This window comes from Cavia porcellus, unplaced genomic scaffold, assembly GCF_034190915.1.
Source record: "Cavia porcellus strain 051 isolate PalLab524CR breed Dunkin Hartley unplaced genomic scaffold, mCavPor4.1 scaffold_22, whole genome shotgun sequence".
NCBI lineage: Eukaryota > Metazoa > Chordata > Mammalia > Rodentia > Caviidae > Cavia > Cavia porcellus.
In genome coordinates this window covers 39,470,484-39,525,998 of record NW_026947505.1, presented here as the reverse complement: position 1 = coordinate 39,525,998, position 55,515 = coordinate 39,470,484, and the positions used below count along the sequence as shown (strand labels likewise).

Here is a 55,515-nt window from a genome sequence, read left to right as displayed (position 1 = left end):
TAATTTTGGCCTGGAATTAAAGCACCAGGCTGCATTTGCCAGTTCTGTCACTCATTAGCTGAGCCAACTTGGGGATATTAATCTCTTTGAGCCTCAGATATCCTCAATTATGAAAGACAATTTCCCTGATCCGCAATAGCACTCTAAGCCACTGAGGTAAGGTGTATAAAGTGCCAGCATAGTTTCTGATACTCACTGAAATTTTATGTCAAAAAGTAATAGCACCCTGACAGAGGAATATACATTCAAAGGCACCAGCCATGTCTGAGGAAGCCCTGACAAGCCAGGGGGTGGTCTCTGGCCCCTTCACAGGGTCAGGTGAGGACACCCAGACTTTCATAGCCACCATGATCTGAGTATACAGAAGAAACAACAGTCTGAAGTACAGATATAGAAAACTGTAAAATGGCTTTATGTTCTGAAAAATGCTATTGTCAAAACCGAAGATCTACTAAACAAACAAGCAACCCCTTGTGCCCTCCTGGGGTTTTGTTATATGAGGTCCTGGAGAAGAGTCTACGAAGGCCGTGGGAGGTGTAACTTAGAGAAACAGAGGTGGAGGAATTCTAAGTTTGTCTCAACACCCACTGCATCTCTTACTTCTTTTGGTTATTTTGAAATGTTTATCTCTAGTTCTTTGCAAAGCAAAATCTAGGAAGTGCAAAGACAGGTGTTACAGAAGCAACACACTGGGGAGACATCATGAACGCTTTCCAAGTACACAGTTTTCTCCCACAGGAGCTGAAATCGAGCCAGGAAGGCTCAAATATTTTTTGTACAGTTATGTCCATGAAAATTCCCCTTTTATAGAAATGGGCCCATTCACCACAAATTCAGCAAACACTTGCTAGCCAGGTTCCCCCTCAACCGGTCAAGTTGTGTCCACTGTACATCAGGTGGGAAGGGTGTCAGTACTCACAGCACACTGGCCTTCCGAGAGGCAACGCTTTCCATAGCCCACCATTTCCACCCCAACGTCCCATCAGAAGGACATTTCCAAGCACAACAACTCTATTTCTTGTAAAATAACACATTTGAAGTGAAGCTTTCTGGTTATCCTGGGTGCAAAAGACCTGGCATTTCTTTGCCCTGTAAGGAACCTGAGGATAGTGTTCTCCCATGTTCCAGGGTAGAACAGCTACTCTGAGATAGGCGTTACTCCCACTGCCCCAGTTTTATTTGTAATCATGATATTTCACCACAAAAGACACTATGAACATCCTCTCTGCAGAGGGTAAAAGGAAGTGTACACGTATACTTGGTTTAATCAAGAGCACTTCCCACCAGGAAACTACATCTTAGTATTGAATCCAATTCTAAAAATATGTCCCAACATCCACTGCCTTTTGCAGTCTCAAGCATGTGAATGTGGACACACTGGGCAGAAATGGGAGGCTCATGCTTGGTCTGTGTCTTAACTACTGACACTAGTTGACCCACTGGTTCAGGGACTACTGGTAACACTAAAGAGGAACACAACGGCTGTAAAAAGAAGTGTGCTTCAGCGTGTCTCTCCCGAATCCGCTTGGTGAGAAGTGATTTTTAGCATTTTTGCTCACCGTCTTAACCAGTCTCAAGTCTCAGTATTGATGTAGCTTGGTTCTCCGTGTAGGTTGGCAATTAGCCAGCTCTCATATCAGTAGCTAATGACCTGGACAGATGTGTGATTGAAACCAGTCTTTGCACACTGCCTCATTTGCATTTCTCTGTTTTAAGGGTTGGTTTTTGCTTTCTCCAGTGGGAATATTTTTAAGATATTTGGATTCTTCATTCATTTTAGTTTGCTAAGTTTCTGTATGTTTAAATCCAAGTAAAAGGACTTATTTTCTTCCTATGCTTGATAAGTCTGAGAATTTATTTCTTTAGTTTCTTTTTTATTTAAAAATTATTGAGAAATATTGCCTAGTCTTGCCTTAGGAGTTCATTGTAAAGTATGCACACTCTACCTAGATAAGTGAACATTACAAACAGTACTGTAACAGTCATTTCAGGCCATTTTCAGATGTTCCAATTCAATCCATGCACAAAGGGACACAGGTTTGAATCTCCTGCACCCAACCAACTAAGAAATGGCAGGGCTTAGGATATAGCTCAGTGATATAAATGCCCACCTGGTAAGTGCAAGGTTCTGAGTTCAATTCCTGCTACCAGAAAGAGAAAGAGAGAGAGAGAGAGAGAGAGAGAGAGAGAGAGTACTTCCATCAAGAGACAGGGAGAATGAATGTCCTTGTATAAAGTCACAAGGTAAACTGAGGACAGATTTGAAGGATAAGCCTGTTGTCATGGAATGCTCATTAATATGCAGGCTGGCTGTTCCTTCTTGCTCTCCTGGATCCCTTTGCTAATCTTTCAGCAGGACCCAGGTTCTGCATCAGTCTTCTCTTTCTGCTTTTACCAATGTCCTAAGTTGTCCTATCCAATCGCCCATCTTCACCTGCCATCTATTTACCACTGAATCTCAAATTTAATCCTGGATGCCAGCTGCCCTAGAGCCCACTGGACATTTCCCCCAGGATGTCCAAGACGTTTATCAAGCCAGATGTATAAGACCCCATCCCCTGATGCCCACCACAATCTGCTCTGCCCCAACCCTGGAGATGCTGCTGTCCAATTAGCAGGTATCCAGCCACCTGCAGGCTCAACTCAGAAGCTTAGAATCACTCCTGATCTCTTTGTTATACATCCACACCCAAATCCTTGCAAGACTTATGTGAAAAGCTTTTTAAATAAACCATATTTGCCACCCTCTAGCTCCTTCCTCTTGCTCTAGACCAAGTAGCTATTTTGCCTGGCTAAGCTCTCCCTGTGGGCACCCTCTTTCAGGAGTCAGTAACTGTCAAAGCTCCACTTCTCTCACTGTGGCCCATGTGCTACCTACGTGAGCCTGTGGTGAATCTGAGCTGCTCCAATCTTGTGAATGTTGGTTCCATGAGAACTAAGCTTTGCTAAGACAGGATTGGTGCACAGAGAGCCCTCATTAGATATGTATTAGATAAATAACTGAACACATTTCCATAACAGCATAGATGAGCCCACTGTCAAGCCAACACACAGAGAGCAGTACGGGATACTGCTGTACCCAGTAGACCCTTTCCCACCCATCTCTCTGTCTCACAAAACACTGGACTACTGGAGGGTCACCTGTCTCAAAGTTAGTGCTATCTTGAAGAAGGAACTGCCAGTCATTAAGTTCATTAAAGATGCTCTGAGTTCAGACAATACAAGAGGGTGCTACTGTCATGGGCAGGAGCATTTATTATTTTGTTTAAACCAAGTCAAAGGAAAGTAATTTAACTACCCCCTGAAGTTCCTGGAAACACAGGCTCATCTGATCAGGCAGACAAACGTCTTCAGTGTGCACAGTGCAGGCATTTCTTTGGCACAGGAGGCTGCCCTGCAGATGCACTGTCTCTCCCCAAACTTCCTGACAGGTACTCCAGGGGAACTACACAGGCTCCATAATCAGCTAGCCTCCATTAGCCAAGGTAGTCAAGGTCCCTTTCCAACACTCCCTAATAATACACGTGTTCCCTGGAGAGGACTTTGAGCACATGTGGGCCTGACTATCCATTTAAACCCACATTCTCACGCAGTAGCTCAAGCATCCTAATCCTTTCAACAACCATAGTTACAGACCTGTGGTTCTCAAGGTTGATCAACAAGATTTTCATCAGGGAACTAAGGAGGAATGGAAGGTTTAGACACCCTGTCACTGGATCAGAAACTCTGGGGTGGGCCTATCAGTGCTCCATGTGACTGGTGTACCTTGAGCAGTTTGTGAGCTACTGTCCCAGACCATGGCTTCTGTCCCAATATTAATTCTCAACCCTTTGGAAAGCCCAGATAAGCTGAAAGTCAATGATCCACAGCCAGGTTTCCATTGATCCTATTTTCAAGCCTGGCCACTCTTGCAATTTTCCATTAAGCAATAGGACTCTTTAGGGAAATTAATCTAATGTAGACTTGGGGAATAATAGGAAAGCTTCAACTTCCCTCATCACAAAGATAACCAAATTGTGCTCAGTCTAAAGAATGAATAATAGATGTGCCTTAGTAAAACATGGTTTAAATCAATTAGCAGAAAGCCAATGGTAAATATCTATCATCTTTGCTTTAAATAGGATCAGAAAAAAAAAAGCATATATGTTTCATTGTTCCACATAGTATCTGTGAATATTCTCTGTAATTGTCAACTTTATGCTTGAACTTCAAAAAAAAGGAGCAGTTATACAGAAAGGGAACCTTCTAATGAATGCTTAAAACACAAAGAACTTAAATCAGTGAAAACAACTCACGTAAGACTTTGTTTACCACAACTCTTACTTCCTGAGGAAGATGTCTATGTTAATATTTCCCTTTGGCCATGGATTTAGGATTCTGTGGGTTAGCGAAAGCCACCTACAGTTCAAATTATGTCCATATACGGTGGTGGCCACGTGGCATTTGATTCAGTGAGACGCATAATAGGGACATTCTCCGGGCAGAGCCTTAATGCCTTTGTGTCTCCTCTTTCATGCAGCCAGCCTTACATTAAAATGCAGCCAGAAAAATGTCCCATAAAGGACATTATTGACAAAAAGGTAAATTTTTAATAAGCTTTCAGTAGGCTTTATTCAGGAGAGGTACTATGTCATGTGTGTAGGATTTTTATGGCCCTCATTGGAATTCCCCATATTAAAAGAATGTTTTCAGTTTAGAGAGAACCCAACTGCAAAACATTCCTGAACCATGACAGTTTTTGCCCCCATCCAACATTATGTGGTATATCTTTGTTTGCTGAAGGAATAGTGAATACCTTCTGCTGGAGTGATTTTCCTTTTAGTTCAGATCTAGACAGTCAAATGTATTAAAATGCATTGGAAAGGCATAGGTGTAGTCTTTTGGACATGTTTAAATTACAAAGTGTCACTAATGCAGCAAAGGCCACATATTTAATAAATACCATAACACCTCACAAAAGAGGCTGGGCAGTTCTGTCTAAAGAAAGATTTTCTCTAGAAAATAGCTGCAGGAATCTAAAGAACAGCTCCAAGGCGCAAAACCCCTCTGACTTCCAGCAGCTACAAAGCCACTGGGCCACTCTTGGAGTCTGGCTTTCCCGCCTCTACAGTTGGGATAGAGGTAGGAAGTGGTGATATTTGTGAAATGCACGGGATTATACAAGAGTGGGGACTTGTAAACACTGTTCTCACAGCAGATCAAATACTGTGCCATTTGTCCAAAAAGCAATTAAAATCTGCATCCCAATATTTGTTCTTAGCAGGGTTTTTAAGATAAATGGATGAAGACCTCAGGGGCTTTGTTATATTTGCTAGATTATAGTTGGTGGTGTGTGTGTGGTTGGAGAAATGTTTCTGTAGATATATAGATTCACTAGTTTGGCCTCAAAAATAAAGATATCAACCCCAATCCAAAAGACAAAATTAAATACAGGAACTGGGTATGAGGTGATGAATAAAATCATTTGGTTAAGATTCAGGTCAAAGCCAAGTGTAGCTCCTGGATGTGCTCTCCAGACAATATTGATCTTCCAATACAATCTTCTGAGCCTCAGTTTCTCCATCTAAAATATGGAAGGGAACCATTAGAAAGACAGAAGGAGGGAAACTTGTTTAATGCTGTGCCTGAGATTTAATCTTTCAATAGAAGACACCCAGAATGTATACATAAACATGTAGTATAAATATAAAACAACTAACAAGAATAGAAATCCATACACTCCACTCTAAAATCCCAAACTCATTTTAGAATGTGATGGCCACCAAGATGGTCAAGATGAGACAGCAGTATGGTCAGTCTGTGCTGCTGGGATGTGGCATTGTCATTTATGTGTACACAGATATATGTGTGTCTGTGTGTTTGTATTACATCTCTTACCAGAGTCCACATCATGCTAATCAGTCTCACAGCTAAAGAGACCAAGACACAGAACTAAAATTTTTGTCTGTACACTACACCAATGAATTGATTCCTGGTGTTACTACAGAACACCAGGGAACATTTATTTTTAGCCTGAGTGAATGAACACAGTTTCCATCACTTTGAAGTTCATTTCCTTGGCCTTTTATTGGTGAGATTGTCAGCTCACTATAACTCACCTCCAAAGACAGTGCCTTCTTTCATTCGCAAATGCACCCCAGCTCCTCCTCATCATCACGTGCCTGGCTCCTCTGAAGTCTCCATCCTCATGCTGAATGCAAGCTGCAGAGTTGCTCTCTCTCCTGGTTTTTATATCCAAATAGTGTTTGGACCAACACTTGTCAGTTTCCTAAGAACTACAGACATAAACCTAGGATTTGATCACAAATGAGATTATCTTCTTGTGAGAATTATATTTTCCTTCAAAGCTACATAGTTAATGTTACTTGCTTTATTTAAACATCTTGAGAATGATGTTTGTCCTTAGCTTGGAGGAATACAAAGACTGATCAGAAAATGTGTGTTTAAATCTAAAAAAAATTGTTACAGTATTTTATGGCCTTTAACCCCCTCACAACACTCCCCCTAGCTTTGAACACACTTATCCCATTGCTCTTACCATTTTCTGAAGCATTTCTTGAAGTCCTCTTTCATGAATGTCTTTACAAGGTATCATCAAAACTATAGTGAATGCTGCTGCTGAGGGCAATGTAATGGAAAAGCGGGCTTGCAGAAACCTTTGGTGTGTTCTCATCCACTTTATGCACTGGGTCTGGCACCATGTGACTTCTACCTCTTCCTCAATGTCAAAATGGCCATGAAAGGTATTGATTCAGAACATGGAGGGAGCCAGGACAGCCCAACTAAAAGTATTCATGGGGAAAGACCTGCAGAACTGGTCCTATCACCACAGACACTGATCATGTCTTTGTGGTAAAAACAATAGCGCCCCCCTTTCTCACCTTCACCCCTTCCCCAAAGTGACTTAAGCAGCATTTCCCTCATGAGTTCTGACCACAGCATTATTGTTGGCTCATAAACTTCCCCAGATTGCCACCTTTCCTAGGGACTTTTCCTTTCTACAGACCCTCCCCTCCTAGGGATCTTTCCCTCCTAGGTGGTGTGAGGATCCTTCTCTGAGATGGAATTAGCAGACCAGGGTTTCAGACAGGGCCACAGACAGCTGTGAGATCTTAAACAACTAATTCAACTTCCCTGGGCTTCAGTCTCCCCTTTGTAAAATGAATAGGGAGGGCTTAGGGATAGATCTTGATTCCCACAGTCCTTCCAGTGTTAAAATGTGTGATTCTAACCCCTGATAACCAGAAGCTGGAGAAACAATGTGCTTCTTTCCTCCTTTGAATCTCTCATCTGCCTGCATGGCCTGTGGAAGGGTACAAATAAAGCCAAAGAAATTCCAGTCTGCGGCACGCTGCAGGAGACCCTGCTTCCCTCGCAGAGCCTGCCTTTTTCACAGATACCATGGCCACAGCTTTTCCCAGGGAGGAAGTGGGACTCAGCCCAAGGTTGTCGACTGGGGCCTGGGAACCCAAGATCCGCATCCCAAGTGTGGCCAGGGTGAGAAGAATCGTGTGCCAGGCTGCAGCCCTCCCTGTATTCCTGGGCACCGCTGCCAACAGCCACTTTCATCAGGGCTGACAGGCCTGGCCATCAGCACTTTCCCACAGCCCCTGGCTGCTAAAAGGAGTCCTTGCCATGACAGTCACACAAAGAATCAGCTTTTGTCTGCCTTTACTTTCTTGTGCATGAGACCTTTCCTTCTGTTCCCTCTAGCCCGTTCTGGCTAGAGAGTAAACCCCAGCAGTGCAAGCTCCGTCTCTGCTGACCTCTCAGGATAAGACCCTGTGCCGGCCATTTCTACTGTTTCCCAAATTACTTTCCCTGATAAACCTGAAAAGTTTGCAACTGCTGCTTTGGGGACACAGTTCAAGTTTGGGAAAGACGTGGTAGTGGCATTTCATTCTAAAGGACTAAAGAGAGTCATTTGATCCAGTCCAAAATAAGACAAACAGTTTGAAAGATTTGCTACAAAAAAAATCTATTAAACTCTTAACTTCCTATTCTCATAATACCTGTCCCTTTCTGAGTCATTTGTTTCTCACCAGGTGTGCTTTAAACTCATGCTAGGAAATGATAAGGAATCTCCAGATGGTAGAAGACTATGGTCTTACAATCCCACACACTCTTGCGGGACATTGTTTCATAAGTGTCTAATGAGATGTTGTCAAAAATATATGGAGACTTCCGGGAGAACATGGCGGACAGATAACAGCAACTACCGGAGGCTCTCTGAAAGACTCGGCTCAGAAGCCAGGAATGGTGCGGACTAAGGAAACATAAGCAGGTGGAGATATGCTCTGCTGACTCAGGAACGAACTGGGCTGAGAGAAACCAACTTGGAATGCAGTCCTGGCGCTAAAACAGGAACAGAAAAGCCTCGGTGTGGAGGCTGGACCCCGCGCCATTGTAAGCCGCGATTTGGGTTTCCCGCCGCGCAGTGGCTGGCTGCCTCTACAGTGGCTCAGGAAGGAGAGAGACGCGCAGAAGCTCTGAGAACGGCAATCTGCGAACAGCAGAGAGGCGTGCACTGACTTGTGGTGAGGTGAGCGAGAGAAACTGACACTCTACCACAGTTTGACTCCAGCAGAGGACTTTCTGGGCCCGAGCAGTCCTGCAGGAGGAGGGCGCGGTGGCGACTCCAGCCACACATCGCCCTCTCGGGCAGGATTGGTGAAAAGTGCCTGGCCTGCGTGACGCTGCCGGTGGACCTGGTAGGCTGTCCCAACCCAGATCCCAGAGCCTGACGGTGGCCGGGAGGGGAGACGCGTAGGCTGCCTGGTCCGTAACTCCCTGGTGCGCAGCGGTGAGCGGGAAGACCTAACTGGCACAATTCGATCAGGCTGTGGCTGACTGGGAGAGAAGCTGGGCCTCTTATATAAGCTTGCATATATAAGGAACAGAGAAGAAGAGGCAGCATGGGAAGAGGCAGCAACAAGAAAGGCTCCTCGGCCCCCAATTCTGAGAATCAGGCAATAGCAGACACCGCACCAATACACATAAGGCGCCATATAGAGAGCCTCATAGACCAATTCAGGAATGAAGTTATCAACGACCTGAAGCTAGAAGTATGCAGAATAGTTAGAGAAATGCTAAGTACCACCCAAGAAAAAACAGGTGGTGGAATGGAAGAACAGAAAAAAAGGGGAGAATTGTTTGATGGAGAAAACAGAGAAAGCATAGAATACGTGAAGCAGGTTCAAAGGGACTACCAAGATACTAAGAAGTCTATCGAAGACTGGCATAACAGCTTGAAAGAAACTAAGGACAGAATATCTGAACTGGAGGGCAGACTTGTAATATGGGAGAATGAAATGAAAAACTTCTTAAAAATAACAAAGAAACAAACAGCAATAATACAAAGACAAGAAGATGATAAGAGGATCCATAACTTAAGGATTAAGAACATAAAAGAAGAAGTAGGGACACAAACAAGTGAACTACAAAAGCTACTCACAGAAATAATCCAGGAGAATTTTCCTAATTTAGCAAAAGGTAAAGATACTCAGATGTATGAGGCATACAGGACCCCAGCTACCTACAACCCAAACAGAGCAACACCCAGGCATATAATTATAAAAATTCCAGAAATTCAATACAAGAACAGAATATTAAAAGCTGTCAGAGACAAGAAACAGACCACTTACAAGGGAACACCCATCAGAATTACAGCAGATTTCTCTGCACAAACCATCAAATCACGAAGAGCGTGGGGGGAAATAATTCAAGCTTTGAAAGATAATAATCTCCAGCCAAGATTGAGATATCCTGCACAACTGTCCCTGGAAATTGATGGAAAAACAAGGTGCTTCCAGGATAAAGAGGAACTGGGGGAATTTGCAACCACCAATTCAACTCTACAGAGAGTATTGCAGGATATTCTAAAAAAAGAAAAATACAAAGAATCCAGAAATAATGGCAGAGAGGCCACAACGAATGGAGCAGAGAACAAAATGAAGAAGACAAACTGACAGCTACTGACAGAAAAAGAGCTCAACAGAAATGAGGCAGAGAAGATTGGATGATAGGAACAGCTATTTTGGAGAAAATGACATCTTAATAGGTAATACTGATTTAGTATCATCTTGGTTTGAAGTCTCATCTAGCTTTTGTCCTTCTGTCTCCAATGGTCTAAATAGGCTGTATCTTATTGGATTTTATTATGTACGATAGTATAAGCAAAAACCTTTTAAAGACAAGGAGATTATACAGAAACCATTGTTCATTTTCTGTTAGTCAATTCTAAATACTCTGTAATGCTGTCATTCTCTTGAATGGTTTTACATTGTTTTGATATACTTAATGCTACAGTATACGAAGTTGTACTCAAGGATTTCAAAGAAAGAGACAATATGGTAACTACTTTTAGGTTAGGATTATCTGGTGGTGAAACACTATTCTGCTTAAATGGTTATATTTTGATCTGCGCTGTTTCGTTGTTATGCCCTCTTTTATCTCATTCTCCACTCCATTATTTACTTTTTTATCTTTATCCTTTTAATTAAAGGAAAAAAAATAGCAGGATATATTATAGTAACCCACTTTGACTTTTCATTACCTTGATTTAAAGCCCTGTATTACTCTCACCATCTGGTTTTTAACTGATGTTCCCCTATTCTGTTTTGTTGGATAGTATCAGGTTCGAAAGTTTAGGCATCAGCTGTGAAGATAATGAGATTCATTATGACGCCCATTCTCGTTGACTTTTATCTACTTTTGAAGACCTACAATGTCTCCAATGTTTTGGTTTTGTCGGTATTATTCTTTACTGTTTTATTCAATTGTATTATAACTAACGATATAGGCAATTCATTAGAGATAGCGGGAGGCATTATGGTAACCATTGTGGATCACCTTGTATTATGTTTTTACATTATCTATTATGCCCACCCTTTTGACTTGACCGATTCTGTTCTGTTATGTCACATTTGGTTTTACTCTCTTCCAAAAAAGTAATAAGAACCGTGGGAGCAATGAAACCCAAAATGTGTAATAGTCATGGTACAAAAGAGAGGAAAAGAAAGTGCTCCAAACTATATAACTGCATGTATATTTAAGTGTATAAGATAGAAAATGATATCACAGAGTTTTATTGGATCAATGAACAGAACTGTTTGCAGTATCATTGATGGAATGTCCACTTTACAAGCTTTAATTTTGTGACTTGAACAATTATTTCTAAGATGACAATATGTAATCCATTAACTAGTGATTTCCTACTGTTCATTTTTTTTCTGTAAATCTGTATAACTTGTACCCTTTCCCTGCTTTTTTTTTTCTTTTCTCCTAAAATAAAATTAAAAAAAAAAAAGGTGAAAAAAAAATATATGGAACGTTGTTGGCGAGTACCATCCAATGGAAAAGCAGGTTTGTAAGAACATTATGCTGTGTCATCATCCACGGTATTCATTGCATCTGGCACTGTTGAGATTCTGGTTCTTCCCCAAAATCAGAATGACCATTGAAGACAAATGAATTGACTCAGGGTACTGAAGCAGCAGGGACAGCACAATTAAAGATACTCAAAAAGAGGATTTCTAGGACTATTTTAGAATGTGACAAGAACAATGGAATAAGTGTGTTTAAAATGCAGGGGAATATTTTAATTGGGATTAATGGCAATGTGATCTTTACTGTAATGATTTTTTTCAAGCAGGCGCTTATGACACTGAGCTAAATCCCCAGCCCCCCGTAATGATTTTTTAAAAATTTAACACATTATATTTTTCAATCACACCTTGTATAAATTCAAAATAAAGTAGTAATGTTCTCAGCCATGAAATGTGCCAGGAATGGGCTGAGGGCTAAGGAAAGGCAGAAATTCACCACCGGAAAAAGAGAGTGGGATTGCATTCAAGTCTCCAATATACCCACAGCAAGCAGAGGTGACACAAAGCCTTCCTGTGCCAGATGGGGACAAGAGCTGTGATTCATGAATGTCGTCTTACAAATCATCTGAGCCAACTTACAGAGGCTTCTGCTAAAATGGGTAACAAATATTATCATCCCTTGAAGAATAACGAAAAAAAAACTTTGTTGTCACCATTCTGCAATGGACAAGAATCTAATCTTGGAGGCTGTGTTTTTTCCATTTTTAGCTTTAGTCTCTGAGCCTCTACTCACCCTGAACACTGTACAGAAAATTCTTCAGGACAAAAGTCTTTTCCCCCGTCTCCAAGTGCTGATGCATCTAAAGTCACTTAGGGAACAGAACAGACACAGCCCTGGCCAGCAGTGCCTGCCTCCTGCTTGCCAGGGGCTGCTCAGGGACCAGACTCATCAGACCCCAGCTCTGGATTTGGCAGTGAGTGATTCGTGATTCATGGCTTAACTCTGCTTCCCCTCAGAGAAATCATTTCCTAGTTGTCTGCATATCTCAGACAGTCTTCACTGAAGGATGAGCAAAGAAACTCAATTCACATGTTAAATGATTATTTGTACTGCAGATTAGGGAAGAGAGATAAATAATTTTTTAAAAGTTATGGCCAAAGCAAAGTTCTTGTTCTCATAAATCATCAGGGCCATACAAGTTAGAATCCCACTAAAACACTCACCTGCCTGTCAACAGGAAGCTGGCACAGCAGGGTTGACCACAGAGGAAGATTCTGCCACCAGTTATGCTATGACCCTCTAACTTCATTCCTGAATATTCACCCAAGAGATGAAAATATTTGTACATGAAATTACATGTACAAAAATATTCATAATAGCAAATCACTGGAAATATGTTCCTCAATAGGAGAACGAAGAAACAAGCCATCGTGGAGCTGGGTGTAGTTGCCTACACAATAGTCTCAGCTATTTGGAAGTCCAAGGCAGAAAGGTCACTTGGCCCAGGAGTTCAGGCCAGCTTTGAAACATAGCAAGACCTTATCTCCAAGAAACAAAAAATATCAGTCAGCCAAGTCAAAGCAAGGCATAGTATCTTCATACAAGTGATGAACACTCTTCTGTACTCAGGATGGTATTACTGATCCTGGCACCATGAATATAACCCAAAATGCACTAAGGAAAAGAAGAATACCTCTGGGTGGGCACAGACTGACCAGGAAAGGATATGATGGGACTTCAGGGCTCACTGACCAGGAAAGGATATGATGGGACTTCAGGGCTCGTGGGGGTGTTCACATATTGACAGAGGTTTGACTTATAAAGTACATATATGACATGATCAAAAAATAAAGTGAATACTAATTTTTTAAAAAGTTATAATAAAAGACACATTGTCATTAATCCTCTTAGAATATTTCCCTCATTTCTTACTTATTCTATCATTCTTGCCACTTTCTGAGGCGGTTCTGGAAGTTCTCTTTCATGTCTTTAGTTGCACTGTCTGGCTGCCTGAATGTCTTGCATCAGTTGAAAACATTTTTCTTTCACGGTCATTTTGACTTTGAGGAACTGCTAGTAGTTGCATGATGCCAGACTTGGTGAGCGAGGGGGATGAGAACACACGGTAAAGACTGTGTGAGTCTGCCTGTCCGTTGGATGGCGCTCTCAGCAGCATTCACTGTATTTGCAATCACACTTAGTAAAGACACACAGGAAGTAGCAAGAATGACGGGGCGGTATGTTCAAAGTAAGAGGAGTTTTAATAGATCTTTTTGATCTATTTGAGATAGATTTTTCAAACATTTAAACACTCCTGTGTATTTTGATCCCTTATTGTAGATGTATGTAAAAAATCAGCAAGTATACACATGAAATTTGAATATTTACTTGTAAATTATTCCTCTAAAGGGGGAAAATTGATAACGTGTTACAGAAAAGAAGCTCTGGTCCTCCCTAGAAGACAAGACTGGACAGAATGGATCCAGGCGTGGCCAGATGAAGCTGGGACTGTGTGGAGGTACAGTGTGGCAGGAGAGCACATGCTCTTTGTGCCACCTCAGAGAAATATGTATTAAAATAGGGCATGAAGGTTCAGGTCTGTAATCTTAGCACTAGGAAGGCTGAGGCAGGAGGATTAGCATGAGTTCAAGGCCAGCCTGAGTGAAATAGTGAGTTGAAGACCAGACTGAACTGCATAGTGAGACCCTATCTCAAAAAAAAAAAAAAAAAAAAAAAAAAAAAATATATATATATATATATATATATATATATATATATATATATGGGATCCAAGGCCAGCACTGCTTAGACCTGGGGGTTTGGGGATGAGTGTAATCCCCTTCTTCCCAGGCAGATCAGCTTGCCATTAGGAAGGGCAAGATCTTGGCTACAAACAGTTGCATTTCAGGTCAAAAAGCCTCTGTTACAAGGGACATCAGCTCCCATTCCCCACCAAACATAGGAGCTGCAGTCTAGGCAAAGGCCTGGCAGTGGTCAAACAGGTACTTGGCATCTTCCAACTAGAGGTACCTCAAGAGCAGCCTCACTTCCCATCCACAGGTAACACAGGGACTCCGGGACAGGCTGGACCACGCCATGAAGCAATTTGTCAAACTCAGGAGGGAGGTTATGCAGCATAGCTGATCCAGGTGAGTCAATGTCATGAAAAAAGGAAGGACAGTGCTGGGTTAAAGACCCTCCAAGGGACTGAGAACCAGTTAAAATGAACAATCACTGATAGGTTTTGGGTTTAAACAAAGTTATAGTAAAGAACACACAATTTGAATACAAAGTAGGTATCAGGTGAGAAGAAATCTAGTGAAATAGAAAGGGAAATATCACTGAATAAAGCAGGCTACAAGATTGTGTACATTTTGTGTTGTCTTGAGATATCCGGGAGGATGTAGTCTACTAAGATATTCGAAGTGGTGATCTGTGAGTAGCGGAAACATGAAGATTTTACCCCTTTGGTTATTTGTTGTTGTTTGTTTTTTCATTGCTCGGGACTGAAGCCAAGACCTTCCCACTGAGCTATCTCCCCAACTCTCTTTTACTTTTCATTTCGAGAAGGGTCTTGCTATGTTGCTAAGTTGCCCAGGTTGAGCTTGAACTTGAGATCCTCTTGCCTCAGCCTCCCAGAGTGCTGTGATCACGCATGTGTGGCACCACACCTGACTACTCTTTTGTTTTTTGATGTCTTTGCTTTCTGAAGTGCTACACCTAGCGATGCACATCTGTTAAACTGATTTCTTTCCAAATTTGTATATTGATGTATTAATCCCCAACATCTCAGAATGTGACCTTATTGCAAATTGAGTTGTTGCAGGTGAAATTAGTGAAGTTAGGATGAAGTATGATGGGCCTTTGTCCAGTATGACTTGTGTTGTAAAAGAAGAAGAGAGTGTAATTAATATAACATCTCTTCTAATAAAAATTATTTGTTTTTTGAGACAGGATCTTGCTATGTAGCTTAGGCTGGACTTTAACTCACTATGTAGTTCAGGCTGGCCTTGAACTCTCAGCAATCCTCCTGCCTCAGCCTGCCAAATGCTAGAATTACAGATGTGCACCACTGTGGTTGGCCAAATTACTTAAATTTAAAAGTTAACAAGGAAGTGTGCGGCCTTGGTAGGGCTGCCAGGGAACTTCTGCCTCCCAGGGTAGCAGTTTCCATTTCCCCACTGCTGTCTTGAGCAGAGGGCCTCCCTCCCTGCTCACCCATGGATGTCATGAATCAGCCTCCTCCTGACTCATCCCTCTGGAGCCAGGCAGAGTTTTAGCTGGTCTAAACACACATAGGAGGCAGGGTGCTCCCCATCTGCCTGCTTACTGAATTCTAAACCTGGAGGTTGAGACTGGGAAGAACACTTTCCATGGGTGATATCTAGCATGCTGGGTGACATCCAAGCCCATGTGGGCCCTCAGAGGCCTCCACCCAGTGAGCTCTGAGTCTATTATTATAATGAAATGCCTCGCCCTCACCCACAGTCAGAGGCTGGGCCCAGAAACCTGAGCAGAGCCAGGCCTGGCAGATCAAAATAACTTCCTGGAATAACCCAGTCTGCGGCTTGCCCAGCCCTGCGTAGCAGCCTCAGCCCAGGCCTCCTCCAAGGCCCAGGCCTCTTCCACTTCCCCCTGGCTCCCCAAGAATGGGGTTATCATGTCTCACATACTGAAATGCAATCAGCTGGAACAATCAGCGGAAGTGTGGAGCTTTCTCCACAGTGGAGCCAAACAAGGACCCTGCTTATCAAAGAGACAAGATTTACTCAGTTGCTACAAACTTCCAAAGACTTCCTTTCCCAAAAGAAAGGCCGGGAGGAAGGTCATGTCCTTCAGCCTCCTCCATTGAGCCAGGAGCTCCATCTGCTTTACTTCAGGCCAGTCAGGTGACCCTTCCCCCATCAGCTGCCCCAGGGGGAGCTCTGCAGTCTCAGAGGGGACCTAGAGGAAGACACAGCCGGTTTCAGGACCATGCACAGCGGGTGACCATGATTGAGCCTACACATGCACCTGTCTGTCCACCTGGAAGGAACAAAGGAGGAATGGGAGGGAAGGGGAAGGGAAGAGAAAGGAAGGAAGGGGAAAGGAGAAGCAAGAAGGGAAATGAAGGAAAGGGCAGAAAACCACAGGAAAGAAGAGGGAAGGCTAGAGAGGAGGCTCCCCGCCAGCCCTCACTGGGAGCCCTGTATTGAGCTGCACCAAGCCCCACACTTTCAAAAGCCCTGATGGCCTGGGCCTCCCTCATCTAGTGAGACTTCCTCAGCTCTTATCATTATGCCCGGTGCCTGCGTCTCACCCTCCCCTCCAGAATAGGATTGAGTAGTAGGAAGCCTCTGGGCTGCCGTGTCCTGTCCTCGGTCCTTGCCCAGTCATTGTCCTCACCTGGGGTCTCTTCTCTGTTCCCTAAAAGGCCTGGTTCACACACTGATCTCTGGAATCTTGGCCCACATTTATCCTCTAGCCTCTAAGTAAGCAAAGTCTCAGGCCTGGATGTGACCACCACCATAGCTATACCCTAATCAGGACCATCCAGTCCCTCAGAGGCATGCCAGGTGTCACAGTTCCTGTGAGCAGGCGATGGACCCTGCCACACACAAGTCACACCTATGAATGAAGCTCCTCATGCAGGCCTGCCACTCCTAATGAAAGGGGACAGGTGAGAGTTTACATACCAACCTCCAAGGAAGTGGCTGCCCTCAACAGATGGGAAGACTGCCAGCCTCTAAGGATGACAGGAACCTGATGCCTGCCTGTCAGGTGATGATGAGAGATGACTTTTAAGAATAGCACAGAGCCTCTGTCCATCTCCCAGGGGACATACCACTCCAGACTCAGAAGAGTATTAAAGGGACCTGGGTCTTCCTCAAGAAGTACAAGACCTACTTTTGAAAGTTGAAATAGCCCAGGTAGGGAGGAAAAAATAACTGGCATAAACACATTGATATATAGCTAATAAGGAAAGCTATTTCCGGCTAAATACAGATGTAGCCTCAGAAATTTTGGTGAAGCGAGGAGAGTACTGGGGATTAAAATCAGGGCCTTCACATTGAGCTACAAACTCAGTGGTTTTTTCTTTTTCTTTTTAAGACAGGGTCTCACTGAGTAGCATAAGCCATCAACTTCCAATCCTCTTGCCTCAGCCTACCAGAGTGCAGAATCTTTTCTTTGTACCACAAGCCAAGCAGAGTCTCATGGAAGCAAACCCTTAGTGCTATCCATGCTTCAGCCCACAAGTAAAGTGACTGATGCTCCAACAAGCAGCAGCTGGGCCTTTTCTGAGTGTGACATCCCAAGCACCTGCTGGGTCTGACACACAGGCCTTGCTGATTGCCTCTGCCCCGTCTGGCAGTGCCCCCAAGCAGTAGCCTTGAGTGTGGGAGTAATACATCTGGTCAGGCAACCTCCTCCAGAGGGGCCAGCAAGTTTCTAGTTTCAGGTAACTAGAAGTCGGTGCAGCGGGACTGTCGAAGGTATTGCTCGGCGAGGCAGGAGACCCCAAGTGCCCTTGTTTCGTATCTGCCTTCTTGGTCCCACCAGCCACAGTCAGACTGTGTTACTCTGGGCATCTGTGTAAGGGTGAGCCCATGAAAACAAGAACTACCTCCCATGAGTCACCCTCATTCATAAGACCTCTCATTCCCAGAAGTCCCAGGCACACTTCAATTTGGATCCCATCGCTTTGTAAGATGAAGAGCCAAAGCAGAAACTAATCACTGCAAGAGAAACAGAACTGAGCAACTAGCGCAAAGCCCCCAAGAGGGGCTCATTAAAACCTAAGAAGGCAAGGAGAAGCACCACTGTTGGTCGGCAACACACATATGAACTTCGCCCACGATCTCAGGGAATTCATAGACTCCCTGCAGTCCCTCCATAGACCACCTCTTAGGATCTCCGGAGGAACTAGCACCAGACACTGTGTACACAGTGTATTTTAGAGAAGCAGACTATATAAAGACCGACATAGCAAGTATGAAGAGCAGGTGGAGGAGGTAAGCAGCCTGGGAAGATATGGGAACTGAGATGGTTGGAAGGGTGGACAAAATTCCAGGAGAAAGAAAGGCAGGAAAAACATATTCTGTGTCCAAAAAAAGCCCAGAGTTTCTCACATGACAACAGTTTGCAGCTGCGGTCACAGCTAAGCCACGGGCCAGCCCACTGCTGTATTTGTGTTGAGTCCTTTTGATGACAGCATGAATTTTGAGAACAAAGCTCCAGGCTGTGGATGTGTAACTGGAACCCAGCCACAAAAATAGCTTCTCTGTACACACACATGCAGAGGGGCTGATCGCTTGGCTTTGAAAAGAGCTTTGTCATTTATACAACTTAGAGGATTCCTCAAAAGCCACAAGTCAGGTGAATATCTGAACATTTCTGTTTGGTTAGATGCATCATGTGTAATACTCTTTTAGTCATTTGTGACTTTCTTCATTAACATTTCCTTCTTGTTGAAAAACCTAATGTCTTTTGAAGTTGTTTTGAGATTTAGGTACAACAGAGAGTGATTTACCAGATTAGAAGATTAAAGTTCTCATAAAAACATTAAAAGAGAGATTAGGAGACCATATGTGAATCTTTAGAGGGTAAAGTTTTCTATAAACTTTATACACATAATCTATAAACAAATACACATAATCACTTGAGTCTGGAAATGTCCCTGAGAAGGCACAGCTAGCTTGTGCCTTAATTCAGTCCCTTAATTAAATTTTGTACTCACAGAAGTCAATAAAAAATCACAAGGAGCTATAGGTTCATAACAGGTAATGTGGAGAAACAAAGATAATTTATTATGTGTATTTTAACATATTTGTTAATAAATAAATACACAAATAGTTACAAATCCGTTTATCTACATAAAATAAATTGCATTCATCTATAACTTTGTTTACTCCTTATGCTTCTTAAAACATATTTGTAATTAATTATTTCAGTACATTATATTTTATTTAACACTGTCTTCTGTATGTTCTATCATTTTTAATTATCATATGACATGTTATAGAACTAGATTCTATGGCAAAGTAATCATTGCTGTATTATTGGATGTTAATTTTTATTCTCGTAATCCTGCTTAAAAGCTTCATTATAAGCATAACTTTTTCTTAATTTGAACTATTTAATTCTCAGGAGTAGAATAATGGGGTAAAAGTATGGCGTGTTACGGCTTTTCATGAAAATTACTAAATTCTTTACCAGAATAATCAAACAAATTTGCACTTTTACCAGGAATATCTGGATTTCCCTAGCTATCTGAAGAACAAGCACCTTGTTTGTATCACTTTTTTCACTGACAGTTTCAACAATGTTATTATAATGGGGCTTGATATTTACATTACTTTGTCTCATTACAATTGTGTAATGAATGTTTATTTCCCCTCATATTCATTGAATTCATTTACTCACTTTTGTTTCCACTTTTGTGAAATGTGAGCTTTTCTCATCATTTATAACTTTGAGGATTTTTATATGCTTAAGAGATCTGTAGGCAGTTTTCATGTTTTCCACATTGAATCTCTACATTTATCACTGCTACATTCACCTTTTGCACATTGTTGTTATTTACTATCTATTGTTACCATACATGCTAAGCTCTGTGCTGAGTAACTTCATTATAACAATCAGATAAGGAATTGTTGTTATTCCCATTTCTCAGTGGAGACAATGAAGGCTCTACCACTTACACATGTTGGCCAACATCACAAGATGAAAGCATCAGACCTACATTGTGGTTGCATCCTACCCTGTGGTTCTTCCTCTTAAGAGTTCTAGAGCTGTTTGTACAGCTCCTTTCTCTCCGGCTGTATCTCAGGTACCACGGTTTGATGACATAGGCTTTTAAGTCTGGATAGCCATGTGTGCTCAGATTGCTTTACATTTTTGTTTCTCAGTCATCATAATGCCTTTGTTGGTCTTACTCGCCACTGTACTTCAGTAAGCCTCACCTATGCGTTCTCATTTTTGATTTATAGAGATAGTCTGAGAGTCTTGGGGTCAGTCACAAAAAAGTAGACAACCACTTCGGACTGGAAAGATTTTGGTCACATGGAGAGTTTTGTTTCACAGAAATTTTTCATAATTAATCTTAATTATGAATTACTTCATAATTCATCTTAATTTTAAAATTAATACAAACAATATGATTTTCCAAGTGGGAGAAGAAAAATGAAGCTTTAAACAGTTATGCTTTGGTCGGGGCTGGGGATTTAGCTCAGCAGCATAAGCGCCTGCCTTGCAAGCGCATGGTTGTGAGTTCGAACCCTGCTACCAATTAAAAAAAAAAAAACAGTTATGCTTTGGTCAAGAGTAGAAGTGAGACAAATGTGAAGACTCAGAGCTTCTCCTCCTTTATCCCATGCTCAGTGGCTGCTGCCAAGTGCCAGGCATAACAAGTCATTTCACTATTATAAAGCTGTACCCTGGGGCATAGCCTTCTACCCGCAGGTATTCTTTGGGACCAGTCCAGATGCCTCACCCTTCTTGACACCTGGGTTTTCTCCACTGTTTACCTCCTGTCAACTTCAGATACAAATGCTGAGACTCTGGTTTAGGTTTGTCATTCTCACTGGAGCTGTCTCCTCTAAACCCAGCCAGGCCACTCACTGCACTCTTGCCACATGAGTGTCCTAGTGTGCTGCCCACTTTTAGATGCCAGTCAGGTGCTCCTTTTAGATGCATTCTGTAGCCTCAGAGCTGGCAGTTTAACTCACCCCAAGTTGTGAGAACATAGCTGTGTCTGCTAGGTTTCCGAGGTGACCAAAGGTATTGTCACCCTGGGATACACATTGTTGAGTGTCCAAATCTGCAGCTCTGGCTGTTGCCCTTTGGGCAATTCTATTTACAAAGGTGCTCATCAAAGAGTCACCTCCCACAGTCCTGGACTGGAGTCTCGCTTCTTGACAGCTGGCTCATTCTCCCCCCGCTGTGGAGGAGGTGAGAAGGGTCACTGACCAGTCTTCCTGGTTGCACAAGATTCTGGATGCCGCTGGACACAGCTGGCCTCTGTCTGTCTGCATCTGCAGAGCAGAGCCTCAACACATACAGTAGTCAAGCTTTCCTTTCCTGCTCGTATGGACCTTGAATTTGAGCGTGGTTGTCGTTTCGGACTTCCTACTTTTCTGAGCTCTTGCCTCAGCTGTTTTTCAGGCCTCTTGCACTCACTTCTTTTCTTTTATGGCAGCTGGCAACTCCCTGGCCATCATGTTGGTCCTTCCTACTGCAAGTCTATTTATTTCTCAGTGGTACATGCATGTGTTGAGCTCTGGGCGATTTCACGTTATCCACCTACCTGGTTCTACAGCTAGTTCCTGCTGAGACCCCCCATCAATGTTTTGTGTATGTGTGGCGCTTTTTTCTTCTTTTACTTATATTTTATTCTGTGGCTGTTAAAATACCTAGGGTATCCAATATGTGATAGTTATAATCTCTGACTCATCATAATGATGAGTCAGTGGCTTGGAATGTGTGAATCAGGCTATGTCAGCTTCCTGGGGCCACCATAAAATATCACTAGAATCTGGGGGCAGGGCTTAAAACAACAGATATTATCTCGCACAGATCTGGGGTCCAGATGTCTGAAGTCAAGGTCTTGCAGAACCATGCTCCCCTGAAAGCCTCCAGGGGAGAACCTTTGCTTTCCTCTTGCAGTTCCTGGCAGTCCCATGTGCTGCCTGGAGCAGCACCACTCCACTCTGCCTCCATTGTCACCTGTCATTGCCCTGTGCTTCTGTGGCTTCTCCTCACATACAAGGAAAGCAGATCTTTTGGATTAAGGCCGATCCTAATCACCTCATCTTAATTTACAGCTGCAAATCCCCTTTATAAGGTCACAGTCACGGGTAACAGGACTTAGGACTTCAGCATATATTTTAGGGGCCCATAATTCAACCCATAACAGGTAGAGGTTCTCTTTGGTCTCTTCTCATTTGCTGCACTCTGTATCTTTCTCTGGCCTCACTGGGACCTGTTCTGTTCCTATCTCTAGCCCCTGTTCCTCAGTTCCATTCAAATCTACACCAGAATCTGGTGAAAGAGGAATTGATATCAGCTCAAGTGGAGGTGAGATTTGGTTCAAACTAAATGGATGAAACACTGATGATGGATCCTTCTGCCCCAGAGCAGGGTTGTGCAAAAGACAAGTGATTGGACCCTGAGGTCATTTAACAGAGGCATTTGCTTTGTTTCCTAATGCAAAGGCCAACACTTTTGCCAGAATGTCTTAAAGCGCTCCAGGATCTGAGCCGGGCCTCCTCTCTGGGCCTCCCTCTGCCCCCAGGGCAGCACCACTCCCTACACCTGCTCACTCCTCCTGGGTAAAATGAGTTATTGTGGTCAGAGAAAATAGACAAGGACATCTGAATGACCCTAGGAGAGATTTTCAGATTTAGGCCACACACCCTGGCATAGAAGTCTTGGGCTGCTTCCAAAGGAATGAAGGTGGATCCAGAAGTGCCACTAATGCTCCTAGCTTTTAGTGGAAGACACACCCCTCAGGCCACTATGCAAACAGAAAACAGGAATCTAGGCTGGGCTGTAGAACAGAAGATGCATATGTCCTCAGGCTCTTTTCCTGCCCTTGTCATATGGGAAATGATCAGGCAAAGCAGGCTGATTCCTCTGAGTGGCTATCAAAATCCTTCCCAAACACTGGTCTGTGCAGTATTAACAGTCACAGAAACTGACACTCCTTGTCTAGATTGGGAAGAACAAACATCCCTCCTATTCTGATCTGAGCTGCCTTGACCTCTACTGCTGATCTGATCAACAGATCTGTCATCCTTCCTGGATTGTAGCAAGTGGGGCTCAAGACAGGGAAGAGAGGACCCAGAGACACTGAGGAGCGTGAGACCCGTCCTAACTCTTTCTCTTCAGCCTCCTACTTTCCTGTCAGTATTGCAACCCTTTCCCTCCCCTAGAGTCCCCTAGAGTTCAGACGTTTCACCAACCTGCATTTGGGGTCATTACATAACCGGTCAGTTCCAAGGTCCACCTCTATTCCCAGTGTGCCCAAAGGTCAGCCTTTGGGCTTCTGGGAAACTGCTGCCAAGACAGGGAGAGTGGATACAGGGTCCAGTCGCGTACGCTGCAAATGTGATCAAAAATTATACAAATGTTTTAACTTCTTCAAAATAATGTAATGTATAATCTCCCTCAAAATACTCCCCAATTCGAAACACATCTCATCATTCATGCCACTTTCTGAAGCAGCTCGGAAAGTCTTTTTCCTGAGTATCTCTAGCTGTGCTGTCATGGCTACCTCCAGACCCTGAGGTGATTCAAAACATCTACCTTTCACAGTCATTTTAACTTTGAGGAAAAGCCAGAAGTAGGATGGCGCCAGAATGGTGAATAAGGTGGATAAAGGTACATTGTAATATTTCTTGTTTGATCGAAATTTCTGTAAACAGTTGATCAATAAGCAGTGATCAAACAACAGTGAATATTTAAAGTTTAAAAATTATTACAGAAGACACATTGTCATTACGCCCCTCAAAATATTCCTCCTCTCCTCAGTTATGCCATTGTTCTTCACAGTATGTCTTTTACTGTAATCAGTTTTTTAAAAAAACATGTAAACATTCACTGTATTCCTGTCACCGTGTGTGTGTGTGCACACGTCACACAACTTCTTGTTGCCTCACTGAAATTCTTGCTAAAAAGGAATCATCTCTTCCTCTCCTTGCCTGACCATATCAAGAGTCACACATCACCAGCTCTTTCCCCTTGGTGTCACTGCAGCTGGCACCTTGTCTGTATCACTTCTGCTTCAAAGGAAACTAAACTCAACCCTGAGCTGTAGAGAAATGAGAGTGTCCGAGCTCTGCCAGAGCACAGGGGGTCCTGCCCAGTGGACAGAAGCCCCTTGAGTCAGTCCAGAGGATGAAAAGAAGAAAATGGCGATCCTGGGTACTGCTTTCACATGCTATGTAACAGGAACAGGGGCCAGGGGGCTGGGCAGGTCCACAGGCCTTGGTTATCCACAAGAACCAAAGAGGATGGGCCTGTGCAGACTGCTGAGCCTTCATCTATCCTTTCCAGCCTCTGAGGGCCCTGTGGCTCCAGTTCAGGTCTCTTCATATCAAACAGGGAGAGAAGGTGAACCAGCTCAAGGGCCCCTTGGCTATACTGTCCAGTACTCAGGACTCAGCAGTGTGTTAAACTAAATCACATCAAATCATCCCTTAAAATGTCAGCAGACGGGCAGACTAAAAATGGAGGTGGAAGGGGAGAAAGAAAAAGCCACTTCCTGGAAATGATGCTCCATCTACATTTCCTTTTCTGGAAACAGTGAAGAACAAAGAACAACATGTGATCAAAATACACAATAAATGTTTAAACTTTTGAAAATGGAATAGGTGTGTTCAAAGAGAAGAGAGGCATGCTGAAAGGGATTAATGGCAATATGCTCTTTCTTGTAATCAATTTTTAAAAAGTAAACATTCACCAAAATTTTCAACCAAACCTCATAGGATTAGATGGCCCCATTTGAATTCAAAATCCCTGAAATGCAGTGAAGATGACACAACAGGCAACTTTTAAAAACTTGCTACTTCTCATATGAACTCCTGCACCAGCTCTGTCTCTTGTCCACATATCAGCGCTGTGCGAAAAGCAGCTTTTGGAGTCAAGAGTTTCTTGAGAGGACAGTGACAGGAAAGGAGGCCTGTGCCATGTGGCAGAATGGGACAGGAGCCCACCACGCCCTCCAGAGATGCTTCTAACGGTCAGAGGCCTGATTACTGCAGCATGGGCATTCAGAATGTTTTTATTTTATGAATGTTAACACACTAGAAACTCATAACACAGCCAAGCAGTTATGAGCTCCAACGCTTTGTGAGAGATTTTCTCTGAGGGCTCGTTAATGTGGTCTGTTAATGGAGTACTCCTGAATTGGAATCCTTAACTGGAGCTTTCAAATAGGGGCTAGGAAGCATGTGGCTGCACATAGTGAAGCAGCTTGGCCTCTATGCCTGTCTCTGTCTGCAGTGATCAGGGGAAGGATGAGGCAGAGAGCGGGAGGGCAATAGAGAAGTTTGGCAAAACTATCTTGGCATTAAAAACACAAAAAGGGTCAGATGGTCTGGAGAGAAGTTAATGGCTCTAGGTCACATTCTCACTGCCAGGATTCATCAGGTTGCCTCTAAGACCTACCATTCCCATAAATTGACCTGGCCATTGATACCAGTGCTGCCCATCCCTGCCACCCAACCCCAATTCCAAAAATGCACAGGCATTTGAACTGTCCCTCATCCCTATTGTTCTGCCTACCTGAGAGTAGAGACACATGGAGGAAAATTTCACCAGTTATTTTGAAAAGCAGCCGTTTGTGATTCTACTCAAGGATTATAATGGCAAAAGGGGGCTGGGTACAGGAATTGCATGCAGGCAAGGAAATACATTCTTAGAATTCTCACCGTAATATTGCCTTATAAACACTTTATTAAGTGAAGAAATGGATGAATGAGTAGGTGAAGGATTGAATTCTTTATCTGCATTTGCTGGCAGAGTTGAGTTCAGCCAAATTCTAGTCAGAAATTTGAAAGATGAAATTTCAGATTCCAAATGAGGAATTCCAATCCCCAGTGTTCCATTATTCACACAACCTGTGGCAGCCTGCTGGGCATGTACTAAATAGAAGAACCATGAGCTCCTGTAGTTTGTTTAAATAATACCCCCAAAAGTTCATGAGTATGATCCTGTTCAACCAGATCTTGTCTTCCTAAGTCTGTGGTCCCATTTCATCCTGAAAAATGTTAGTTGGTTTTACTTCAGCATGAAGGGCTTGGGGTCCTTACGAGGGACTACATTCATTTCTGTCTTGGATTTTGTATACTAACACAAAAGAGAATTCTTAAAAAGCTCTAAAATAAAGAAGCCTACTTCATTTAATTCATCGTTTCTGAAATTTATTTGTCCAAAAGAAATCCTTTTTGCAAAGTGTGATGGACAAAACAATGCCCTCTGCTCTGGCCAGCTGTCCACATCCTAATCCCCAAAGCTTGTCACTCTGCATGGGTTATTGCTGATGAAACTAAGGACCCAGAGGTGGGAAGGTTGCCCTGGATTACCCTGTCAAATCACATGACCTATCAAATCACAAGAACTTTAGTAGAAAGCCTGAGGTCAGAGTCTGAAGGAGACCAGGGATATGGCTCAATGATATAGTTCCTGCCTGGCAAGTACAAGGTCCTAAGTTTGATTCCCTGTACCTGCCCCCCCCCCCCAAGTATAAACCAGAGTCTGAAGGAGATGGAATAGGCAACCGAAGTTGGACCTTTGTGTTGTGAAAATGAAGAAAGGGGTCACCAATCAAAGAATGGGGGTGATCACACATCATGGAAAGTCTCCCCTGAAGACTCCAAAAGGAACACAGCTCTGATGGCATCTTCATTTTAGGGCCCCCTTTTATATTTCTGAGCTCCAGAACTGTAAGAGCATGAATCTATGGTGATGTAAGGCACCAAGTTTGTGGCAAATTGTTATGCAGCTACAGGAAACTAATACCACAAGATGTGTATTAACATTTCATTTTTAACTAATAGGAATGAGAAAGTAAGGATGTTTGTTCAATTATCATGCAGCAATATGATCAAAAAGTATAGCAAATGTTTAAATTATAAAAGTTTATTACAGTAAAACACATTGTCATTAACTCCCCTCAAAATACTCCCCCTAATTTCAAACACATTTATCCTATCTTTTTAAAAAGTTTTTATTCATTTATTATCTTTGGTACCAGGGATTGAACACACAACCTCACACCTGCCAGGCAAGCGCTTACACTGCTGAGCTAAATCTCTGGCCCTATCCTATTATTCTTGACACTTTCTGAAGCAATTGTAGAAGATCTCTTTGAATTGATTCAAAACATTTACCTTCATGGTCATTTTGACATTGAGGAAGAGCCAGAAGTCACATGGTGCCAGATTCAGCCACTAAGGAGGATGAAGACACACTAAAGTGCATTTATGAGCCTGTTTTCCATTGGATGGCATGCAGCAGCAACTTTTACCCATATTTCTGATCACATCTCATAAAAACTTTCATGAGAAAGGACTAGAAAAACTGCTTCAGAGTGTGGCAAGAATAACAGAAAACATATGTGTGAAGCAAGGGGAAATAGTTTGAGGGGAGTTGATGGCAGTATGTCTTTTTCTATAATAAATTTCTGTTTGTTTATATTTGGTACTGGAAATCGAACTTAGGACCTTGTACTTCCCAGACAGGCACTGTGCCACTGAGCTATAACCCCAGCCCTGTAAAAAATTTTCAAAAGCTAAACATTCGCTGTCCATTTTGATCACATTCTAAAATAACCAAAACACCTCTCCTAAGCGTCCACTTCCTACTTACCTTTAGCTCCTCTCCAGAGCCATAGCTGTGGAAAGGTTCATCCTCTCGTCCATCAGGATGTGCCACAATCATTTTGTTCACACACTGTTATCGCCACGCAGCGGCTATGTGCTGAGCTCCTGTCTCTGTAGGAGGCTGACACAAAGTGAGAGAAGGCTGTGCTCTGGAGGAGTGCGGCTGAGTGACTGTGCATCTCCTACCAGTGTTAAGGAGCCTTGGGGGCAAGTACCATGCGGTCCACATCTTGAGGCTTCATATCACTTCTTGACACAACTAATTAAACTATAACACTTACACTTCTCGGGTTTCTCCCTAGAATATTCTGGGAAAGGGGCTGGCAAGCCGCCTGGTTTGGACGAAGTCTCTCAAGGGTTGAAGTGTTGAAATTTAATTCCCACTGGGAGATTTTAAGAGGGTGGAAATTTAATCCCACTGTGGTGTTTACAGGTGAGGATTTTGGGAGGTGATGGGAATTAGATAAGGTCATTACAGTGGAGTGCTCAAGACTAGATCCTGGTAGCTTTATAAGGAAAAGGAGAGAGATGAGAGAGAGACTCATAGACACATTCCAGCTCCCTGTCTCTCATCATTGCTACTCTGTGCTGCCTCAGAGCCAGAAAAAAGACATCTCAAGGTGCAACTCTTTGATCTTGGACTTCCTGACCTGTGAGGCAAAATAAACCTCTTTTCTTTATAAAGTTCATAGCCTCACATATTGTATTATGGTACCAAAAAAATGATAATACAACCAAGTAATTTTTCAAGTTACTTTTGAGAACCAGTTCCACATCAAAGTTTGGGGCCAGAATTAATTTGACTGAGATGCTGCATTGCACGGTCTTGCTTGTATTGTTTTGGTGAAGAAAGGTGAGAAGGGTTGAGGAAATATAAAAAGCATGAATCCATCCTTCCACAAGTTATGCAAAAGAAAGCTGGGTCAAAAATGCAATTGTTGGACCAGAAGCAGTTCTTTATTTTCCTTTGGTTAGGTCTTTCCAACAAGAGTTCGTGTTCTTAGCTGAAACTTACACTGTGCTTGCTTTGGGTCCAGCTGCAATGCATTGTTCCATAGGGGACAGATTGCCCAAAAGGCCAAGGAAGCAGCTCACAGTGTCTCACACAATCCCACGTGTGCCTGCCTCCCTCCCATCTTAACACACTGTTCTTGTGAACACACTCTTGCCTCTGTGCACCCGAGGCTGCTGGCTTCAGGTTCAGTCCCTTCATCAGGCCTCCCTGAGCTCACTAGCCAGAAACAGTCTTTCATTCCCTAGCATACCAGTCACTCCCTTACCTGCCCCTGCCTAATGTTCCTTCCCCATATCCAGAGCCAGAATTTCCCAGTAAGGCCACATTCTGAGGTCCTGAAGGTTAGGATTTTAACATCTGAATTTGGCAGGGGAACACACTTCAGCCATTACACTTAGTAACACAACTACCATTTTCATCAAGGTGACAACAGGGCCAGTCAAAAATGCTTCTTCAGACCCAGTTCTGACAAATGAGATATAAATAAAACTCTACTGTGTGGGACTCATGGACAAACCTGGGTAGTTCTTCACCCTCTCCCCTTCTTCATTCTGGAACATGGATATGATGCAAGAGGCAGAGCAGCCATTTTGTTACATTACAATGAGTATAAAATGGAGAAGGAAGAAGTCAGAAGAAACCTTAGTCATGATCATGTGTCTAAACTATCTCTAGACTGATTCCTTTCCACCTGAGAAAAATGAACTTCCTGTATTTAAGGCTGGTTTTTGATCAGGAACAATTTCCCACCCCCAGCAAACATTTAGCAGTTCATGGACACAGTTTTGGCTATCACTGGGGAGGGTCTTGCTGGAACCTGGTGGAGGGAGGTGAAGAATGCTTCTTAATACTCTGCAGTGCACAGGGTGACCCACTCAAAATCGCAGGAACTAGCAGCTGCCAGAGACCAAATCAAACTTTCTCCTCTCTTCCCCAGCCATCTAGCCCCTGCTTTATGAGTAGCCTTGTATGCCTGTTCTGTGCCCTCCTCTTTGCTGACTAAGGCTCTTTGCTCCTCTTCCATGAGGACATAACCAAACATAAAGCTTCTGTGAATTCCTGAGTCTTAATTTCAAACTACCAGAACAAAACTACTTTGTATTTCTGAATCCAAACTCCTGATTTCTGGCATAAAGTATGTGATTGTCCCATGTTCAGTCAGGTCCCAAATCAACTTTGCAAGCCATGTAGCTTGATAAGGCTGTCATAGCAGCAGAGGCTAGGAAAAGGAGGTCACCTACAAATGGGGTTACTGACTGAGATGACTGTCCAGAGGCTGTGTCCTTTGAGATGGGACACATAGTCTCAGTTTTACATCTTTCCTAGCACCTAGTGCACTGCCCTATGAACAGTAGATGCTCAGCGAACAAATAAAGGTGGATAATCTCAATCTGCAAAGATTCATCTCAGAAACAGTATGTGGCAAATACTCTCCACTGATATTTGCTCCAGGCGTACTTATACTGAGTATTTTTTCACTAAGTTTCCGAATATTTTGACAGCTGTTTAATATACTATTGTATATTCACTGAAACATGCTTCAGATTAACATTTAGACCCATTGCTTTAAATTTAAAGTTCTTTACCTAGAGAGATGTCAGAGGTTGAACAAAAATGTATGGAACATATTATTTAAGAACAATGAATAGTTCATAGATAATACATCTAATGCTCTCCAGCTTTTTAGGAACATTGAATAATTTATAATTCCTTCGGTGTATCCTCACCAGTCCCCTTCCACCCACTTTTTTGGGGTTAAAACCCTCCATATTCCTTAAGGCCATTTTCCTATATGTTTGTAAAATTGTCCACATGTGTCTGTTTGTAAAATTGTCAAGGCTCTGCCAATTAACTGACTAGGTAAACTGGTTCAAGGGTATTTCCAGCTAGGAATGTGTTTCCTTTTCTAGCCTGGAGCATGGTCTGTGTTTTACCAGGGGTCTTGTAATGACATAATCGCAGGACTGAGAGGAAGCAAAGGTCTCCTTCATTGATGCTGGCCAGTGGGGAAGAAAATTTTGATTGACAGGCTTTCTTTTTTAAAATTTTATTTTAAAGAGAATAAAACAAAACAAAATAACACAGAATAAAGTAGAGCAGAGTAAAAAAAAATGCAAACAACATTGGATTTCAGAAAAAGAGCAGGAAATCAACAGTGGCTACTATAATGTCCCTTGTGTTCTTCAAAGTAGTTGTTCATACCTTAACACACAATAAACTAATACACATCAAAATAGTATAAAAGCAATCAAAACACAAGAATGAGAGCATTAAGGGTTTCAAGACCAGACACCAGGAAATCAATAATGGCTATCATAATGTCTCTTGTTAGCGTACCTAACAGATCTAGAGAAATCATTCCTAAAATTCATCTGGAACCAGAAGAGACCTAGGATGGCAAAGGCAGTTCTGGGCAACAAATGCAAGGCAGGAGGCATCACAATCTCTGACCTAAAGCTACTATGATAAAATCAACATGGTACTAGAATAAAAACAGACCTAAAGATCAATGGAATAGATTAGAAGATACAACCTCAACTACAAACACATTTGGCCACTATATCTTTGACAAAGGGGCCAAACATGTTCATTGGAAGAAAGATAGCCGCATTAACAAGTGGTGTGGAATAACTGGCTTTCCATATGGCACAAACTAAAACTAGACCCATGCTTATCACCATGTACTAAACTAAAGTCAAGCGGATCAAAGATCTAAATATTAAAACAGAAACACTAAATATACTGGAAGACAACGTAGGTAGAAATCTTGAAGACATAGGAGAAGTCATGAACAAAAATCAAACTGCACAGGAAATACTTTCCAGAATCAATGACTGGAATCTCATCTTACTAAAAGTTTTTTTCATGTCAAAAGAAATCTCAAACAGAGTGAAAAGAAAACCAACGAATTGGGAAAAAATCTTAGTCAGCTATCCCTCAGACAAAGGACTTCTATCTAGAACATATAAACAATTTTTTAAAAAATCAGACCCCAAAATTCAAAGACCCAACCCAAAAATAGGCATCCGAGATGAATATATACTTCTCAGATGAAGAAATACAAATGGCAAATCAATACATGAAAAAATATTCAACATCATTGGTCATTAGAGAAATGCAAATTAAAACCACACTGAGTTTCCATCTCACTCCAGAAAGAATAGTCAGGACCAAGAAAACCACCAATAACAAATGCTGGAGAGGCTGTGGGGAAAAAGGAACTCTTCTACACTGTTGGTGGAAGTACAGACTGGTGCAACCACTGTGGAAATCAGTGTGAAGTTTTCTCAAAAGGCTGGGATTGGCTGACCCAGTTACTCCACTTCTGGGACATCATATACACACAGGGATATATGTGCACCAATGTTTATAGCAGCACAATTTGAAATAGCTAAATCTTGAAAACAATCCAAATGCCCATAAACTGAACAATGGATAAAAAAGATGTGGTATTTTTGTATAATGGAATACTACTCAGCTATAAAGAAAGACCACATTGAGGCTTCTATAAGTAAATGGATATGACTTGATATCATATTCATAAGTGAAATAAATCAAACTCCCATGTGTAAATACTGTATTGTCTCCCTAGTGTAAGAAACTGAAAGAATAAATAAGATACAAAATAACAAATATTGTGAAAGGGTAAGAAACTGCTCAAAGAAGAAAAAATAACTCAGGGAAAAAGAGAAAAGAAAGAAGAGAAATGAAATAAGATATAAATTTGTATATATACACTTTGAAAGGATTTTGCCCTGAATGGGACACTGCAGCGGTGGGAGGCTGGGAGGTGGAACCAAGGGGCTCTATCTTGAGGTCATCTTCCCGCCCCTAGGCAATTTACCTGTGGTGTGAAACGAATTCCAATGGGCTACCTGTGATGTAATGCCCCCTTAGGCACCACCCCAAACCTAAGCTATATGTATGCCCCCCACACCACATGTCTGGCAGAGAGAAAAGCCAGACCTCAGTGATTGTGGGGTTCTCTCTTCCTGTTCTTAAAATAAAGGCTACTTTTATTTCATATTTCTATCTTTTTAACTGTCCTGAAAATTCTACCACACTTAAGATTACTAAGATGGGAGTGAGGATTTAGAGATAAGCTCCTGCCTAGCAAGCATGAGATCGTGAGTTTGATCCAATCCCTGGTACCACAAAAAAAAAAAAAAAAAAAAATTACTAAGATGATTGTAGTACAAATTCTATTAGTTCTTGGAACAAAACAGATAACATCTGTAGGATTAGGTCAATTTTGTATGACTATATCTGGTTATTCAAATAAGACTTATGAAGATAACTATGCAAAATAACAAAAATTGTTATGTTCCTTGTTTTGAATGTCTACACTGTTGTTGCTTTGGGCTCTTACATATAGTTATTTATTTGTTGATTTGCTTTTCTTCTAATACAGAAAGGATAGTTGTACACGTATATGCTTATATATGCCTAGAACTGAACCTCACCTAAAGGGTTTACAAGAATTGATTGTAGTATGTGTGTTAGTATGAACAACTACACTGAAGAAAACAAGACACCATGGTAGCCATTGATGATTTCCTATCATTTTGACTCAAAAGCCAATAATGCTTTTATTCTTGGTTTTGATTGGTTTTAGTCTGTTTTCAATCATTTGATTCCAATATGATTGACAGGCTTTCTCTAGGACCACAAACCTTAACAATAATCCTCATGTGTTAAGGAGTTACAGATGTCTGATATCAGATACTGTGATGTACACTTCACAAACATTGTCACAGCTGCCACTGTTCCTCTGGACTCTCGCCCTTCCCACCAGGCCTCCCAAAGAAATCCATAGAGAGCCTCCTCCAGCATTTTTATATTCTTCTGCAGTCCCATAGGTGCCCATCAGACTCAAAGCTCAAGGGCAGGCCAGGAGTGATGGCAAATGCTTGTATCCCAGCACTCTGGAAGATTAAGGCTTTCAAATTTGTTCCCAACCTGGGCAATTAGCAAACAAAATAAAACAAAACAAAATCCTCTAGGCCAATCCAGAATCCTGCCCTTTGCTTTTCCTCAATCTAAGAAATAATTGTTGCAAATCATAAGTGCATTAGTGTTAAATTAACTATTAAATTCACTGCCGTGACAAAGCTTTAGGAAATGAAAAATCTTTTTGTGAGTAAAATAGATTTCAGTTCATCTGTTTTCTTGTTTCCCTATACTTTTCTATACCATCCTCTCAGTGTTTGAAAGTGAGGGACACTCACATGCCAACATTTTTTTCAAAACCCAAGTAAAAAGAGCTAAGAAGCATTTGTTAAACTGGAGTTCCTGTTCTTTCCTGAACATCTTCACCAGTGGATTTGGCCCTGTAATTTTTTAAGACCTCTGGCCTCTGTTAGGGGGAGATTTAGGATGGAAGGGAGGAAGATATAGAAAAAGCTAAGGATATGTCTCTGTCTTGTCACTGGAAACCTCTAAATACTCAAAACATCTAAGGCAGGAAATGAACCAGAATCTTCAATGAGTCCAGCAGCAATAAGCTTGATAATAAAGCCTGCATATTTAATTCCAAAGCTGCCTGTGTCTGTTTGACTAAGAATGCACACAGCCTATCTATGCAATTTGCATAGCAATTTGAGGAATGTGAGGATGTGAAATATTAGCAACTCTGTATAATAACTATGGGAGATTTTTTGTTTCAGACTTTTAAAAACTTATGGAGCTTAAATAAATGCTGAGGAAAGCATTTCGTTTGCCTTTCTTCAGATTTAAAAAATTTTATTTTAGACCAGCAGACATCGAAATTTATAATAATGAGTGCTTTGGTCAGGGATAACAAAGCTGTAGTTTCTGATTATAGCTACAAATGTTTTAATAGCAACTTTAATTAATCATTAAGAGAAGCAGTTTTCCTTTATATGTAGAGGAGTAAACCCACAATTAAAAAAATAAAAATGAAAAAGATGTTAATGTATGATCTTTCATAAGGCACTAGCTCTTTAAGTGAGATTGGTATCCGTCAGCATAGAGGGGGTGGAGATGTGGATTTTGGGGAAGTGTCTCAAGAGTTGGTTTTTGCCTTCAGAGAGTCGTGGTAAAGAAAATGCTGTGTTGTCTTTAATTAGTGCTATTCAAAGCGGAGGCACTGGAGGCAAGTCAGACCCAGGCTCTATGGATTTCCTCTCTAGTTTGCAGACCTGGCTCGCACTTACAGGAAATGTGCCCCAGACAGAAGAGAAGTTGTTCCCTTGTTAACAGTGAAACAAAGGGGACTAAAAGGTGCTAAAGAGGGTGATACATTAATGCATGAAGGAGCAAAGAAAGGATGCAGCCAGCTAGATTCATTTCCTTTTTTTGATTTTTGGGAGGCCAACTTTCATTTCCCCCAAGAACATGCGGAGTTGGCATGGGAACTCCCAGCATGGCCAGCTGGGGTAGGAACTGGGGACATAACTCTGAGGTTTGGAGCAAAATGAGAAAATGCTGAAAACTCCACAGACCTAATGACATTTTACCTTGTTGCTATACATTTTATGTGTGTAGAAAGTGGATTCTGTGTTAGGGTAACAGTGGAGTTAGAGGTGTGTATGTGTGTGCTCACGTGTGCACTTAAGAGTTGGGGTATACACACATCTGTGTGTGGTCGTGTGGTCTATGTTTTGTTAGCAAGAACAGAAGTCATGGAGGGCATTTGTATACACAGTGGCTGGACAGGCAGCTTTTCTTCTTTTTTGCGCACTTGGCTATTAATGTCCAGAGGAAGTGAGTCCGCATGGCTGATGACCTCATTTCCACCATTTCTCCAAAACCCAGCTAGCCATGGAGGGGAAGGCTCACTCAACCAGTCATATCCTGGGGACTGCCAGGAAAGGATGGCCCGTGGAGGCCCTAGTTGCACACCATAAAACCAGATGCCCAGCCTCAGTCCATACCTGTCCTGAGTTGCAATTGGTGGTTTCATTCTTCAGTCAGTAAAATGAGGTCACCAAACATGCAGAACCCAGGCTTGGGTCCAGCTGGCAGGGTGGCAGCATTAGTTCCACACAAAAACATCAAACTGTAACAGTGATAGAGTTTTCCCATGATCATCGTATGGAAATTAGTCACTTAAGATCAGCACAGCATCTATTATTGATGACATTTGCCAAACCAGAGATAAATAGTGCTTTATCTTGAACCAGTGATAGTGATAAGTGACTCTTATTAAATCAATAGATCAATTCAAAGCCAATAAGTCAAGACATCCAAAAGTTGATCAAAGAACACTGAGCCCACAAGTCAGCTCCCCCAGGGAGCCTGAGATAGCCTGTGGATATGCAAGGTGAAAGTCACATTCTCTTCTTCCCAGTTTCTCATTCTTTCAGTTTCTCAGAAAAGTAGAAACTCACTACAAACTGCAGTTCAATGCATGTTATCCATACGCTTAAAGTGAGAGGGAGGATCGAAGACGCACAGATCGTGGATGTGCAAAGCACAATTTCAGACCACAGAAGGCCTTGGATTTCCCTTGCTGTGGTGAGATGGAAGGGAAGTGGCAGGCCCAGGATACACTTCTGCATGTTGAGGTCAGACACACACATTCCCGATACACACACACACACACACACACACACACACACACACACACAGACCCTCGTACATTGACATGCACACACACACACACACACAAATCACACAGATGTACACACTCACCTAAACAGATACTCACCTACACACAAGCAGGCCTCCAGGGCCATTCCTCTGTTGCTCTAACCCCACTCAGTCTTCTTCATGGCAGGCTCAGATCACATGGTGGAGGCTTGTAAAGGCACCATTGCTTTTCCACCTGAGGACACAGGAGGCAATAGAGAACGCTGGGAGAGGCTATAGACACAGTGGCACGTAGGAAAAGGCCCCAGATTCTGGAAATGACCTCTCTGTATAGCAAAGAGAAATCAACATTTATGGCGGATTGGTGGAGTCTGGTAGGGCACAGTGGCCTGATTATCAAGAAAGAAAAGGAAAGACAGTAATACTCGCTTTTTTGTTATTATTTTTTTTAAAGCTTATATCTAGAAAGAATAGATCTTTTAAGTTCAGGCTGGGTTTGCCAAACACAAACTGCTCTGGAAACTTAAAAACATTAATAAAAAGCATTATAGAACTCACATATCAAGAAAGAAGTGTAGGTATTATATTCTATATTTCTTCTGCAAAGTCTCTCACAAGGAACCAGTGGCTGTCTCTTGTACCATTTGTTCAGACTGACATGGGTGAGTATCAGGCTAGTGGATGAAACTCCACAGGCAGAGATGTGTGGGCTCCTGTCCACCCCAGGATGATGCAAGTGAATATATCCTGGCAGAACAGGGACAACACAGGTTCCATGTTTAAAACTGATAACTGTACAGAAATGTCAAACCCTAATCCAGAAATACTAGTGTGTTATTGTTCTTTTCTTTCCTTTTTTGATAATCCACTGTGAAGATTGCATGTTTAATAAACTCAAAAGGCATGATTTTTAATTTAATATATATTGTGTTCAAATAACACTTAATACATGTGTAAATAAATAAGTTGTTAAAGTACACATACCTAAACCCAAACAACATACAGTCAAATAAAATGAGAAAACAAGAATTAGAAATTGAAGAAGAGATATATTCCTTACAGCTATTCATATGTGTCAAAGTTTTGCCATAACAGCTGGAGTCATGAAGGAAATCTAACTCGAAAGATTCTTGAGGGAGTATGATATACAATGGGAGTGGTCTGGACTGGGGTCCAGGAGAAAGAACAGAGGCCAAAAAGTACATTTTATATGAATCAAACTATGAGGGGAGAGGTACCAAATTCCAGCCACCAGTTAGATTTAGGACATAAGAAAGAAGAACTAAGATGGATTTCATGGGGCATTTCAAGTGGGAAAATCTCTGACAGAGGGTTATGAAGATCATGACTAAGAGTGGCAGGTTTTATTTAAAGAGAAATCAGAGACACTGAGGCTTCAAGTAAAATAGTCCTATGATCAAGAGAAGTTCTGTGGACCTAGACTAGGGAAAGGATCACTCATTGCACAAATGAAAAACAGAATCTGATAATGGTAAGCAACTTCCCTGACAGGACACTGGTGGGCTGATTCTTGGGAGATGAAGAAGTGGGAATTCATAGATAACTCAGAAGTTATTGGTTCAGGTTTCCAGAATATAGAAGCTTGCCTGGTAATCGGAAAGCACAGAAAATATGAGTGTCCAAGAAAAACATAATGTGGATCTTGGATTTAGACATGTTTAACTTTAAATACTAGAAGATTTCTAAGTAGAAACTTTTTAGCCAGAATAATTCATTATCATCAGGCTAAAGAGCATCTGAGCTTGGTCTGGATCAAGACAGTAGATTACACCAGTTTTGGAAGTGCCAGTTTCCTGAACTTGAACCTGTCTATCATGCTGGAAAGACATTGGTGCTAAAGATGTGGTTTCCATGAGAAGCTGTCCAGCGAGAGCACCTAGACCACACATGGGAGGATTGTGATTATTCTGCTTGAGGAGAAAAATTTCAACTAATGTATTGATGCCAATGGACAAGCAGTCACTAGTAGACTATCACAGGATTCTTGTTCTTGATCAATTGAGCACATTTTTTAAAAAAAAGAATATTGCTTATTAATATTGCTTCCTCTTCATTTTGTAATAACTTTGGAAAGAATAATCTCAGCCTATATGAATAGTTGTAAAGATACTCTTGCCATGTTTCCTTAGTCTCCCTTATTCTTTCTCAGTCTATCCTTGTTTTTGATGACCTTCACAATTTTGAGGACAGGTATTTTGTAGGATGTCCTTCAGTTGGCTTTGTTTTGATTTTTTTTTTTTTTTTTTTTTGTGAACAGACTGCAGTTAATGGGTTTGGAGAGGAAGAAAATAAAGGAAGTATCATTCTATCATATCTGTGCAAGTGTATATCCATTTGTATGATTTATTACAGATAGTATTAATTTTGGTTATTGGTCTGAGGTAGTGTTTACTAAGTTTGGCCAGTACCAAGTGAATTTCCCTCTTCCCTTCTCCACTCTATTCTGTGGAAGAGAAGCACTAAGTCTAGCCACCCTCAAGGGCAAGAATAGGGAGATGGGGGAAATTAGCATGGCTTGGGTGGAGGAATATCTGTGTAATTTACTGAAAGTTCTGTTGTAAGGTGTATGTGTCCCTTTTTCTCCCACCTACTTATTTATTAAATCATTTATCTCTGACAACATGCACCCATGTATCTTTATTTTATACCTTGAGTTGTGTATAATACAGTAATATAGTACAGTACTATATTACTTATGCATTTGCTCAATTTTATATATATTTGGCTGTTGGGCGCTTGATCAGCTGTCTGATGAGCTACCACTCATACATAACTGAACCACTCTTCACTTTATGCTACTATGAGGTGTGGCAGGATAGTCCTGGGTTTTCCAAGGCCCAGTCTTAGAAAATCATTTCTCCACAGCACCCTGGTCCTTTTCTTTGGAGAATTGGAGTTAGAAACCAAGACATGAGCCCAGAATGTGTTTGATGTTGCTGAAGTATTCCTGTTCCCAGACCCTCTCAGTGGACAGAGTGAGGACATATTTTTATGTAAATCATTTATGGCTAAATCATTTACATACACACATGGCTTCCAAGCCATTGATACAGCAAGCCTTCCCCTACATATATCTACCTTCCCTTCCTGCCAGTAAGGAAGCCGGTTCCCTTCATTTATCATTTTTTACTTATTTGCCTTGACCCCATAGCATACTGAACATTTCTATCTATAATTTTAACATACCAAATATTCATGTATTAAATGTGAACACAATAAAAGTTTGGAGGAAATGTAAAGGATTATGGAAAAGAATTTGAATTCAAAAGGATTTTAATAATCAGCTGGAGAATGAATCCAAGCAAAATTATGAATTAACATGATAAATAAGGGTTTAAAAACAGCAAATGATATAAGTAGAGAATAATAGAGACCAGGTTTACCAGCAATTTCTATGGGAAAGGAAAGAGGCAGAGGATTTAGTTGACCACAGGCAAAGGGTATGATGGTGTTGCAAAACAAAACCAATGAATGGAAATAGAATATTCCAGTAAAGGCTTCCTGGCCTATGCACAGGTCAGACAACATTGCTCAGATGCAAACACTTATATTTATCCTTTAAAAGAGTGCATAGGGAGAGAGACAGGAGCCATGTAAGAGGGATAGGATCATAATCTTAAAATACTAGCAGGGATTAGATGTACTCTGTGTTGCTCCAGAGGACAGAACTAAGACCAGGGAATAGACAGGGGAGGGGCAGATGATTTATCCCACTTACTCCCAATTTGTGGGATAGCACACTTTCAGCACAATTAGAAACCAGAGGAATGGAGGGCAATAACAAAACTCATATACTACAGAAAACTGCAAGAAAAACTAGAAAAGAGAGCCCCTTTCACCTGGGCTGTTCATGACAAACTTTCTGTGAAAAATGAAATAAGGAACCAAAATGAAGGAAGTCAAGGGGTGGGGAGAAGAAGGGCTGGGGTAAACTCTTGAGGAGTAAGTCTCACTTTTGTCCAAAGGCAACATTTTATGCAGAAATAAACCATAATTCCCAGCAAAAGTCTTAGACAACTGGTCAGGCAACAGTAGAGAGGTGGCTGCTAATGACCATGCAGTGCAGACTCAGCATGTTCATAAGAGATCAATAAATCCTTGGAAAGGATACCTAGGTTTTTCTGAGTTCAGAAAGCAACAAATCAGGGTGAGCTACCAGAGTGTCAAGGGAGCAAATAATAATAATAAATTCAAGGTCAAGATGCTCAGGATGAAATGGCATGCCAAACCACACTGGCATGTGTTTGATTCAATATGCTTTTGCTCTTTTATACATATTTTTTATTTTTTTAAAAAAGACAACCTTAAAGATCTAAACACCAAATTGAGGACAGAGGTTGAGTTCTGATGCTGCCTAGGCAGATACTCCTGTAAGTACTGCTGCCAAGTCCTTGACTCCCTGAGCCTCAGTTTTTCAATCCATTAATAAAAAGGAATAGAACCAGGAGATTTCTATGGTCTCACCCAGTTTCAGGGGTTTTTAAGAGAATCTGTTATTTAAGACAAGACAGTGTGTTACTTTCCTGAAATACAATTGAACCCCTTGATGGATGAAACACACAAAACAGCAGCCAGTATCTGACCCCGACGAGTTAGTAGCTCAAATGCGGAGAGGAGAGAAAATATGAATGGATTCAAAGTTTGCAAAAAAAAGCTCTGAAACCTGTATCAGTAACAGCACTTCCCACCGGACAGACTGAAGGCAAGACCAGACATGAGGTCAGTGTGAGGTGAGAAAGGATCTGGGCATACAGAAGCCAGGACTATTTTAGTTTACACAGGGAAAGACATCCTGTGTGGGGTATTATATTCTGTGTGGGAGCCTCAGAGCACAGAGACAAGAAGAGCTAATAAGGGAGGAGAAGAAAGACAGAAAACTAAGGGCAATTCCAGAAGCTGAATCACATGTGGGTTTAGCTCTGGGCCTAGCACCTGCTAGGCACTGGCAACTGTTGATTGATAGAAGAATTTAAAATTAATGGCCAAAGAGGGGATAGGCAGATGAGGAAATGTTTCATTCGTAGAATGTGAATGGAATAGATGTCCAGGGTGAGACCAGCCCAATTTCATGTAATATATAATTTGCAAAGATATGTAAAGCCAATACCTGGACCAAAATTCTAAGCAGAAGATTTTAATAAAAATAAACTATTCTGAACCACAGGTAGCTCCCAGTTACCAGGGAATGGTAAAGTTACTTCTGAAAAAGAGTAGGAGCACTCAAGGACATGAGCAGAACTGTGTTGGAATCTCCACCTCCATGTGGAGGGAATTAAGCCTTGGTGCCCACAGGCTGCCGGTCTGTTTCCTGGGTTCTTTTTTTTTTTTTTTTTAATTATTTTAAAGAGGGTAAAATTAAACACAATAAAACAGAACATAAGAAAGCAATGTAAGAGACATAAATTTCAAAGCAAGACAATCAGAGATCTTTACTATTTGTCATATTGTCTCTTGTTTTCTTCCAAATAGTTGTCCATATTCTCACATACAGTGAATACACATGAAACAACATAGTATAGAACTAATCTGAACAAGATGAGGAAGGCATTTTAGGTCTTCAAGATCAGACAATAGGGAAATCAACAACGGCTATCATAGTGTCTCTCATTCTCTTCAAAATAGCTGTCCATATCTTCATGTATATTGAAATTAAACAAAACAAAACAAGCTAAAACGCTCTGAACAAAGAATAATAATATTGCTGGATTTCACATCATGACACTACAGGATCAGCACTGCGTACTGCAGTGTCTCTTTTACTTTAAAGTAGTTGTTCATTTCATCATGCATTATAGGACCAGTTCTCATAAATTGTTTATAGGTTCTAAACATGCATGAGTCTTTACATGTATTTCTATCCTTTCTGTATTAGAGGTAAAAAACAAAACAAAGCAAGACAAAACAAAACAAATTCCTATAAAAACATGAAATAAAAAAGTCATATAAAACCATAGTACAAGGTGATCTACAATGGTTACTGTGTTGTTTCTTATTATCTTCAATAGAATTGTCTATATCATCAGGCATATATAATTGAATACAGCAGTACATAATAATATGAATAAAAACAAAACATTGTAGACAGTGTAAAACTTCAAAAGTAGGTAATAAAAAATCAGAGTGGGTATCCTAGTGAATCTTGTCATCTTCAGTGTAGTTGTCTATACTCTCAGACTTGATACTATCAATCATAAGATTTGAATAAAATCTTTCAATATAAAACAGCAATCTAACAAACCAGATACAACTAAAATCAGTCATGATAAAACAGTGTAAGTTATACAGAGCTTCAGATTAAGTTAATAGGAAATTAAGAATGATTACCATACTATATCCTGCTGTTTTCGGGATAGCAGTCTGTGCCGTCAAATCTAATACAAGTAGACAAACTGGAACAGAATATAATCCATATAAACAGAGCAGTGTGAGTAATGTGGGTTTTAAGTCCTGGTACACTATTAACAATGTCCTCTGCCTTCTTTTCTTAGACTATTCCTCCCCTTTCACTCCCACAGGGCACACTGTGCATTTTGGGTCCCACCAGCTCCTTCACTTTTTATACTGGGGGGAGGCACCCTGCTATTTACCTAAGTGATTCCAAACCTTCTCATTCCTGGACTTGATCTCAAGTTGTATTCCTTTACCTACAAAAGCCTCAATGTTTTCCTCCATTATAGCTAAGTAGTTCTCTATTGCACATAAGTATCTTGTCTTTCCAACCTATCTTCAGATGCTGGTTGAATTGCCTCTATTTCTCTCTGGTTCCCTGTCATACAGAGAATTGTTTTCTCATATTTGATTTGTGGTCTATAAACCCTTTTTCGGGTTAATTATATTTCCTATACAAAGCATCTTGGTGGACCCTACCTCCTGATCTACTCTGCCTGTGTTTCTTTCTTTTTTTTTTCTCTTTCTTTTTCTTTCTTTCTTTTTTTTTTTTTTTTTTTTTTTTTTTGTGTGTGTGTGTATCAAGGCCATCTATGTTAGAGATTATAGCCAACCTTCTCTGCCTCATTTCTGCTATGCTGTTTTTCTGCCATTGGTTGTCTACTTTTCTCCTTCATTTCACTGTCTGCTCCATTCATTGTGGCCTCTCTGCCACTGTTTCTGATATCCTGGTATTTGTTTTGTCCTCTCCCTCTAGAATGTCCTTCAGTATTCTCTGTAGGGTTGGTTTGGTGGTCATGAATTCCCCCAGTTCCTCATTGTCATGGAAGCATCTTGTTTCTCCATTAATTTCTAGAGAAAGTTTTTCAGGATACATTAATCTGGGGTGGAGGTCATTTTCATTCAATGCTTGGAATAACTTTGCTCCAAGCTCTTCGTGATTTGATGGTCTGTGTCAAGAAGTCTGCTGTGATTTTGATGGGTTTTCCCTTATAGGTGATCTGTTTCTTTTCTCTGATGGCTTTAAGTATTCTGTTCTTATATGGAATTTCTGGGATCTTGATTATTATATGTCTGGGTGTAGCTGTTTTGATTGTAGGGGACTGGAGTTCTGTATGCCTCATACATTTGAATATCATTTCCTTTTCTTATGCTTGGGAAGTTTTCCTTAATTGTTTCTGTGAATAGCCTTTGTATTTCCTTTGTTTTTGCCCCTGCTTCTTCATTCACATTTTTTATTCTTAAGTTATAGATCTTCTTGTTGTCTTCTAGCCTTTGTATTATTACTGCCTGTTTCCTTGTTATTTTTAAGAGATCTTTCTTTCATGATTACACATTGCAAACCTGTCTTCAAGTTTTGATATCTATCCTTAGTTTCTTTCAAGCAGCTTTGCCAGCTTTCAATGGAAGTTTTAATTTCCTGCTAATCTCTCTGAATCTGCTTCATGTACTCTAGGTTTTCTTTATATTCTTCATCAAACGTTTCTCTCATTTTTTTTTGTTCCTCCCTTCTTCCATGTGTCTTCTTGAGAGGTGCTTAGGATTTTTTTTTATTAATGTACTTTTATCTTGCTTTACTTGATTAAATATTTCACTTTTGAGCTCATCTATGAGGTTCCGAAGGTATCATTTTATGTCCACTGATGCTGTGTCTGATACTGCATGTTTGCTGCCCTCAGTCTCTTTTGTATTTACCTCTCCTAGATCAATATTCTCAAGGTTGGGGGCTGGGAACTTTTTCTTATTTCTTTCTCTTGTCATGTTTTTGGTTTCTTCCATACAGGTGAATAGTGGAGGTCTCAGCCCCTTTCCTTGTTGGCTATGGTTCTTCTGAAGGGTGCTGGCTAGGGATTTCTGCTCTCTCCAGTTTGCTGTTGGTCATTGAGGTGCAAGCAGGGGTGGTGTATGCTAGCCCCTCCCCTCCAGGCCAGTCAACCTGCAGGGTCCTTCACTGCATTAATGTGTGCCACACATAAGGAATTGGTTTGGGACGACTTATTGGGCCCCGGCCAGGAGTGTGACCCAGGCCAAGCATATTCCACTGATCTGCTCTGGGAAGGGGGCAACTGACTGAAGTCACTGCCATTCCTTGTTCCTGCCCATCTTGCCTGATTCCAACATGTCATCTAGTTGGTTGTCCCTTTCCTGTGAGAGGGTCTTATTCCCTGTATCCGAGGGTTAATGCAAGTCTCCACACTGGCTCTGTTCTCTGCTGGGTTTGCCAACCTTCCACTTCAATGCGACTGCAGAACCAGTGGGTCATACTGGTGCAAGTTCGGGTGGCTCTGGCAAGTCACAGCAGCTTGAGTTTGGGCAGCTCCTGCGAGAGTGCCATGGCCGTTAATCTTAGCTGCTCCAATGGTAGCCCCAGGTCTGCCTGTTTGACCAGATCTTTTCCCTTTAGTTTTTTCCTGGATCCATCTCCCTCTGTTTGGACCTCTCCAAGATGTTTTATTCTGGCCTCCTGGGTTCTTTCTGTGTCCACATAGGTCTGCATTTGTCTCTGGCATTGGTCATCCATCTGGCCAGACCAAGGTCACAAGAAAGGAGATATCTGTGACCTCATAGCTCCCTGTTGACCCTAAAGGTCTGGGATTTGAAGAAGACAGTAATTTAAAGTGTAAATAAAGGATTGGAATTGGAAAGGTTTGTGCTTCCCACAGGGTAACTCACAATCTTCTAAGATGAATAAAATACTGAAATGATGAAGAATCTAAAAGCTAAAAGTCATGTTCTTCTGCAACTCACAGGGTAACTCTCAATCTTCTAAGATGAATAAAATACTGAAATGATGAAGAATCTAAAAGCTAAAAGTCATGTTCTTCTGCAACTCAAGTCACAATAAAGGGAGAAAAACAGAACAAAATTTACTCTTAAATTTGTCAATTTTAATATATGTTAAAATACCTGAATAAGAAAGGTATGTACAGAAATAGAATGCAAATAAGATAAAGGCTTGCTGGACCTTGGCACAACTCAGTGAGTTCAGACACATGGAAGAGTATCACAAAGAACTTGGGAAGCAGAGAGTGGAGGTGTACCTTAGTCAAGCACCTTCCAAGACCAGATGTACTACCCACTGGCTTCTCTAGACCTGGAAAGGAGGATGAGTCCTAGTTTGCAGGTAAGGAAATCTAGTCTCAGAAAAGCAAGTCATTTGCTCAAGTTCCACAGCTAGTAAGCAGAGGAACAAAGACTCAATCCAAGTTGGGCTTCTAAGGCCACTCTTTCCACTGGTCACCATGTGCCTGAATGATGAGGTAGGATAGAAATTGATCTTGGTATGTGTCACCTACTCATGACAATGGCAAGAAGGTACAAGACCCTGACTTGGGAGGCATTCTGTCAGACTGCAAAATCCTTGTCAGATTAGACTCACTTTCAAAAGTGTATGATTACAGCAACCATGAGTTCTCTATATTTAACCACCTCCAGCAAGACTAGCCCTAGGGGAGAGGATGCCTCCTATCAAACACTACAGATGCATCTGTCTATTGCAAGTTTGTGCAGGGAAGAGGCCACATCTGGGTTCTACTAGCTTATTTTCCAGATTTTTCCTGGAATTCAGTGATGGAAGCCTAGGAACAAACATTAGAAATGCTTCCTTGGCTCTTTGTTAATATGAAACTAAGAAAGTTATCAGACAATATCCTGAGTTCCATTCACAGTACCAAAGGGGGCAGGGAGAACATTATCAGACCTAAGGCTAGTTGGCAGTCCTAACCAAGTAGAGGAAAGGATGTGCTGTTGGGTCTGTTCTTCTCCTTCCAACTCTTTTTTGGTTTTCATTCTTTTCTCCTTTCCTAGTAACAACAGGGCTGCCTGTGTAATTAGTTCTAAGGATAAAAAATGTATCTTCTCTAACTGATAACTCACCACAAGCACAGGGCTGGAGTGGAGTTGATTCTAAATGAGAATGTCATTGTTAAGAGCCTTCTAGACTGACAACACTGATATTTCCACATCAAACTAGCAAGTTCTGGAGTATCACATGGTCAAATGAAAATCTTTCATAGCATAAACCTAGGATGATTCCATACTTTGGGCTCTCAAGCCTTGTATAGGCTCCGGCTCACTGGACAGAATCTGGTCTAATTTCTAGCCTAAACCATGTGACATGGGAAAAGTCACCTAACATCTCTGTACCTCAGTTCCAGAACTAAACTTTGAAATTCCACGACTCAGCTTTCAGAGCCCAGCCTGCAACACCTTCAGCGTGACCTTTGCAGTCAACCTGAACATAGGTAATTAAATAGCTTGTTACACATCAGTATAATGAACAAATGCATACTACTAGTCAAGGCCCCCACACTATTTCCTTTCTTTTCCTTAAAGACTATGAAAGAACAAAGTTCTTCAACCAAAAACTAGAGACTTTGATTTACTGTCACCGAACAAGTTGAAAAATCTTAGTTAAGAGACACTTGAACCTTTTAAGTATCATCTTGTGGTAATAATGACCTCTCATGCATATTTATGCACTTAGCTTTATAATAACCACTTGAAAGGCTGGGTTTTTCTCCCCCAGGGAATGAAGCAATGTGAAGTGCAACAAAATATTCTAAGTTCAAAGGTCCAGATATATAAAATGCAAAATGTTAAAATTCCTTCCACAAACCGAAAGTGTCTTGGTGCTTGACAAGCCCATGTACTTACAGACTCAGGGAGAAGGTGGACACTTGAAAACCTTTGAAGGCTGGGAAATTCTTGCCTTGCCCCTACCAAGCATTCTTTCTGAAGAGGATGTCCTGCGCCTTGCTGAAATGTGTGCAGTGTACCTGGATCTAGGCAGGTAACATTTAGAGATAGATAAACTGGTTCTTGCTTAAGTACTTAACAAAGAATTCCAAAGAGGCCCCACAGCCAGAGTTACTTTGCAAAGCCTTTCTGTCAGTTCTTCTCAAAGTAAACTCATATAATCACATTTCCTCAGTAAGTTATTTTATTTCTTTATGTGAGACAAAACACTACTTTTATTATTAATTAATATACTAAAATTAGGTTATGCCATTCTGGATATGTGAAATTGAATTTAGTACTTTCAAATATATTTTTAAAGGTGGCTAAAAATAAATGTCTTAATCTTTTTTTCTTATTCCAACTAAGCACAAATTTCCTTCCTATGAAACTTCTTGCTGTTATAAATGATATAAATGCCATTTATTTTCCAAAAGGAGGAGGAAATGATAATAATAGTTCACATTTCAAAATTTAGTTAATAGCTAAAAAAATAAAAATATAACAAAAAAGAGGGAGAATCATGCATAACTTTTGAGACCAAATTCATTAAATGGAAAAATGAGAAGAATTCTTTATTTTTTGGATCAATGCCAGACATTTAAGGTTTTCCTTTTTCTGAGATCAAAGTGAAGATATAATAGGATATTCAGAAATTTTCTTCTTGAAGACATGCAGGGATAACATACTCATCCTAGAGAAAGACAACATGAAAGATTCATCAGATAGTGGACACAAATGACTTCTTGATTCTCTCAGTTCTTCCTTCTCTAATGAAATTCCACCTGATACATCTACCACAGCACACTGTTAATTACTTTTCTATTTACTTAGTAGACCTTCAAGTGGAAAGCAATCTATTGTCAGGGAATTGTTTGACTCCTATGCTAAGTGGAAGGCATTCTGATTCTGTAAGGTTGGAGACAGCTGGGCTGAACTTTTATCTCCTTGCCGCATCAAATTAGCACCCAGCAAATCCCAGGCACAACAACAAATTTTTTGAAATCAATAGAGTAAAGCTGGGCATTCTCCCGTTCTTTGCCCTGAAAATAGGTAGAAAGGATTAACTGTAGCATTTACATGGGGGGTGGGGTGTTTATGACAGATCTAACTGTAAGACCTTAACCTTTTAAGTCCGTGATGTAAAATATACTTCTAAAAATGTTCCCAGACTCACAGAGCTAGACAAAAGAGTGAGTTCTTGTCTAAATACCTATGAAATCTATATTCCACGTCGAGGATGTGGCTTTATTCCTTTACCCTGGGTTTTCATCAAGCAAATGTGTGACTCTGTGGCCACATCAATAAGGGCCTGACCTGCTTTCATGCCAGGGTCACTTAAGGGTCAGTTCAAAGGAAAACAGAAGCAAAGAAAAGGCTCAATCCTCACAATTGCTTTGGGCTTTTCAGGCACTAGGGAAGAAGTAGCAGCTGTCAAGGAGGTTCCCCTGGAGGCAGTTATTTCAAGTAAAGAGGAAGGAGTGCAAATCTGATGACAAGGAGAGATCAGCCCCCATTTCTCTTCCCTCAAACAAGACAGCAAAGCCCTTGACTTATAGACAGATCTCTTACTACTGAAGAGTAGTAAGCAAGGACTTCTCTCCATTTCATCTCTTTTCATTATTTTACTTTGCTTTTTATTTGTGTAGTTCTTTTTTTTTTTTTCTTTTCCCTAGTAAAACTGGTCGCTTTGTGGAATTTTAAAACAAGCCCAGGGAAGAGGTGCAGAGAGGAAAAAAGAGCACTAGGAAGATAAGCCAGCCATTAGCATTTGCTCCCATTCTCATCCTTTGGGTAGACTTGTCTCTGTTCAAGTTATCAGGCCCACTGAGTGACTATTGCACAAATGACCACCTCAGCATGCAGGGACCATGCCAGGTGGAAGCCTAGATTTGAGAGTATGTACCCTGACCAGCACTGTCTCTGTTGGTTCAGGTGCCCTCATTACAGCTCTACTGTGGTCACCTCTGAGCCTCAGCTCTCCTCGGCCTTTACTTCCTTACTTTTCAAGGTGACATTCTGTTTTAGTTATTTTTCCTTGTTGCTGAGAGAAAATACTCAACACCCACAAGTTAAAGTAAGAAATGTTTACTTAGCTCAAAGTTTGTAGAGGTTTCAGTTCATAGTTGGCTAACTCCAGTGCAGGATGGCATGGCAAAGGGGCATTGTGCAGGAGAAACAGTTCATGGCAAGCAAAAGGCAGAAATTTCAAGTAGCAAATCCAAGCAACCACAGCAGCTTCTTTCTGCCCCTTTTATATTCTTTCTAGGCTACTAAGTTTAGGGCGGGTACCAGACCAACCAGTGGACACATTTAGTAATCACCCATGCTTTTAATTCCAATATCACACACCCTAGATCCAAACACCTCTGAAAAAAATAACAGTACAAGGCTTTGAGGGGGACATCTAGATATAATCATAACACACCCCAAGACTTTCCCTATAGACCTTACTAGCTCATATCTTTTTGAAAGATCTGCAGAATCTATTGCTACATTCCGTGTTCCCTATCTACTAGAAGGGAAGGAGAAGCCCAGGAGCTCTCCTCCTGAGCTTCACTGATACCAGGAATTAGGGCTCAATCCCTTATGAAGATTTCATTCCTCTGATTTCCTTTCCTTGTCCTTCCACATTTGGTGTGGAGGGGATCCTTTATTCCTTTTTGCAACTTCTCAGGTATGGCTTTGCTCACTACTGTACAGCAGGACTCCTGTCCACAGCCTCTGCCACCAAGGCTATTTTTAGGTTGTTCACTAAAGACTTTACATGACAGGAACATGTCCTACCAACTCCTCGAGACTGTCTTACATCTGTGGTACTAGGGACTCTCTCCTGCCTTTGACCTTGTTGATAAGAGTAGAAACTACTTCATTATGGGGATGTTATTTCTTAGAGGGCTTAATTTTTCTCTCTCTCTCTTTTCTCCCAATGGGAGAGTCAATTATGCATCAGAGTCTATTAATCTTATAAATAGTTATGGAGCTGAAGAGGCTGAATCGAACAGCTGAGGTTTTAAAGAAGTTGGAGTACTGGGCCATTATTATAATCAGGCTCTGTGATGTATAATCATGTCTCTGAGTGACCAGGTGCAATTCTTTAAGTCTGGGAAATTGTAAATGACATGTAGTTGCTTTTTAAAAATGTATACCAGGCAGCATCCTCAAGGCCTGTACTCATGATCAGTAAGACTCAGGTCCCCTCTTGGGGGTGGCACCTACTTCTAGGTGCCAGTCTTCAGGGCCTGCCTCTCTAACATGGCAAACCCTGAAGATCAGAAGAACCCTGAGGATGAAGTTCTCCTCATCCTCTTGTCCTCACAAAGTAGCTGGGGAAAGGACAGCCTGGATTAAGATGAGAGATATGCGCTGTCCTCTAATTCTAAGACCTATTTGTTTGTATGTCTCTTAAATTTAGTTCAGTAGCATAAAAAAAAAAGAATTTATCTTTCTCCCCAGATGCAACAAACAGATGCTAGAGACCAGAGACCTTGAATAGTCAATAAAAAATAAGTTATAAAATCTATAAAACTGCTGAAAGAAATAAGAATTTCAGCAATTTCTAGGCTTTTTTCCCCCCAGGCTGCTCTTTTGATCAACTATGGGGAGAGGGATAAAGTCAGTTGTGCATAAAATTCCATCTGTTATTATAGCAAGGAATGAATGTGGTTAAAAGAAGAGCAGAGGATACAGTGATATGTGAGTTGTGATACTGACAAAGTAGAGATAGAGAATGGTGCTAGTGATAAAGACGAAGTTGTCATTATCAATTAGCATTTAATTTTGTAAAGATCTTGAAGGTGATGAGTTCTTTAGATTTTAATGTGTATCTTCAAAGTAATTTTGTAAGCTATTTAAGAGATGCCCCATTTTACTACTCTCCATAATTCGATTATACAAACTATCCACCAGTTCTTGGATATGCAAAAGCAACATCAAAATGATTTTCCTCATATTTTGGTAGAATTTGATGCTAGTTGCAATGATAAGAAGTGACCCAAATTGAAGCCAGGAACCATCTACCCATTCATCTGGGTGTGTAATCCATTCAGACTTCAAATAGCTGCTGTTTAAAGTCACTCAATAAAAATCCAGAACCCAAAATAGGACAATGCCTGAACTCTGTAGTCAAATTCCCTTGGATTCTAATCCTAATGTCACCAGGATGCTTGCTGAGCTTGTAAATGAAACACTCAGTTTCTCAGTTTCCCTACCTGTGGAATGGAAAGAATGAGACTTAGCCCACGGTAATGCTGTGAGGGTCAGTAACTGGAGCGAATCCTCAGCAGAACACTGTCGGAACTATAGGTAGCAATACAGATCTGAGTTATTCCTTTGGCAAAATTATGTTTCAAACAAGGATCAAGTGAGGTGGTGAGGCTGAGATTATGCCAGTGGCTGGGGTTAATCTTTTTTCTTTCTTTTTTTTTTTAATCGGTACCGGGGATCGAACTCACGACCACCTGCTTGCAAGGCAGGTGCTTATGCCGCTGAGCTAATCCCCAGCCCCTGCTGGGGTTAATCTTAATGCATTTTGGTGGAGTCATCCCCAGGAAGGATCACCCTACTGTGGCAGATGGTCTGTCCATTCAACAGTTCCTTAACTATTTCAATGGATCATATTTGTTGAGTGCTGAGGATTGGGGATTTAGAGTCATAATCTTTGACTTAAAGGAATTCATGAACTATGAGGAAGGCAAACAATTACACTACCATGAAATTAGCATAAAGCACAGAATGGGGGCAGTTCCACAGCGTTCTAGTTCTGCCTGATTCTGATGTCTAGTTAGGTCCAGAAAGCTTCGCAAAGGAGAGGATGTTTAGGTTTAACTACCAAAAAAAAAAAAAAAAAAAAAAAAAAAGGAGTAATATTGCTAGACAGATGAGCTAAAGAACTTATTCTCATTAAAGCAGTGGATATTTATTAGAGGCAATTTTCCCCCAGGGGACATATGACAATGTTTGGAGACATTTTTTTATTTCCATGACTTGGGATTGTTGCTCTGGTGGAAACAGGCCAGCAGGGAAGCAAGGTACCATGCATAGGACAGTCTCCAAATAAAGACATATCCAGCCCCAAATGGCAATCATACCCAGGAGGTGACTCTCCTAACCAAATTACTAGGAAGTTACATATGCAAGAGCAGTGGGCATGAGGGTCACAGGCTGCCTGGGAAATCCCTGGTCATCCAACATGGTTTAAGCACAGGTGACTGTGCAAGCCCGATCAAGTCATGAAAGCTGCCCTTCCACATGACAGATACACAATACCTACAGTTTAAAGGAGACTTTTTTTTGACTCTAGTTTTGGTAGGTTCAGTCCATGGTCATCTAGCTCCAAAGCAGAAAAGGACATAGAGGAGGAATGCTGTCCATGCCATGGTCACTACTAAGCAGAAACAAAAGGGAACATCCAGGGACAAGAATATAAATTACCAAGTCATGTGATCACCCAGTGATCTGCTTCTTCCCATTAGGTCCCAGCTCTGAATAACATACCAACTATGAATTTATCAATGGATCAATACACTGATTAATATAATGCTCCCAGGATCCAATCACCTTCCAAAAAACTCATCTCTAAACAGGAGACTTTTGGGGGACATTTTAGACCTAAACAATAACAAGCTGACCACGACCAGCTAAGATTTGGTCCTGTTTTGTTCTCCTCAAACTTTCCTCGAAATAGCTCCCATGTCAGAGGAAATTACACTCACTGTTCCACATTGGGTAGTTTTAGCTTAAAGCAGCTAAAATTCCTGCATTATCCTAAAAGATCAAGCAAACTTTGCTTCTTTTTATAATTCAAATAAAAAATATAGTAGTGCCTACTTTTCAACAGTTTCATTTTCCATGGTCCAGTTACCCACAGCCAACTCTAGTCCAAAGGTATTACATTAAAAAACTTAAGAAATAAACAGTTCCTAAGTTTTAAATGGTTTGTCAGTAGTATGACGAAAGGGTAGACCACTGTACTCTCTCCCACCTTGGGTGTGAATCATCTCTTTGTGCAATGTGTCCATGCTCTGTACACTGCCCACTGGTTAGTCACTTAGTAGCTGTCTTGTTTATCAGATCCACTATCACAGTAGCACAATGTCTGGTATCCAAGTAACTCTTATTTTATTTCATTATGGCCTCAAAGCACAAACTTTTATTATAGTATACTATTATATTCACTCTATTTTAGTATTAGGCACAGTTGTCAATCTCTTCCTGTGCATAATTTATCATAGGTCTGTATATATAGGCAAAACATAGTATATTAGGATTTTAGTACTGTTCTTGATTTTACAGATCTATAGTTCTTGAAATGTACACCTTGTAGCTAAGAGGAGTAACTGTAATGGTGTGGTCCTTTTGCTCTACAAGTTTAAACAAAAATCAAGAATTAAAGAAGATAAACATGTATTCAAAATTGAGGATGAGAAGCATAAATGAACAAGGGAAAGGTTAGAGAATTCTGAGCAAGAAGATGTCAGGGCAAGTATGTGAGCTCATGTCCACTGTCACAGAGAGGTACACCAAGTGAGTCAATTCAGTGATGCCAAAAAACTCTTGTGGGCAAAGGACTGATTCATGATTGGTATCTTTAATTATTTTTTAAGAGACGGAAAAATGAGATTTCACCATATTTCCCTGGCTGGCCTCCAACTGCTGAGCTCAAGCGATCCCTCTCCGAAATATCAGGATGAAAAGAGAAAATTCTCTTTTACAAAATGACTCCATGGGAAAAAAAATGATCATATATACAAGGGGTAGTTCCAGAGTATTGGCTAGCTCCTGCATACCAAACTGAAACTGATCCCATAGAAGAGAGGAATCTTGAGATCCCTGGGTGGAAATGAGTGGAGTCCTCATCAGGAGCAAATAGGAAAAAGCCAAGTAGACACCTTCGAGATCCAAGGTCACAGCTCAGTTTTGAGCTGCTCCCTATCAGTGCAGGGATCAGAAGAATGGAGTCCATTTGCAGAAAGTACACTGGACCAAGAAAGTAGACCTCCCAAAGGCTCTGACTCCCTCAGAGCCTGAGTAACCAGCAGAAAATCACTTTGCCTCCCTGACTGAAGAGTAAACTAGAGGGAAACCAGTCCTGGGGTCCCAACTCTCATATTTTGTGCTTCCCGGCAGCAGAGTGAGCCTTACCTGGAAGTGGTAACTCAGTAGTGTGATCCAGGATATCAGCAGAGTACTGGCTAGCTCCTGCACACCAAACAGAACACTTACAGGCTTGAGGCCCCAAGGAATTTAGCAGCAGAGTGTAATTTTCCACTTTCATAACTTCATTCCTTTGTGTTTTGAGAGCTGTTTTGGCCTTTAAGAGTCCCTTATTATAAAAATCAGTTGAATCCCTTATCAGGTAACATTTTAGGCTTCAGAGAACTTTTTAGAATGGATTAGCAGGAACGCAATGTAGAATATGAGAGAGAAGTCAGCTTGTTTTACAAAAGCATAGTATAAATATTGTCAATATCTTTTCAAACATATTTGTCTACCTATTTATTTAAGTAATACACTTTGAGGTTCTAAGGCATTTCTCAAAATTGGAAATGGATCTTTTTTCACTTGTCCAAGGGTTTCATACTTGACCAAAGGCACATTAATAGAGAGTGTTATTGACAGCATATGTCTTTTTGTTTTGTTTTTTGAGACAGGGTCTTGATATGTATTTCAGGATGGTCTTAAACTTGCTATATAGTCCTGGATGGGCTTAAGAAATTCACTGTGATCCTCCTGTCCAGACTCCCAAATGCTAGGATTACAGATGTGTGCCATCACATCCAGCTTATTATCATATGTTTTTGTTATTCTCTCCAAAATCCACAATTATAGGGCTTTGAAATGTCATCTTTCCAAGCCTCATGATATGGAGAAAATTTTTATTCCTCCAAGTCTCTCAACTATCAATGAAGGGGTATTGAAAGAGCCGACCTCCACAGCTCCATTTTACAATGGTAGGAGATGAGCCAGTTGCTGAGTTTGATTTCAAGGGTACTTGGGAACAGCAATTTGATCAGTACACAAATGAGGGGAAGTGGTTATGTAAAACTGGGAGCTTCTCTTGTGCATCTCTCAATTGAAAGTGCTGTTATAGCTCAGTAATAACTTTTC

The 55,515-nt window shown here is 41.2% G+C and overlaps 1 long non-coding RNA gene across 1 annotated transcript; it reads right to left on the bottom strand.

The window, feature by feature from the left end:
• Nucleotides 1-4,583: 4,583 nt before the first annotated feature.
• LOC106026899 (uncharacterized) lies at nt 4,584-55,278 on the bottom strand. Its single transcript, XR_001200496.2, has 5 exons — nt 54,550-55,278; nt 36,380-36,496; nt 23,271-23,407; nt 6,099-6,289; nt 4,584-5,563 (listed from the first exon to the last, which is right to left on the bottom strand). It is a non-coding gene; the product is annotated as an uncharacterized LOC106026899 (long non-coding RNA).
• Between the last annotated feature and the right edge of the window lie 237 nt (nt 55,279-55,515).